This window comes from Salvelinus sp. IW2-2015, linkage group LG3 (assembly GCF_002910315.2).
Source record: "Salvelinus sp. IW2-2015 linkage group LG3, ASM291031v2, whole genome shotgun sequence".
Taxonomy (NCBI): Eukaryota; Metazoa; Chordata; class Actinopteri; order Salmoniformes; family Salmonidae; genus Salvelinus; species Salvelinus sp. IW2-2015.
This window is the reverse complement of record NC_036840.1, coordinates 1,328,820-1,400,908: the sequence shown is the minus strand read 5'-3', so window position 1 is coordinate 1,400,908 and position 72,089 is coordinate 1,328,820. Positions and strand designations below refer to the sequence as shown.

Here is a 72,089-nt window from a genome sequence, read left to right as displayed (position 1 = left end):
GAATTAGAGGACCATTCCAACACCAGGGATTAGAGACTATTCCAACACCAGGGATTAGAGAATATCCCAACACCAGGATTAGAGACATCCCAACACCAGGATTAGAGACTATCCCACACCAGGGATTAGAGACCATCCCAACACCAGGATTAGAGAATATCCCAAACACCAGGGATTAGAGACTATCCCAACACCAGGATTAGGGAGATATCCCAACACCAGGATTAGAGACTATTACAACACCAGCATTAGAGAATACCAACACCAGGGATTAGAGACTATTTCAACATCAGGCATTCGAGACCCCACCCATTAGAGACACCAACCACCAGGGAATTAGAGACCATCCCAACACCAGGGATTAGAGGCTATCATAACACCAGAGGATTAGAGACTATCCCAACACCAGGAATTAGAGACTATCCCAACACCAGGGATTAGAGACTATTCAACACCAGGCATTAGAGAATATCCCAACACCAGGGGTTAGAACGATCCCAACACCAGGGTTTAGAGACCATTCCAACACCAGGGATTAGAGACTATCCCAACACCAGAGTTTAGAGATGTGACATTGTGTTCCTGTTTGGGGACTTTTAACTTCAGGTAGAGAAAGTCCACCTTGAAGTAAAAATTGTGGTACAGTATATGTATATAGTGTTGGCATAGTATATTGTGTGTGCCTATGCTGGGCCAGCCTGCCCCCTAGAGGATGAACTAGGTAGGACCAGAAATCTGGATCTCTTTCAGCTCCCTATGAGGCAATATTCTCACAAAATGGGTTGTCTGGGTTTGTGGGGTATGAAAGCATTCCTGTTGTACTGCAAGAGTGCATGTTTGTATTCATGTAATCACTTAAACCATGTCTATTGACTCTAAAAATGTTAACTTGTCACAGTATGACAGTGCTTACTTCCCTTCATAGAATAATGTCCAAATACCAATCCTGTATTATTTAAAAAATAACATAGGATCTATTTTCTATTGATATATTTTCACTGTCACTCTTTTTGTGTCACAGGATTCTTACCAAAAGCCGAAACGACTTTTGTGACTAAAACTCACAGCATATAGTGCCTAATGCTATTTCCAGCTATGCATGGTACTACTGAATGCACAGTATATCTTCCCGCRAATCAAGTAGTGAGATGAAGATAACAGCCAGGCTGTTGTTCCACTCTGTTCCCCTGAGGTGTGAGGGATCATTAGATTTAGACCTCTATTAGAGAAGCAGTATACTCATTAGATGGAAAGGAAGACTGCCATCATATATAAATTCCCTATCTCTTTCACAAGCAATTACACATGCAGCTCACACACATATACATGCTCACGCGTACATACACACACACACACACACACATACAAACAAACACAAAAAGCACATTCCACCTAGACACAGAAGAACTAAATAATCCCATTCGAATGGAATGTGTTCACAGGCACAGTTCTCTGTCAATGTAAATATATATATATATATCTGAAACACACGCAAACACTTTCTCGCGAGCTCTCTCTCCCTCATACACACACCCACCCACCCACTCACAGAAAGCTCATTATAACTTGACAGGGGATTGGCTTGACGTCCACATCTCCAGTTGATTAATTTGCCTATTATTAAAGATCCTTTAATAAAARACTCACTCTAAAGAAAGATGACCGGCAGCTCCTCCCCCACCCCCCAACTGTGGACATAATTGTAAAACTTCAAACACTTAAAAGGAAAACTTGCTCCAGTGGGAACAGTGTGCTACAAGGATAGTTTATATTTTATTCCCATTGTTTTAGACTTTTTCCAWCTCTGYRCGTTTATCCTATCCATCCAGATTTACAATGGCTTTGGAAGTTGCCAAGGCCACAGACAGTCCCTGAGCAAAGTGAGGAGTTCACTTGAGGAGATCTACTCAGCAGGCTTGAGGAAGAGGACTGTGCCATGTTATCTGTAGTCCAGTGAGATGGACACCTTGGACCGCATTTTCTATTAGAAAGCTGTTTCACATCCAATTGTCACGCCGACYGCCATTCAGCTCTCCTGAGGAAACAATTTCTTCGGCGAGAGGGTAGCCCCGTAACCATAGTTACCGGTGTGTCCCGTTCAAAAGAACTGGGCAGGATCGATAACATTTTATTTAAGAGATCCCTTGACTCCAGGGAATCAGACACTYTTARCCTACCTGCCTCCTGTCCTCTGCAAATTGCAATCCYGGAAACATGATTTAACTTTGCAAACTGCAAACCGCCAGGATAAAAAAGATGCAGTGACAAGCTGTCAATTAGGACCTCTCTAACTCCATCTCCATCTCTCTCCCTCTATCTGTCTTTCTTTCTTTCTGTCTGTCCCTATTCCCATTTCTTTCTGTCTCTCTGTGTAATTCATCAGCAAGCAGTGTTCACTCTCAGAACAAATAAAGAAACATTTTATAACGCAATAGTTGAATCCATACAGGTGACCTATGGTATGGAGGAAGTGGTTGGGGGTCAAAACATGGCAGCCAGATGATTAATAGATGCACCAAGATAAACATTTAAACTGCAGACTTTGTTTATGAGGTTTCCAAGTCAATAATAGTTTGAATTATGGAGATCAAAATGTTTTATTGTGAGAAAAGGCCTCCTGGCTCAAACATGTCTGTGGAGTATAAAAATACATGCGCTTTAATAACCAGACTCAACCAGTTGCTGGATACCAGTTGTTATTGACTAAGGCCTTGACGTTGTTGTCACACCAAACCTTCTAATTGTTGATTAGAATATGCAGAGATACTGTATGGGTTATGGGCACTTCAATGAGCAGAGGAATACTTTGATATTCAAATGTCCAGATGTCTTGCCAGAGGCTGTCCTTCTTGGTGTTGACACATACCCTTTTCATAGAGTCTGAAATGTATTTCACTGTAGTGAGTTCTGAGGCATGTTTTGAATAAAGCCCAAAAATATCAATACCCAAGAAAATAACTTTCAATATATCAACTGCAGTGGGGAAGCTTGTAAAGCAGCAGTCAGAAGAGGACAATACCAACCATATTCATGTTCATGTAAACATATCATTTAAAACACTGCCAGCTTTTGATCCTCTGTTCCACCCCATAGTGCAGGTTTGATTGAATCCCAGCCTTATATTTCCATGAAGTTGTTTTTACTTACAGTACTACATTTACATGAAGACATCGTTAAGATAGAGAGTTAAGAGGTCCGCTGTGGTACCCTAAAAATGCTGGAGCTGTGGCCAAATCTAGCAGAGATTTTACCGGGGGATCAGTGACCCGTAGTTTTCCATCTATCTCCTGCAATTGTGGGGGAGGGGGGAGGGTAGGAGGGGGCTCAGTTGATGAGTTTCGGCTTCCCTGTAGGGACTTGATTAAAGTCACTGCCCTTTGAAAGGAAGGGGGTTGATTTCACTGAGATTCATTCTAAACCCAATTTTTTTCATTAGATGATCAATATATCCTGACAGCAGATGGTGGTGGTAGCAGCTGCACTGGGCCTAAACTGCCAATCAGAGACCAGGCCAGCAGCAACCAGCTTCCCTTCTGCTAAACCCAATGACCACCTGGACATGGTTCCATAGGTCTGTCATAGCTCTCTATCTATATATAACTGTATCTAGGCAGGTCAAAATGGAAAGATGAGCCATTGATTTAGTAGGTTTAAAGGAAAATAAGAAGACACAAGTTGCAGAGAGGAAAAATCAGGGTAACTTATCACAGGCTTGGGTTTGGATTTGGGCATGATGAACATGTCTGCTGTTTGGTAGACCCTCCACACACTAGTAAAATCTCTCATTCTTCTCTCTCCTGCTCCCCCCCACCGCTCTCTCATTCTCTCTCCTTCGTCCTCTCATTACTCTATTTCTCTCTTTTGTGGTCTCTCTTGTCTCTCTGTGTCTGCTCACACACACACGCACGCAAGCCGAACACATACACACACACCCATCCACATCCTCCTCTCTGAGACTCACGAGTGTCCCTCCCACATCCAACAAGAAGAGGCGTATGAATGGGTGTGGCTCATCCAGCTGTCTTTCACTGTCCAAGCTCACTTTGCACGCATGTGACACCTACACAACTCAATGCCAAACTGTGTCTCCAGCACTGTGAGGCACTAGCAGGAGAGAACCAATCAACAAACAGAACAGCATCACGCTTCGACTGTTGACTGGGCCCCAGCTCCTATAGCGCTCTGAGAAAATGTTCACGCCGTACAGTGATACTGTAGCATATCCTCAAAAACTTAAAGTCCCTGTTCCATTCAATTATTTTCCTATCCACTACAGGATGCTCCCAAATCAGCAGACATTGGCTGGGACATTATATGTGCTATCATCAGTGTTGATTACAGCACATACCTGGGCTGAGTTGTGCAGGGCTTGTCTGCTTCATTCATTACAAATAATACATTGCTTGTATTGCAGCTTGGTTATGAATTATTCCATTGTGGCAAGTTACCACATACTATTTAAAAGAATTAGCTCGGAAGTTGCATACCCACTCACGTGTGTGCCACTGTTCATTATTAATTTTGTGTAACAGACGTGTATGATCATTCTCCATTTGCCAAGAGACAGCATACTAAATGTCATTGAGAACATTAATCAGCTGCTGAAATATGAGGGACCCTGTTTTCTCTCGGCTTGAGGGAATAATAGGCAGATGTCGCCGCAGGTCAGACAATATCATCCCTATTAATTAATGTTGATGGTTGAGAGACAGCTCCCCTATTGGTCCCCAGAAAACTGCAGATGACTTTTACCTCCGTCTGACAAGTAAGCATCTGGACAAGCCTAACTAGATGAGCGCTCTAACTTTCTTGGTAAGATGGCAGGATGAGAGTAATGGTACTTTTGTGACATAGAAAAAACATTAATATTTAATTCGATTATAATTATTTTTGAATTACTGAAGTGGAGCTATCAACAGTTAGAAACCTTGTTCGTCTCTTACATTTCTTATTTCTGTAATGTGTCATTTCTTTTGTGTTTGTGTTGTCATGTATAAACCCTCAATTAAACTAAATTATATATTGGAATGACTAGATACAAAGAGATTCATATTTGAGGTTTGCATCTTTCTATTGTGGAACAAAGTACTTTTTTCCTTTGTAATTCAACATTCAAAAGGCACTCGCACATCTGAGCAATCTTTGTTGCAGGTGCATGGCAACAGTTGGACAAGATGAGGAAAAAGGTAACCGCACACTGCTCTCGATAGCATCACTATCTTTAAGAAGCTTACATTTCGGCCTCACGGCCTTCGTCAAGGCTTTTTTTCCTTTATCCGTAAAGGAATTTATTTCACCCCCGTCAATTGGTGGCTGCAAAACAACATCAGTTGTGGTAAGCCATAAAAGCGTCTGCCAAAACACATTTCAGTGTATCCTCGCATATTTCCACGTCAACCTCTGCAGTTACATGCTAGTTGTCATAGAGCTTACGATTTCCTCATCCAATAAAACCACTACCATAACTGCTGTCTTAAGTGGTAGTATTCATTCCCAATATCTTGGGTGTCTGAGATTTGATTGAGCTGCACCACTGACACTTCCTCATATGAACTCTTGGCTACATCAGGATGAAAATTAGAACCATGTTCTTTATCCTCAAAAGTATGTCTGAGGGTCTTTGCTGAGCAGTTGATATTCCCTCATTTAAACTCTCCAGCGGCCAGAGGTTTTGAACCTGAGCCTCATTTACATTCTCTGTTTGTACCATTTTGTTTCATTTCACCTTGTTGTCACTAGCAATACAATGTATAAATATGTCAGTCATACAGGTATGACACTCCATCGTTGTTGCAGTCGGCTTCTTAATAACTAATCACTTGCTAATAATTGGTATTTGGCAACTCCATTAGCGCAAAGCAAGAGTGCATGAAAGTCATGTATGGAATTATTTTACTTCACACCAGGGTAAGAAAAAACAAATTGTTGAGGTTAATATAGCATGTAGCAATTAATATAGCATGCAGAATTAAATGTATGCATGACAAGAAAGACAGAGAAATAACCAGCAGGCTGTTTGACACAGAACCCCTCAAAAACGGAACATATTTGGTTAGTAGAATCCCAACTAAGTATTTTCCACCCCAGTTTATTTGACACCAGTAGTAACGTTTTTTCTTAACCAGTGTGTGGTCTTGCACTGACTAAAATCTTTAATTATATTCATATGCTTTTGAGACACATATTTGCCACATGTTTGGAGCTAGGCTGACAGTGACAACATAACATTCTAAAAGGATAGCTGTCCATGGAGCTTTTATGTGTATCACTGTTCAAATGTCAACATAAAGCTTCCTATGACCTAGCTTTTTGTTCAAACTCACCTGTTTTGTATTCTAGGGACTCAAGTGAGTTGTCTGGACCCTGGTTGTATGGACACACAATAAATCGTTTTTCCTGTACAGTGCTATATTTGTACAATATATATTGTCCAGGCAACCCACCTTAAGCTGTTTGAACACAGTAAAAAGCCAGCAACACTCCGTATTATTCAGAGTCTCATGAAATACACTGTTTTTAAACATTGCGGATCACTGTATAAGGAATACATATTGGCTTATATAACAAAAACTATTCAGTAAAAGTATTGTAGGGAATACTCCGTAGGGTATTGAAGGGAGTATTCCCTACAATACCTACATTACTTTTACTGAATAGTTTTTGTTATATAAGCCAATATGTATTCCTTATACAGTGATCCGCAATGTTTTAAAACCCACTTTTAATCAAAATGTCCCTTAATTATGAAAAAATGTTAATCATTGTTCATGTTCAGACAACTATTTTTCATATATCATTAATAATCACTGGTTATTGACGCATTTCTACTATTACGTAACGTGGGGGACTTTTATTTAGAAAGAATTTCGAAATCCATGACCTGGAAGTACCTTTTTAGTGTTGCTGTCGAGACGCTGGATATAGCAACCTCTGTACAAAACGGTTTTATTTATCTTAGCTAACTAGGGTATTGTTAGCGTGAGTACATATGTCAACCTTTTTATTTACGTTGCAATCGCTTTAATATAACCTATATTCTAAGCTTGGTCGCACTATCTAACGTTAACATCAAACTCTTTAGCGAGCTTGTTTCGAGGGCTTTTTGCTTTGCAAACTAGCTATGGATAACATTATTGATCCAGCATCAGAACAAGGTTAGTTTGCTGCTTTGTCATGCATTGCTTATCACATAGCAGTAGTTAAATGTAGAAAATGATATGTCATGACTCATTACATTTTTCTTTTGTTTTTTACATGAATTTCATTCAAATTGTCCTATAGTCTAACTACACATAGCTTGTAATATTACTAACTAGCTGAGTTATGGGATCAGTCGATTTTGCATTTATTTTTTGTTTATCTGTTTAATTATTAATTGCTCTCTTCAATTCGCTGGCAGATCTCCCTCTGTTCTCCTTGCGTCTCCTGGTTCCACCTCTACGCCTGTGTGCGCTTTCATGTGGCAAGTGACTCAACAGCGTAATGTGATGCAGTATGGGAAGCTGGAGGAATTTGTTACTTTGGTGACAGAGATGGTTCCAGAGCTGCTGAGTTCCAGGCAGAGGACCCAGCTCATTCTGGACTGAGAGCAAGGGTGAGAGAGGTGGACATGTTGAGGGTTGGGATGGGAAGAGTCTTATGATGGAACGAACGATGGGCAGCTACTGGCGGCAATTACTGCACGTCTGTCCCTAGTCCTGCTTTTCACATATCCACCTCTGTTCCAGCTGGTTTTAGAGTTGTGTCGCAGTAAGGACACAGCTGACCTGCTGACCATCCAGGCACCTGGACATAATCCACACGTTGACAGAAAAGTCTTTACACAAAGAGGTTAGTTAAATAGGCAACACATTATGAATGAGACACAGGAAAACATTATTTCTGAGGGATTCACTCCTGTACATTTGTCTGATGTTTTGTTTGCACCTAATGACAGAGTCATGGTGATGAATTGGAGGCTGCAGAGTGTAACTTTGTGGAGCTGGTCCAACCCTGCTGGAAGACCCTTCTGAGAGGGAGCATTTCTTCCAGGTGAGGAACTTCTCTCTAGACTTCTTTATGATCCTTTTGCTTGAATATATTTCTGAAATGACTAGTTGAACAACATCTACTTAGATTAAATATTATAAGTATCCTTCTTCTGCATTCAGAATACCCTAAAGATCTTGTAAAAGTGGCACGCAGTCTCCTTTTCACATAATTTATCACCTAATTTACTTAATTAACAAAAGGCACACCTCAACAGGTGGTCCAGGTATGACATAGTACAAGTGGGGAGGTGCGGTCAGGGCCTTTTATTTGATGTTTTTGCTCCTCCATTGTTCCCACAAGCAAGGAGGAGGTTGATGACATCACATCAGACCAACTCAACTGCTTGAATGGCCTCCATAAGGTTGTAGTTGTCTAAAAAACACTATTTTGCTCAAAAGTTTTTGTTTTGTTTTTAACCTTAAGTGTGTGTTTTAAATTACTGTACTTGGGATATTGTTTCTCAACAGGAAAAGTTCCAAAATAGCTGAAGTGCATCTTAAATGGAAACATTTGGCACTAGATCCATTTCATGCTAAATTGTCTATTTCACCAGGAGGTGTTCCCAGTCCACTATGGCCCTCGGTATGACACAGCGCTGCAGACACTGGTGTGGGAGTTCCTCTCCAGACTGGAGGAGCTGCTGCCTGTACCAGACCTCACGCAGGTACTGAGGAAAACCTCTCAGTTCTAAAAGATTGACGGAACATCACGTCATGTGGCTCTACAGATGAATTGAATAGTGTTTTTGGTCATTTCAAAACTTGTCTAAAACCTCAAGTGGCTGGTACAACACTTTTGAACTTTTTAATGTACTGTTTTCCCCCTGCCCTGCTCCTCTTAGACAACAGCATGGCTCGGTGCTGCCCCCTCTGTCCTGGAAGAATGTGGGCAGAGTGTCTTTGACCCTGAACAACTGAAGACAGTGTTGCAGCACCATCAGCATCATGGAAACCTGAACAATAGTAAGGCCTAGATTCAATCAGATCAACCGCTAACCGGCGATGGTAGACACCCGCATAGCGGACATTTTGGTGGTGTTGGAGGTGGAACTGTGTTGGAGCCGTCAAATCGGTGAGAAGCTGCTCTTCCGATCATGGTCATGAAGCCACACCTGCCAAGCGTTAGAAGTTCTGAGCGAGAAAGTACGCAGCCTATATAGAAATAATTATGCTCAAATTGAAAAATCATTCAACTAAATAATGGGGATTTCTGTCATCCTAATCGAGGTATAGATTACATCTCACATTCCAATGTTCAAACTTGTAAACAAGGTTGCATGGGATTTTTGTTAATGCGACTCCTTGAACCCAATGTCAATGTCCGTTTTAGATGTAATGCCGGTAGCCACTTGTGGATTTGACAGCTTTAACGCAGTTCCACCTCCAACACTGCCAAAAGGAAGCACTATGTGGATGTTGGCTAAAGCGGATCGGATTTAATCGAGCCCTATGTCTTCATCCAGATGATGGATATGAAGTACAGAGTCATATAGGATACCACTTGTCTTTTTAACTTGGCAATATACAGTAGGTGAGTTTAACTGATGTTCTCTCCTACCCAGGTCATGTCTCTAATTACACTACAGATACCATCCTGTCCACACTGTCCCTCCCTCCAATAATCAGAGTTGTTATTAACTACGAACCAGACAACTCTGACAATGTGAGGCCATACTCAGATGACGATGAAGACCACAATGAAATCCTGGATGAAGGCACTGATAGATGTTTGGAGGATCTAGGACTGTCAACATCAGAGGAACAGGAGGGTCTGTCACCTGCAGAGACCTCAGTGTTGGTTACTCCAGTACCCTGTGATGGTAAGGAAAATAAAAAAGGTCAAACACTCATCCATTGTTTGACTAATATAGCATCTAAATTCTAATTTATATTCTGAAGAAAAATGTTAACGCAACACGCAATAATTTCAACGATTTTACTGAGTTACAGTTCATATAAGGAAATCATTCAATTGAAATAAATTCATCAGGCCCTAATCTGTGGATTTCACATGACTGGGCAGGGGCGCAGCCATGGGTGGGCCTGGGAGGGCATTGGCCCACCCACTTGGGAGCCAGGCCCAGCCAATCAGAATTAGTTTTTCCCCACAAACAGGATTCATTACAGACAGAAATACTCTTCAGTTTCATCAGCTGTCTGGGTGGCTGGTCTCAGACGATCCCACAGGTGAAGAAGCCGGATGTGGAGGTTCTGGGCTGGCCTGATTACACGTGGTCGGCAATTGTGAGGCCAGTTGGACATACTGTCAAATTCTCTAAAACGATGTTCGAGAGGCGGCTTATGGTAGAGAAATTAGCATTCAATTCTCTGACAATAGCTCTGGTGGACATTGCTGCAGTCAACATGCCAATTGCACGCTCCCTCAAAACATGAGACATCTTTGGCATTATGTTGTGTGACAAAACTGCAATTTTTTTAGTGGCATTTTWTTTTCCATGGCACAAGGTGCKCCTGTGTAATGATCATAATGTTTAAGCAGCTTCTTGATATGCCACACCTTTCAGGTGGATGGATGATCTTGGCAAAGGATAGATGCTCACTAAAAGGGATGTAAACAAATTTGTGCACAACATTTGAGAGAAATAAGCTTTTTGTGTATATGGAAAATTTCTGGGATCTTTTATTTCAGCTCATGGGAACATGAGACCAACCATTTACATACATATATATATATATATACATATATATATACCAAACATTTATATATATATATATATATATATATATATAGTGGTTATATAATCTGTTTTCCTGTATTTTCTCCTTACAGAATTGAACTTGGATCATTCTCTCAACGTAATGGTGAATGCGGACGAGCCATCCCAGGTTCTTACCTGCACTCTGCCTCCATTCTCTCACAGTGAAATGGCCAACCTCTGCAAGGACATCAAGACCGACCAAGTAGAAAAGGACAGAAAGCAGGTTGACAAGAAAGAAGAGGTGGTCAAAAAAGGGAACAAAAAGAATGTGATCAAACAGGTTGACAAGAAAAAAGAGGGATTCCCTGCACTTCAAAACAGAACTCATATATGTGAGTGTGGGAAGGTTTTTAAAAAACCATCACTGCTGACGCTACATATGGGAGTTCACACGATGCCACATCATTGTGACCAGTGTCCCAAACGATATGCTACTCCTGGGGCACTGAAAAAGCACCAGCTACTTCACACAGAAGAAAGACCATTCGCATGTGAACACTGTGACCGGAGGTACAGGAGTGCTTATGATCTCAAAGTGCACATACGCAGTCACTCTGGGGAGCGCCGTCACGTGTGTACTATCTGTGAGAAGAGGTTTGCCCATCCAAGTACACTGGTGAGACACACGCGAATGCATGCTGGGGAGAAGAATTATTTATGTAGCATATGTGGTAAGGCATTTCTTAGCTCAGGAGAAGTGCGACTGCATACACGGACGCACACAGGAGAAAACCCCCACACCTGTAAACATTGTGGAAAGGGTTTCAAAGCATCTTGCCATCTTACGGTTCATCTGCGATCTCACACAGGCGAGCGTCCTTACACCTGCACCCAATGCCCCAAATCTTTCACTACCTCAGACTCTCTTAGAACGCACATATATACTCACACTGGGGAGAAACCTCACCAATGCTCAGAGTGTGGGAAAACATTTACTCAGAGGTGTAATATGGTAAATCATATGAGAAGAATTCACCGGTTAAGATTCTCCAAAAGCAGTCCAACAAAGAAACACAGAAAGTCTTGTAAAAATGCTTTGAGTTCGAAAGAAACTATGTAATAGGTAATTCCAATATTGATTGCAATTATTGAGACAAGAAATTCCTCTTTTGTATATCAGATTATCATATCAAAACATGTTTTTCAATAAACTTCAAATCAAGGTTTGTCACATCTACACATGATATTTGCACTGCAAATAATGATTTTAGAAGTGGGATGATGATGATGACATTTACCCAATTTACACTGTTTGACCAACCAGATTCCTTAACACTTGTAAGATATGCATATACAAAGTGTCCATGAGTTTATTTTCAAAATGCTATGTCCACCAATTTTTCACATTGGTGTTTTTTCACCTGAAATTATTGCATGTGGGTACCTTCATGTGTGTGCCAAATACTAATGTTCTCATATTTTTTTATTTGTTGATTTTAGGTGTATATTAAAACTATTGTTTTTATGCAAAACATTATATATCCATTGTTTAGTTGAAATGGAATGTTTGAATACGGTATTTTACAGTGATATGTGGTGGTTGTCTCACCTAGCCATCTTAATAAGGGTGCTTTAACTCTATGGGATTGGTGTCCCTCAACCAAGACAGTTGTTGCTCAAAATGCGATAATGTGATTAGAATTATGTTGTAAACAACAGCCAACTTTCCGGGACATAGACTTGTCTTATATGGGCAGAAAGATGAAATTCTTGTTAATCTAACAGCAGTGTCCAATTTACAGTAGCTATTACAGCAAAAAAAATACCATGCAATTGTTTGAGGATAGTGCACAACAACAAAACACTTATCACGGCAACTGGTTTGATACATTCACCTATGAAGGTAAATAATATACTTACATTCAGTAATCTTGCTCTGATTTGTCATCCTGAGGGTCCCAGAGATAAAATGTAGCATAGTTTTGTTTGATAAAATAGATTTTTATATTCAAATGTAGGAACTGGGTTTTACAGTTTGACCCCGCTGCTGTCTCTGGCTCCACACCCACCCCGCCTGGCCATCTAGATGTGAAGGTTAGTGTATTTTCTGTAGGGAAGCTAATGATCCATCATTTATGACATTCCTGGCAGTGTGTAAACTAAAAACAATTATTACCATAGCTTTTTTGCATGTTCTCTAAAGGTATGTATTTGAAAATGTATACATTGACCAATTCGGCACATTTGGGCAAACTCCTGGCAGACTTGATACAAAATATTGTGTTGTGATTCTTCACTGGATCAGTCAAACTTTGCACACACTGCTGTCATCTGGTGGACAACATCTAAATTACACCTAGAATCCTATCTCAATGTATGGCCTTTCTCTTGCATTTCAAAGATGATGAAAAATAGAAAATGCATGTTTTTTTTGTTTGAATTGTCTTTTACCAGATCTAATGTGTTATATTCTCCTACATTAATTTCACATTTCCACAAACTTCAAAGTGTTTCCTTTCAAATGGTATCAATAAAATGCATATCTTTGCTTCAGGTCCTGAGCTGCAGGCAGTTAGATTTGAGTGTCATTTTAGGAGGACATTTTTAAAAAGTGTCCGGATCCTGGAGTGTTTGGTAACCTTATCCACACTATAAGTTGTATGTGAAATTCAAATGAACCCTGGCTGAAACGAATCCTAGACCTGCGTGAGTAGCGGATCCAGTAGCAGAGTGCCACGTATTGTGAGCAGCAGTGCGAGTCGCGTGGAACTTTTTTGCCAGGTGTAAACAAGCTAGCTAGCTCACTAACATGTAGAATGTGCGTCTTGTGTACTAATTGTAAATCGCTCTAGATAAGAGCATATGCTTAAGTGACTAAAATTCCAAATGTAAATGTTTTACATACACATCTCATTATGGTATTGATTCATTTTTTTWATATTGATGTCACAAATGTATCATTTGTACAGTTAAAATGTAGTTAGGCTTTGTTACATTCGACTACATAGCAGTAACCTAGGCCTACTGCTTAGTTTCTCTGAGAGTAAGGCGATATAGTGTTTTGCAAAAATATATATTATTTGTCTCTGAAAAAACAAAGTAATTTCAAACAAATATATATGTCATTCAACAACCCCATGCCATGATTAGATAGATTAGATGAAAACTAATTTACCAACATTTCTGAAAATGGATATTGGCCTATAGCTTGAAAATAAAAATGTGAATGTCAAATGTGGGCATAGTCAGAATGTGGCCAAAATCAGGACAGGATTTACAGTATGTTAGCGCAAGATATAAATGGCGCTTAGGAATGGGGGAGCTTCGTGCTTTTTCAATTTCAGTCAAGGGGATATTGGTTTAGTATTTTTTTTWATCTAGTCCAGGGGATGGTCATGTAATTGACTAAATGTATATATTTCTCAGTGTTTTAGAATTAGTTGCTTATTAGGCTATATATCGATGTGCGCGATGGAGCCCCTCATCTATGATTCTCCACTGGGCGCACAATATCAAGTGTGTCTATAGGCTATTTGTGTGGTCTCAATCAAATTTTTCTTAGCCTATAGTCAACAAAGTGCATGTTCAGAGAAGCACAGAGCAAAGTTATATTTCTAACAGTGGCTACGCGTCATTCAGGGCAGGTGACTGAGAGCAAGGGTGAGAGGTGTAAATATTGAGGGTTGGGATGGGAAGAGTCTTATGATGGAACAAACTATGGGCAGCCACTTGCTGCAATTACTGTACGTCTGCCCTGCTCTGATTAATCAGGCGGTAATACACAATGGTGTGGCTGGCTTGGGGGTTAAGCAGTGCGGCTTGGCTCTCGACCGTCGCCGAGTCCGATGGGGAGTTGCAACGATGAGACAAGATTGTAACTACCAATTGGATATTAAGAAAAATGGGGTAACACCATGGGCCAGAAGAGTTTGAATACATTGGCCATGCTGTCAATCCAGCTTGACTTCTGCCGCGTTCCAAAGAACTGGAAACGGTGAACTTGGAAATCTCAGACTTCCGTGAGTTCAAGACAATTGGGAACTCGGATAAAACTAGCTCAGACTGGGAAAATATGGAAAATTCCAAGTCGGGATTTTGTGCCTCTTTCTAGAGCCCACAAGAAGGACTGCCACCCCACCTTCCTGTTCAAGTGAGCATAGCACAACAAGGAGTCCAAAAATGTCTTGTATGCTGCTGCATAATGTAATATGCCAGGGAGATATGTGTACTGTATCCAAGAAAGTAATACTAAGTGTATGTTGTCCATCCATTAATGTCTTAATTGAAATTGTGGAATTACGGATTGCCTCTTATCCGCTTGTTGTTCCCTTATGCCATAACTTGTACATCTCAATTGTCAGTAGAAACCACATTTGTAAGCAAGTCAGTCATATCAGCTATGTTTTTTAAAAAGGCAGTAAATGAGACTGAATGAACTGTTTCGTTGCCAGACAAGGCTCCGCTGACACCCAGGTGTAGCAGTGGTAAGAATTCACTATGGTGCGGTTGGGACAGCTTTATGTAGGCCCTAACAGTTTGTGGGCACCGTTTGTCACCGTTATAGTGCAATGAATGTATTGTTTAGTGTTGTGTTGTGTAGTGGTTTTGCTGGCATGCATATTTTTTTATTTTTTTTGCCCCACCAACATTTACATGCTCAAATCGCCACTGATTTCTAAGATAGCTGCTGGGATGGTGTAAGTAAAACTGGGCTGCATTATACACTGCAATGGATATTCCAAACCTGAAGCCCGGCCGGCTCTGCTGTCACTGATCAAAAACGTTTTTATTTGCTGCCTAACCCAATGGTTGTGTTGTGTATAGGCCTACAGTGGCTGCTCAGGAGGAGAGTCTTGTATCTTGAACAATCCTACTGTACTATGCCACTTGAAGATCGGCAGATTTGGTGAGTCATTGTGTATCTCAGTAACCCAGCAAGGGTTTGAACCCTGGACATCAAATCAAATTGTATTTATGTGCTGAATACAACTGGTGTAGACTTTACCATGAAATGCTTGCTTCCCAACAATGCAGAGTTTAAAAATAAAATAATAACAAAGGAATAAAAAAATATACACAAGTGGAGTACCAGTACCCCCATCATTCTTAAATGGAAGAAGTTTGGAATCACCAAGACTCTTCCTAGAGCTGGCCGCCTGGCCAAACTGAGCAATCGGGGGAGAAGGGCCTTGGTCAGGGAGGTGACCAATAATCCAATGGTCACTCTGACAGAGCTCTAGAGTTCTTCTTTGGAAATGGGAGAACCTTCCAGAAGAACAACCATCTCTGCAGCACTCCACCAATCAGGCCTTTATGGTAGAGTGGCCAGACGGAAGACACTCCTCAGTAAAAGGCACATGTGACAGCCTGCTTGGAGTTTGCCAAAAGGAACTTAAAGACTCTCAGACCATGAGAAACAAAATTCTCTGGTCTGATGAAGTCAAGATTGAACTCTTTGGCCTGAACGGCAAGCGTCACATCTGGAGGAGAACTTGCCCCATCCCTATGGTGAAGCATCATCCCGTGGGGATGTTTTTCAGCGGCAGGGACTGGGAGACTAGTCAGGATCGAGGGAAAGATGAACGGAGCAAAGTACCGAGCGATCCTTGATGAAAACCTGCTCTAGAGCACTCAGGACCTCAGACTGGGGCGAAGGTTCACCTTCCAACAGGACAATGACCTTAAGCACACAGCCAAGACAATGCAGGAGTGGCTTCGGGACAGGTCTCTCAATGTCCTTGAGTGGCCCTGCCAGAGCCTGGACTTTAATCTGATCGAACATCTTTGGAGAAACCTGAAAATAGCTGTGCAGCAATGCTCCACATCCAACCTGATAGAGCTTGAGAGGATCTGCAGAGAAGAATGGGAGAAACTCCCCAAATACAGGTGTCCCAAGCTTGTAGCGGCATACCCAAGAAGACTCTAAGCTGTAATCGCTGCCAAAGGTGCTTCAACAAACTATTGAGTAAAGGGTCTGAATGCTAATGTAAATGTGATATTTAATTTATTACATTTTTTATAAATTAGCAAACATTTCTACAAACCTGTTCTTGCTTTGTCATTATTGGATATTGTGTGTAGATTGATGAGGGGGAAAAACAATTCAATCAATTATAGAATAAGGCTGTAACTTAACAAAATGTGGATAAAGTCAAGGGGTCTGAACACTTTCTGAAGGTACTGTATATACAAACCCTATACACAATCACTCACACCACTACATTGGCACTCCCACACACATTCACATACACTCATATGCACACACACACACACACGCAGACCGACACAACACAAACACACATACATACACAATACACACACATGCACGTTCACACACACTTTAAAACTCATAATTTGCTGCTGCTCTGTTATTTATTTTACTTGTGTTATTTATCTTCGTGATGCCTAGTCACTTTACCTGCCTTCATGTACATATCTACCTCAAATACCTTATTTATCTATCCTGATGCCTAGTCACTTTACCCTCCTTCATGTACCTATCTACCTCAAATACCTTATTATTATCTATCCTGATGTCTAGTCACTTTACCCTGCCTTCATGTACATATCTACCTCAAATACCTTTATTATATCTATCCTGATGCTAGTCACTTTACCTGCCTTCATGTACATATCTACCTCAAATCCTTATATATCTATCCTGATATCCTAGTCACTTTACCCTGCCTTCATGTACATACAGTATCTACCTCAAATACCTTATTTTATCTATCCTGATGCCTAGTCACTTTACCCTGCTTCGTGTACATATCTATCTCAAATACCTTATATTATCTTCTCTGATGCCTAGTCACTTTACCCTTTATGTACATATCAACCTCAAATACCTCATTATTATTATCCTATGCCTAGTCTTTACCCTGCCTTTATGTACATATCAACTCAAATACCTCATTTTATCTATCCTGATGCCAGTCACTTTACCTGCCTTCATGTACATATCTACTCAAATTCCTTATTATTATCTATCCTGATGCCTAGTCACTTTACCCTGCCTTTATGTACATATCAACCTCAAATACCTCATTATTATCTATCCTGATGTCTAGTCACTTTACCCTGCCTTTATGTACATATCAACCTCAAATACCTCATTATTATCTATCCTGATGCCTAGTCACTTTACCCTGCCTTCATGTACATATCGACCTCAAATACCTTATTATCTATCCTGATACCTAGTCACTTTACCCTGCCTACATGTATATATCTACCTCAAATACCTTGTACTTCTACACATTGATCTGGTACTGGTACTCCACTCGTTTTTTTAATATTCCTCTTGTTACTATTTTATTTTTAAACTCTGCATTGTTGGTTAGTAAGCATTTCATGGTAAAGTCTACACCAGTTGTATTCAGCACATAAATACGATTTGATGTCCAGGGTTCAAATCCTTGTCTTCTTATCTTGTATTGGGTTATTGAGATACACAATGACTCAACAAATCTGCCAATCCTCAAGTGGCATAGTACAGTAGGATTGTTCAAGATACACAGTCATGTGTGGACAGACAAGATCGTAGCTTAATCTAATCCTGTCAGTTCCTAATTTCTTTACATTAGGTAATATCATTAATTGAATGAGTCAGCTATGCCTTAATATTATTGCTGCATGTCAACAAAATGAGTTCTTGCAGTCCAAAAGTTCAAATATTGTCTTTTCATATTTTGAGATGAAATGCGCTACAATAGTAACAAACACAAGAAAGGGCAAACTTTCAACACTGGTCTAAATGTATTAATTAAGCATTTCATATAATAACATCAGCTTATTACAATGTTGCCATAGATGTGGCAAAGTCATTTCTCTCAGATGTTTGTGGGGAAAAGGAAGTAGATCATGTCATTCTCATCCACGACAGCTCCGACATAGAGAGCAATAACAATGGTGCATTTTTGTAGGCACTAACTCCGCCATGGTTCGTTGGACGAAGCTTATGGGGAAATTAGTGGAGTTTTTGGAGGGTTTTTGGATAAATGGCAAAAATTAGTTCTGTGGTAAACACAGGCTTGGGAGATCTTATACGTTTTGTTCTATGAGATCATCATCAGCTAAAGTCACTTTTTGTCCATTTTTAAGCATTTATGTAATAAAAAAATCACAAAGCACATAAAGGCTTCATAATTCATTAAGGTCATGTTAAATGACTGATGTTATCTTATAGAACAAAACGTTCAAGATCTCCTAAGCCTGTGTTAACCTCTGACCTTATTTTTGGCATTTATCCCAAAACCCTATTCTTTCCCCATCCATTTTCCCCATGGGAATGGCTGAACGTATATGAGAGTTAACTAATTTCCGGCTTTTAGGACTACAAGCTGGCGAGCTCTATTATCATCCCTATTAATTCATGTTGATGGTTAAGAGGCAGCTCCCCAGAAAACTGCAGATGACTTTGACCTCCGTCTGACAAGGCAAGTAGGCTGGACAAGCCTTTGCCACAATGATGAGCGCTCAAATTTTCTTAATAAGATGGCAGGACAGTAACGGCAATTTTGTTGACATTTGAAACAAAAATATGAACCATTAATAATATTTAATTCATTTTAATTATGGAAGTGGAGCTGTCTCTCAGTCAGGGTTTTGACTAGGTGGTATACAGGAACAGTTTTGTAGCAGGTTAGGAGAACTTACGCAGCAGGTTAGGAGAATTAGGCTATTTTGGTGGGCAATATTATAAACCCTCAATAAAAATAAATGATATATTGCAATGACTAAATACAAAGAGAATAATATTTTGTGGTATGCATCTTTCTTTTTTTAAATGAGGACCTTTATTCTGAAGGATTGTTTTTAAACATCACCCGGAAGTACAGTACTTCGTCGAGGTCAATGATTTGTTTGTTGTTAGTGAAAGCACAGATAGATGAGTAGAACATCTTTGGTAAAAGTAATGGGATGTGCAAATGTTGGCTATCTATAGAAAACGGGTATAGTTTGCTAGCTAACTAGTATAGTATTAGCTAGCTTGCATAAAGATATCAACCTTTTTAGCTACGTTGTAAGCCCTCAGTGTATATTCTAGGCTTGGTCACTCCTAACGTTAGCATCAAACTCTTTAGCTAGCTAACAGTAGCTTGTTTCAGTYGCTTCTTTTTCTTTGCAAACTAGCTATGGATAACATTATTGATCCAGCATCAGAACAAGGTTAGTTTGTTAAATGTAGAAAAATTATGTCCATTCAAATATGTCCTAACGTTATAGCCTACACATAGCTTGTAATAATATTAACTAGCTGAGTTATGGAATGTATTTGTTTATCTGTTAGTTGCTCTTCTCTTCGGCGACAGATCTCCATCTGTTCTCCTTGCGTCTCCTGGTTCCACCTCTACGCCTGATGTCTGCTTTCATGTGGCAAGTGGCTCAAGAGCGTAATGTGATGCAGTATGGGAAGCTGGAGGAGTTTGTGACTTTGGTGACAGAGATGGTTCCAGAGCTGCTGAGTTCCAGGCAGAGGACCCAGCTCATCCTGGGACTGAGAGCAAGGGTGAGAGGTGTAAATATTGAGGGTTGGGATGGGAAGAGTCTTATGATGGAACAAACTATGGGCAGCCACTTGCTGCAATTACTGTATGTCTGCCCTGCTCTGATTAATCAGGCTGTAATACACAATTCATTGGTACATACAGACAGCAACTAATGCCTGCAAAATTGTATGAATGTTCATTACAAGCCAGAATGTTGAATAAAATTACATTTAAACTTACTCTACCGGTTGTCTGGCGGATTGTACTTCAGCATTTGCGACATTTCCACAGGAAAGTATTGTTTACCCAACCTTTTAGAGATGTGGTTCGGCACTTAGGTAAAATTAGTTTTATATCGGATATTTGTTTTTCTCGTCAATAGCTATAGAACCAATATTCTGAATCGGGGGAGGATGGAGAACAATCCACACCTTTTTTGTGTGRGAATATTTTTCAATATTTCTTTCCCCTACAATTCCACACAAAAACATTATCCATCCTCCCGATTCAGAACATACAATTGTCGTGGCAAGCTTGGAGAGAGAGAKAAAAATACAATATATAATTACCTTCACCTTTGTAGGCCCTAGACAATACTTTCCTGTGGATATTTTCTCGAGTTTCAAGCATCTGAAGGACAAACCACACAGACAACTGGTAGAGTAAGTTTACATTCAACTTTATTCAACATTCTGGCTTGTAAGGAACACTTACAGCATGAAATGAATGCCTACAAAATTGTGTATGTACCAATAAATAGTGTATTACACCCTGATTAATCAGACTACATTGGCCCTAGTCCTGCTTTTCACATATCCACCTCTGTTCCAGKTGGTTTTAGAGTTGTGTCGCAGTAAGGACACAGCTGACCTGCTGACCATCCAGGCCCACCTGGACATAATCKACACGTTGACAGAAAAGTCTTTACACAAAGAGGTTAGTTAAATAGGCAACACTTTATGAATGAGACACAGGAGAACATTATTTCTGAGGGATTCACTCCTGTACATTTGTCTGATGTTTTGTTTGCACCTAATGACAGAGTCATGGTGATGAATTGGAGGCTGCAGAMTGTAACTTTGTGGAGCTGGTCCAAACCSTGCTGGAAGACCCTTCTGAGAGGGAGCATTTCTTCCAGGTGAGGAACTTTCTCTCTAGACTTCTTTATGATCCTTTTGCTTGAATATATTTCTGAAGTAGGCTACCAGTTCAACATCTACTTAGATCAACTGCTCCTCCATTGTTCCCACAAGTAAGGGAGGAGGCTGATGACATCACATCAGACCAACTCCTCGAATGGCCTACTGCTTGTAGTTTGCACCCTTACATGTGTGTACATTACAGTACTTATATTTGGGATATTGTTTCTCAAAAGGAAAAGTTCCAAAAAAGCTGGAGTGCATCTTTAATGGAGACATTTGGCACTAGACTCATTTCATGCTAAATTGTCTATTTCACAGGAGGTGTTCCCAGTCCACTATGGCCCTCGGTATGACACAGCGCTGCAGACACTGATGTGGGAGTTCCTTTCCAGACTGGAGGAGTTGCTGCCTGTACCAGACCTCACGCAGGTACTGAGGAAAACATCTCAGTTCTAAAAGATTGACGGAACATCACCTCATGTGGCTCTACAGATGAATTGAATGGTGTATTTGGTCCTTTCAAAACTTGTCTAAAACCTCAAGTGGCTGGTACAATGTATTTGAACTCTTTATTATCCTGTATTGCCCTGCTCCCCTTGCCCTGCTCCTCTTAGACAACAGCATGGCTCAGTGCTGCCCCCTCTGTCCTGGAGGGATGTGGACATACTGTCTTTGACCCTGAACAACTGAAGACAGTGCTGCAGCACCATCAGCGTCATGGAAACCTGAACAAGTGTAAGTCTCCATCCAGATAATGGCTATGAAGTAAATAGTCCAATTGGACACCTTGTATTTTTTACTTGCCAATGTAGGTGAGTTTAACTGATGTTCTCTCCTACTCAGGTCATGTCTCTAAATACACTGCAGATACCATCCTGTCCACACTGTCCCTCCCTCCCAAAATGAGAGTTGTTATTAACTACGAGCCAGACAACTCTGACAATGTGAGGCCATACTCAGATGACGATGAATGCATAGATAAGGGGGTAGAGGTCTGTGAATATGAAGACCACAATGAAATCCTGGATGAAGGCACTGATAGATGTTTGGAGGATCTAGGACTGTCAACATCACAGGAACAGGAGGGTCTGTCACCTGCAGAGACCTCAGTGTTGGTTACTCCAGTACCCTGTGATGGTAAGGAAAATATAAAAGGTCAAACACTCATCCATTGTTTATGACTAATAAAGTATATGAATTACCATGTGCAAGTAACTGCCAAAATAATAAAAACACTTGAGTAAATGAGGCATACGAAGTATATTCTAAGCATGTGCTTCCACACAGGTGTGGTTCTTGACTTAATTAAACAATTAAAGTCACATGCTTAGGGTCATGTATAGAAATGCTGGGCAGGCCAATATTTTGCCTACCATGGCTATGCCTCCATAGGATGGCAATGCCCCCATCCACAATGCACGAGTGGTAACTGAATGGTTTGAGCATGAAAACGATGTTAACTATGTGCCATGGCCATCAGTCACAGATCTCAACTCAATTGAACACTTATGGGAAATTATGGAGGGGTGCCTGAGATAGCATTTTCCACCACCATCAACAAAGCACAAAATGATGGAATTTGTTGTCGAAGAATGGTGTCGCATCCCTCCAAATAGAGTTCGACACTTGTAGAATCTATGCCAAGGTGCCCAACTCGTGGTGGCCCAACGCCCTTTGAAAACATTTTATATTGGTGTTTCCTTTAGTTTGGCAGTTACCTGTGTAAAAATATGAATCTATATATATGGTGGTTATGTAATCTTATCTCCTGTATTTTCTCCTTACAGAATTGGACTTGGATCATTCTCTCAACGTAATGATGAATGCTGACGAGCCATCCCAGGTTCTTACCTGGACTCTGCCTCCATTATCTCACAGTGAAATGGCCAACCTCTGCAAGGAGATCAAGACCGACCAAGTAGAAAAGGACAGAAACCAGGTTGACAAGAAAGAGGAGGTGGTCAGAAAGGGAGACAAAAAGAGGGTGATCAAACAGGTTGACAAGAAAAAAAAGGTGGTCAGAAAGGGGGACAAAAAGAGGGTGATCAAACAGGTTGACAAGAAAAAAGATGGATCCCCTGCACCCCAAAACAGGACTCATACATGTGAGTGTGGGAAGGTTTTCAAAAAACCATCACTGCTGACGCTACATATGGGAGTTCACACGATGCCATATCATTGTGACCAGTGTCCCAAACGATATGCTACTCCTGGGGCTCTGAAAAAGCACCAGCTACTTCACACAGAAGAAAGACCATTCGCATGTGAACACTGTGACCGGAGGTACAGGAGTGCATATGATCTCAAAGTGCACATACGCATTCATTCTGGGGAGCGCCGTCACATGTGTACTGTCTGTGGTAAGAGGTTTACCCAGCAGTGTGCACTAGTGAGACACACGCGAATGCATGCTGGGGAGAAGAATTATTTATGTAGCATATGTGGTAAGGCATTCCTTACCTCAGGAGAACTGCGGTTGCATACACGAACGCACACAGGAGAAAACCCCCACACCTGTAAACATTGTGGAAAGGGTTTCAAAGTATCTTGCCATCTTACGGTTCATCTGCGATCTCACACAGGCGAGCGTCCTTACACCTGCACCCAATGCCCCAAATCTTTCACTACCTCAGACTCTCTTAGAACGCACATATATACTCACACTGGGGAGAAACCTCACCGGTGCTCAGAGTGTGGGAAAACATTTACTCAAAGGGGTAATATGGTAAATCATATGAGAAGAGTTCATAGACCGGTTAAGATTCTCCAAAAGTACTCCCAACAGAAAGAAAGACAAAGTCTCGTAAAAAAAACAAAATGAGACCAAAAGAAGGAGTTAATTCCAATGTAAATACTAGCAGTATACACATGATTTTACAGGTCCTCTTTTGTATATCAGATTATCATACCAAAACATGTTTTTCAATAAACTTCTTCAGATTTTTCATGTCTACACATGATATTCGAGACTACAAATAACAATAATGATTTTAGAAGCGGGATTATGATTGACATTGACCCAATTTAAAACGGTTTAAACCTCCAGATTCCTTTACACTTGTAAAATATGCAGAAACAATGCATCCCCAACTACCTCCCGTGGTGTTCAGGGAGATCTGAAAACATTCGGTTCAAGATGTCTTTTTAATTGTGTAAAAATGTGGGCACAATCAGAATGTTGAAGAAGATCAGAACTTATGTTAGAGCAAGGTATAAACGGGCTTGATTCAATCTGTGTTGCAGAATGATCGCAGAAGATTCGCGTTATAGCTCGATTAAAACTGAAAGGCAATGTTCCTGCGTTTGCGGAGACTGTGTTCATGGTAAACACTGCATATGTCGACTCAGTCGGAAATAACCTTTAAATTTGAACACAGATCTTCTGTGATACGGATTGAATCCAGCCATAGTCTATACATTTCTCTCCCAGATCTGCAAAACCAGTGGTCCAGGGTTCAAATCCATCTTTTCTTGTGTGTTGGATTATTGAGATACACACTATAACTCAACAAATCTGCCAATCCTCAAGTGGCGCATTAGGATTGTTCCAAGACACAAAATCATTTGTGGACAGACAAGATTGTAGCGTCTAATCCTCTCAATTCCTAATTTCTTTACATTAGGTAATATCATTCATTGAATGAGTCAGCTGTGACATAATATTAGTGCTGCAGGACAACAAAACAAATATTGTCTTTTCATTTGAGTTGAAATCCGCTACAACAGAAATCAACACAAGGACAAACTTTCAACACTGGTCTAAATGTATTAAGCATTTCATATAARAACATCAGTTTATTACAATGATGTCAAGGATGTGGCAGTCATTTCTCTCAGATGTGTGTGGGGAAAAGGAAGTAGAACATGTCATTCTCATATATGACAGCTCKGTCCGACATGTTMGCAGAATTTCCTTCCAATCATTTACTCTTTGGGCCGGTTTCCCGGACATATCGTCAGCCTAGTSCTAGACTAAAAACTGTTCACGGGAGATTCTCTATTGAACGACCTTCTCAATCGAAAAATAGATTTAAGGCTAGATTTAATCCGTATCGCTGAGCCACAGAGTTTCTAAACCCAGAGACTTCCGGGAACGCTTGTGAAACAGACCAAGCAAACCAGGCTGTGGTTTGAGAAGTCAATGAGAGAAGTGAAAAATTATGAATGAGTTGTTCTCAATTTAAAGGCACAACCTAGCTTCGAGACAATATTTTAAGAAATTGAACATGTTATTACTCCAACCTCGTGAAAGTGACAAACTGACACGTTTTCATTTTTGCGCCTTTGATTGGAGTCCTGCACATGCGCAGTACGGTGCGAGACGACCGTTAGACCCGATGAGGTGTTTCCAACGTTGCCATGACATCGCCTACAAGTGTGGGCAGYTATTTCTTTTGGAGAAGCAGTTTATGCCTACATTACTGTCTTTGGCTGCACAATAGAAACGTAAAGGCAATGTTCCCGCGTTCGTGGAGACCGCATTCATGGTAAACGCTGCATATGTCAGCTCAATCAGAAATTATATAAACATTTCAATCGCGCTAGAGCGCTACAGATTGAATCCAGCCCTTAATCTGTGTCTGGAAAAACGTTGATTTCAGACATGTTTACGAAGTCAGACCCTTAAAAGACTTCTGAGAACGCCATACTCAGTTGGTGCAACATTTAAGAACAGTCCTAATAGATAAGAGTAGATTAGATTTCAGTGCAGCCATTCCATGTCATTTCAGCGAGCAATGACACCCACCATCTCAGATTGTTCAGAAATAATTTGTTAGAAACAGGTAAGATTGGCATTCCTAAAACATTATTTTATTGAAATTGAATTTAATCAAAATAATGTTTCAGGAATGCTAATCGTATCTGTTACTCACTACAGAAACGATTTCAGAAAAATCTGAGATGGTGGGTGTCGAAATCCTCATGTGCTTTTTGAGGTGAAACGACCCTGCATCTTTGGGCCTTTATTCGTAGGTTGTGTCTAATAACCACTAAAAGATGGGGTGCTTTTTAGGGTTTAAAAACACTATTTGTTTACAGTTTGCATTTCGGTGTCCTRTGACATACAGTGGGGCAAAAAAGTATTTAGTCAGCCACCAATTGTGCAAGTTCTCCCACTTAAAAAGATGAGAGAGGCCTGTAATTTTCATCATAGGTACACTTCAACTATGACAGACAAAATGAGGGGGAAAAATCCAGAAAATCACATTGTATAATTTTTTTATGAATTTATTTGCAAATTGTGGTGGAAAATAAGTATTTGGTCACCTACAAACAAGCAAGATTTCTGGCTCTCACAGACCTGTAACTTCTTCTTTAAGAGGCTCCTCTGTCCTCCACTCGTTACCTGTATTAATGGCACCTGTTTGAACTTGTTATCAGTATAAAAGACACCTGTCCACAACCTCAAACAGTCACACTCCAAAACTCACTATGGCCAAGACCAAAGAGCTGTCAAAGGACACCAGAAACAAAATTGTAGACCTGCACCAGGCTGGGAAGACTGAATCTGCAATAGGTAAGCAGCTTGGTTTGAAGAATCAACTGTGGGAGCAATTATTAGGAAATGGAAGACATACAAGACCACTGATAACTCCCTCAATCTGGGGCTCCACGCAAGATCTCACCCCGTGGGGTCAAAATGATCACAAGAACGGTGAGCAAAAATCCCAGAACCACACGGGGGACCTAGTGAATGACCTGCAGAGAGCTGGGACCAAAGTTACAAAGCCTACCATCAGTAACACACTACGCCGCCAGGGACTCAAATCCTGCAGTGCCAGACGTTTCCCCCTGCTTAAGCCAGTACATGTCCAGGCCCGTCTGAAGTTTGCTAGAGAGCATTTGGATGATCCAGAAGAAGATTGGAGAATGTCATATGGTCAGATGAAACCAAAATAGAACTTTTTGGAAACTCAACCTGTCGTGTTTAGGAGGACAAAGAATGCTGAGTTGCATCCAAAGGAACACCATACCTACTGTGAAGCATGGGGGTGGAAACATCATGCTTTGGGGGCTGTTTTTCTGCAAAGGACCAGGATGACTGATCCGTGTATAAGGACAGAATGAATGGGGCCATGTATCGTGAGATTTTGAGTGAAAACCTCCTTCCATCAGCAAGGGCATTGAAGATGAAACTGGCTGGGTCTTTCAGCATGACATTGATCCCAAACACCACCGCCGGGCAACGAAGGAGTGGCTTCGTAAGAAGCATTTCAAGGTCCTGGAGTGGCCTAGCCAGTCTCCAGATCTCAACCCCATAGAAAATCTTTGGGGGAGTTGAAAGTCCGTGTTGCCCAGCAACAGCCCCAAAACATCACTGCTCTAGAGGAGATCTGCACGGAGGAATGGGCCAAAATACCAGCAACAGTGTGTGAAATCCCTTGTGAATACTTACAGAAAACGTTGACCTCTGTCATTGCCAACAAAGGGTATATAACAAAGTTTTGAGATAAACTTTTGTTATTGACCAACTACTATTTTTCCACCACAATTTGCAAATAAATTCATAAAAAATCCTACAATGTGATTTTTCGGAGGAAAAAATTCTCATTTGTCTGTCATAGTTGAAGTGTACTGATGATGAAAAATTACAGGCCTCTCATCTTTTTAAGTGGGAGAACTTGCACAATTGGTGGCTGACTAAATACTTTTTTGCCCCCACTGTATCTGAGTGAATGCACTGTCTGGGACCAAGACATGCCACCGTAGAAGACAGAGCCATGCAGTCAGTAACATACACTGTTGATAAACATTATACTTCCGTACTTATAATCCACTATTATCGTAAGCCTCTGTCATTTCAACAATACAAAAACATCAATGAAACCAAGCCATCAGTGCATGCACCAAGCTGTCCACAGAGTAGCAGGATAAAACAAAAGTTTAATTCATATTATGTACAACTATTGTCTTTGTCAGCATTATGCATTATTTTAAATATTGTAAAAATATTCCAATACTATGTAGTGATTATTTACAATTCAGTAAGGCATGCTAGTCTCCGCTGTGTACGTTGTTAAGAGCCATTGTTCTTGTGTTAGTGGGTTACAGTTCGGTTACATTTCGACGACACAGCTCAACCCTTCTTCATGATCCAAACTAGGACATCAATAATACTGAATGGAACGAGCTTTAGGTCAGTCTGTTGACCTTGAAGTGCGTCCACCGGCTTTGCTGTTGGTGGGGTTCCCTGGTATCAACTAGTCCACAACAACCTCTTATCTCACACAGTCCTCTCTCCACGAGGCTGAAGAGCCACAGAGTGGAGTTCGATCTATTGACAGATACAGTCCAATAACAATGCTCACCATTACAAATGCATCACTTTTAAAGTGGAGGCAGATACAGTGGCCCCTGTAAAGGTATTTACAGAGCACGTTCTGTTTTAACAAATTAAGTACATTCAGGTTGACCGCTACCAATCACATTGTCTAACTTACTTTGGTTCATGTGAGACATCTTTTAACTTCATAAAAATGATTAGCCATGTAAGACAAACAAACCTACAATTCTTCAAGAGGTTACAAATGAGAAAAGAAAACCACTCAACACAAACAAGACATCTATAAAAACTAAGTGGTAAGTACAAATTGTACAGGCCCTTCCAAAGTAAAAGTGCAACGGTAAACTTACAGCATACTAAAAGATTCCAACAATGAAAGTGAGTAACCACATAAATTGCATAATGTAACATTTTTGCATGTATAATCAATATGAAATGACCAACATTAAGATCCTAGCTAAATGTTTTGTGAGAAGTATTCTGCCACCCAGTGGCAGACCAGATTCTACAGCTATTGACATTGGTCACACAAAAAAAAACAATTCACAAAACTGATCAACAATTAGTCACTAGACTGCTGTGTTGACAATAAATGGTGCATCGGATCTCTGGAGCATAGCTGCCATGTCTATAAGTATCTGTTATAACAGCCTTTACTGTTCTTAAAGTCTTTAAAACAGAAAAATACATCTAATAAGGCAGTCAGATATGGCTCTGCTACACACCACAGGTCTCACACAAGGTGGCCTATCTGTGTAAAATATGGTTTTCTGACCCATTCTGTTTCTGTAACAAATGGCCATTAGACGTTTGAGACCTCGGTCTTTGTAAATCATGGTTGTCTGAAGATATTTTCATTTCCTCTATATCGCCTGATCTCAAAGGGACTTTCTTCAGTCTCAACCCCTACAAACATCTGGATTTCCTCATGGTTGTCCAGGTGCAGCAGTTGACTCTTTAGTTAAGTCATCACATGACTGTGATTGTGCACTTTACTAGTACATTAGCTTGCTATATGATGGTAACAGAGTGCTAGGTGGTGTTAATACCATATTTCTCACATCTACTCAGTCATGGTACTCAATCTTCGAGAGGAGATGGAGAAGTACACAGAGGTGAGGCTAAAACGTTCTGTTTGAAATTGGGCCTTATGTACCTCAAAAGATGCTATGCTTTTCAAACAGTCATGCAAGGACATGGTCGAGCTCTCCAGCTATCTACCAGTGGCAGAACAGCCAAAATGAGGCAAACATTCTAAATCCTATAGTCTTGACAAAACTGTTGAGGGTCTCTGTGTGTTCTCATGGAAGATAGAGGAAAGTCAGCAGAGAGAAGGGGAAGGATGGCATTGTGTGAGGACAGGGTGGAGATCAGAGGAGGCTAGGGGATGAGCTGCCAGCGCAAGTGCTCATTGTAATGGTTGTTTCCATGTGTTTGGTACCATTCCATTTATTCCATTCCAGCCATTACATTGAGCTCTTCCTCCTATAGCTCCTCCCACCAGCCTCCTCTGGTGGCGCTCCAATGGAGATAAGAGATGGATCCTCCAGGGGAGAAGCCGACTCAACTCCAGCAGAGGGTCACTGATGGTAGGCAGCAGAAGGTAAAGGTCAGGGGTCAGACGTAGATGCCTTCAGGGTTGAGGCCTGAAGACACTGGACTCTGCAGAGCTCGGAGGTCGCTGGGGAGGAGGCGGGAGGAGCCCAGCCGTTTCAGCGAGCCTGATTGGAGGTCTGGAGAGAGAGGGGAGGAGGAAGTCATCAAGAAGTCTATGTTAAGTGGTATTTTTTATTTTAAATTATACTTCTTTACTTTCAGGTGTAGATTAGACTGTGGCGTGACAAAACGCAACATTACTAGCCAAATAAAGAGCGTTTACAAAAACCTTACATGGTGTACTAACTTCCACTAGGGGGTAGTGTTGGATAATACAATGTTTGAAATGTCTGAGCCCAGATAGATTTTCTGCCCAGACTAGGAAACTTTGTAATGCTTGTGTGTACCTGTGTTATTCTCCTGATCATTGGGCTGGGCTGGTAGAACGGTGACCTTGGTGCCAGTCTGATGGATGAACTGCTGAAGGTTCACCTGTCTCAGCTCCCTGGTCAACTGCTCCAACTCCTGCTCCTTCTCCTGCAACAAACAACCACTCAACTAGTCATTTACTTACCCTGCAGTTTCTACTGTCAGTTCCACTTTCCTGTATACTCCGTTTGTCCACTGATGGGGCCCACCTGGCCACTCGCGCCTAACAAGCAACTTTATAGATTCATACGATGTTTAAAATGTATTTTTTTCTTGTGGAATTGTATTCCTTTACATTTAAGGCTATTTGCAGGTGGAATTGTTGTATTGAGAYGAACCTTTAAATCAGACAGTTTACGGTTACATACATGTTGCAGGTGGTTAAACCCAATAAAGGGCCAGTCATTCTAGAGCCCAGCTAAGGAAGAGTTGGTTCTAGGGAAAGAGTAATGTAAGTCTGGTGGAGTAGATCTGCAGTTCTTTTCAGGCCCCCAAACCACCAGTAGTATATAACTCACCACCCGAATCTTTAAAATAACTGGTTTTACCTCACGCCCACACTATGGCTGCATTTAGACAGGCAGCCCAATTCTGAGATTATTTCCACTAATTGGTCTTTTGACCAATCACAACAGATATTTTCACATCAGCTCTTTTTCAGAGCGGATCTGATTGGTCAAAAMACAAATTAGTGGAAATAAGATCAGTATTGGGCTGCCTGTCTAAACGCAGCCTATGTGGTGTACTCCACCCTGTAAGTAAACATTACATCATGAGGACTAATAAGAGGCCTCCAAAATGTTCCTACTAAAAACACAGGGCCCTTTTCAATCAAACACAGTAACTTCAAAAACGTTCTTCCCAAGCAGTGAGAAACCATGCTTGAATTAATAAATAGTTATGTTTCATTGTAAACATGGTTTTGTCAAGGACATGAATCCAAACTAATATAAATTCAGCGCCAGACGAAAGTAAAATATATATATATAGTACCAGTCAAAGGTTTGGACACACCTACTCATTCCAGGGTTTTTCATTATTTTTATTTTTATTTTTCTACGTTGTAGAATAATAGTGAAGACATCAAAACTATGAAATAACACATATGGAATCATGTAGTAACCAAAAAAAGTGTTCAACAAATCACATTTTATATTTGAGATTCTTCAAAGTAGCCACCCTTTGCCTTGATGACAGCTTTGCACACTCTTGGCATTCTCTCGACCAGCTTCATGAGGTAGTCACCTGGAATTAATTTCAATTAACAGGCGCCCCTTTTTAAAGGTTAATTTGTGGAATTCTTTTAATTAATAATGTGTCAGTTGTGTTGTGACAAGGTAGGGGTGGTACACAGAAAATAGCCCTATTTGGTAAAAGACCAAGTATATTACAGCAAGATCAGCTCAAATAAGCCATCAAGCGCTATGATGAAACTGGCTCTCATGAGGACCACCACAGGAAAGTAAGATTCAGAGTTACCTCTGCTGCAGAGGATTTATATTTTTTCCACCTTTATTTAACCAGGTAGGCCAGTTGAGAACAAGTTCTCATTTACAACTGCGACCTCGCCAAGATAGAGCAAAGCAGTGCGACACAAACAACAACACAGTTACACATGAGATAAACAAACGTACAGTCAATAATACAATAGAAAAGTCTATTTACAGTGTGTGCAAATGTAGTAAGATTCGGGAGGTAAGGCAATAAATAGGCCATAGTGGCGAAATAATTACAATTTAGCAATTAAACACTGGAGTGATAGATGTGCAGAAGATGAATGTGCAAGTAGAGTTACTGGGGTGCAAAGGAGCAAAAAAATAAATAGCAATATGGGGATGGGTATTTGGGTGGGCTATTTACAGATGGGCTACGTATAGGTGCAATGATCGGTAAGCTGCTCTGTCAGCTGATGCTTAAAGTTAGTGAGGGAGATATGAGGCTTCAGTGATTTTTGCAATTCGTTCCAGTCATTGGCAGCAGAGAACTGGAAGGAAAGGCGGCCATATGAGGAGTTGGCTTTGGGGGTGACCAGTGAAATATACCTGCTGGAGCACGTGCTACGGGTGGGTGCTGCCATGGTGACCAGTGAGCTGAGATAAGGCGGGGCTTTACCTAGCAAAGACTTATAGATGACCTGGAGCCAGTGAGTTTGGCGACGAATATGAAGCGAGGGCCAGCCAACGAGAGCATACAGGTCGCAGTGGTGGGTAGTATATTGGGCTTTGGTGACAAAACAGATGGCACTGTGATAGACTACATCCAATTTGCTGAGTAGAGTGTTAGAGGCTATTTTGTAAATGATATCGCCGAAGTCAAGGATCTGTCATTTTTATGAGGGTATGTTTGGAAGCATGAGTGAAGAATGCTTTGTTGCGAAATAGGAAGCCGATTCTAGATTTAATTTTGGATTGGAGATGCTTAATGTGAGGCTGGAAGGGGAGTTTACAGTCTAACCAGACACCTAGGTATTTGTAGTTGTCCACATATTCTAACACGGAACCCAAACCGGCTGCGCGCGTGCGCCATCGTGCATAAATCTATTTTGTCCACCCACACCAAATGTGATCACGACACGCAGGTTAAAATATCAAAACAAACTCTGAACCAATTACATTAATTTGGGGACAGGTCGAAAAGCATTAAACATTTATGGCAATTTAGCTAGCTAGCGTTGCTGTTGCAGCTAATTTGTCCTGGGATATAACAATGAGTTGTTATTTTTACCTAAAATGCACAAGGTCCTCTAGTCCGACAATTAATCCACATATAAAACGGTCAACCGAATCGTTTTTAGTCATCTCTCCTCCTTCCAGGCTTTTTTTCTCTCTGGACTTTATATTTGCGATTGGCAACTTTCATAAATTAGGTGCATTACCGCCACTGACCTCGTTCGTCTTTCAGTCACCCACATATATAACCAATGAGGAGATGGCACATGGGTATCTGCTTCTATAAACCAATGAGGAGATGAGAGAGGCGGGACTTGCAGTGTGATTTGCGTCACAAATAGAACTGACTTGTATTTTATCCCTTGGCAACGCAGATGCTCGTTGGCGCGAGCGAGCAGTGTGGGTGCAATAATTGAATAATATAGATTTTCAAAATGGATTTGCAACGCTTGCGCACGCGGTGGAGTCAGGGTATAAGTCAGAACCGTCCAGAGTAGTGATGCTAGACGGGCGGGGCGGGCGCGTGCAGCGATCGGTTGAAGTGCATGCATTTAGTTTTGCTTGCATTTAAGAGCAGTTGGAGGCCACAGAAGGAGTGTTGTATGGCATTGAAGCTCGTCTGGAGGTTTGTTAACACAGTGTTCAAAGAAGGGCTAGAAGTATACAGAATGGTGTCGTCTGCGTAGAGGTGGATCAGAGAATCACCAGAGCAACAAGAGCGACATCATTGATGTATACAGAGAAAAGAGTTGGCCCGAGAAATTAACCATGTGGCACCCCATAGAGACTGCCAGAGGTCCGGACAACAGGCCCTCCGATTTGACACACTGAACTCTATCTGAGAAGTAGTTGGTGAACCAGGCGAGGCAGTCATTGTAGAAAACCAAGGCTGTTGAGTCTGCCGATAAGAATGTTGGTGATTGACAGAGTCGAAAGCCTTGGCAAGGTCGATGAATACGGCTGCACAGTATTGTATGTTATCGATGGCGGCGATGATATTGTTTAGGACCTTGAGCGTGGCTGAGGTGCACCCATGACCAGCGGAAACCAGACTGCATAGCGGAGAAGGTACGGTGCGATTCGAAATGGTGGTGATCTGTTTGTTAACTTGGCTTTCGAAGACTTTAGAAAGCAGGGTAGGATAGATATAAGTCTGTAAGAGTTTGGGTCTAGAGTGTCACCTCCTTTGAAGAGGGGATGACCGCGGCAGCTTTCCAATCTTTAGGGATCTCAGACAATACAAAAGAGAGGGTGAACAGACTAGTAATAGGGGTGCAACAATTGCGGCGGATCATTTTAGAAAGAGAGGGTCCAGATTGTCTAGCCCAGCTGATTTGTAGGGATCCAGATTTTGCAGCTCTTTCAGAACATCAGCCCATCTGGATTTGGGTGAAGGAGAAATGGGGGAGGCTTGAGCAAGATGCTGTGGGGGGGTCAGAGCTGTTGACCGGGTAGGGGTACCAGGTGGAAAGCATGGCCAGCCGTAGAAAAATGCTTATTGAAAATCTCAATTATCGTAGATTTATCGAGGTGACAGTGTTTCCTAGCCTCAGTGCAGTGGGCAGCTGGGAGGAGGTGCTCTTATTCTCCATGGACTTTACAGTGTCCCAAAAGTTTTTGGAGTTAGTGCTACAGGATGCACATTTCTGTTTGAAAAACTAGCCTTTGCTTTCCTAACTGCCTGTGTATATTAGTTCCTAACTTCCCTGAAAAGTAGCATATTGCGGGGGCTATTCAATGCTAATGCAGTATGCCACAGGATGTTTTTGTGCTGGTCAAGGGCAGTCAGGTCTGGAGTGAACCGGCTATATCTGTTCTTAGTTTTTTTTAAATTGAATGGGGCATGCTTATTTAAGATGGTGAGGAATGCACTTTTAAAGAATAACCAGGCATCCTCTACTGATGGAATGAGGTCAATATCCTTCCAGGATACCCAGGCCAGGTCGATTAGAAAGGCCTGCTCGCTGAAGTGTTCTAGGGAGCGTTTGACAGTGATGAGGGGTGGTCGTTTAACCGCGGACCCATTACGGACGCAGGCAATGAGGCAGTGTTCGCTGAGATCCTGGTTGAAGACAGCAGAGGTGTATTTAGAGGGCAGGTTGGTCAGGATGATAGCTATGAGGGTGCCCGTGTTTACGGATTTAGGGTTGTACCTGGTAGGTTCCTTGATCATTTGTGTGAGATTGAGGGCATCTAGTTTAGATTGTAGGACATCCAGGGTGTTAAGCATATCCCAGTTTAGGTCACCTAACAGTACAAACTCTGAAGATAAATGGGGGACAATTAATTCACATATGGTGTCTAGGGCACAGCTGGGGGCTGAAGGGGGTCTATAACAAGCGGCAACAGTGAGAGACTTATTTCTGGAAAGGTGGATTTTTAAAAGTAGAAGCTGGAACTGTTTGGGCACAGACCTGGATAGCATGACAGAACTCTGCAGGCTAACTCCACCCCCTTTGGCAGTTCTATCTTGGCGGAAAATGTAGTTGGGGATGGAAATTTCAGAATTTTTGGTGGCCTTCCTAAGCCAGGATTCAGACACGGCTAGGACATCCGGGTTGTGCTAAAGCAGTGAATAAAACAAACTAACGGAGGAGGCTCGGACGTTAACATGCATGAAACCAAGGCTTTCACGGTTACAGAAGTCAACAAATGATAGTGCCTGGGGAATAGGAGTGGAACTAGGGGCTACAGGGCCTAGGTTAACCTCTACATCACCAGAGGAACAGAGGAGYAGTAGGATAAGGGTACGGCTAAAGGCTATATGAACTGGTCATCTAGTACGTTGGGGACAGAGAATAAAAGGAGCAGATTTCTGGGCATGGTAGAATAGATTCAAGGCATAATGTTCAGACAAGGGTATGGTAGGATGTGAGTACAGTGGAGGTAAACCTAGGTGTTGATTGACGATGAGAGAGGTTTCGTCTCTGGAGGGACAAGTTAAGCCAGGTGAGTTCTCCGCATGTGTGTTGGGTGGGACAAAAGAGCTATCTAAGGCATTTTGAGTGGGACTAAAGGCTCTACAGTGAAATAAAACAGTAAAAAAGGATAAGTTCATTAAAGTTAACTGCACCTCAGATTGCAGCCCAAATAAATGCTTCACAGAGTTTAACTAACAGACATCTCAACATCAACTGTTCAGAGGAGACTGCATGAATCAGGCCTTCATGGTCGAATTGCTGCAAAGAAACCACTTCTAAAGGACACCAATAAGAACAAGAGACTTGCCTGGGCAAAGAAACACGAGCAATGGACATTAGACCGATGGACATCTGTCCTTTGAGTCCAAATTTGAGATTTTTGATTCCAACCACTGTGTCTTTGTGAGATGCAGAGTAAGTGAATGGATGATCTCCGCATGTGTGGTTCCCACTGTGAAGCATGGAGGAGGAGGTGTGATGATGTGGGGGTACTTTGCTGGTGACACTGTCTGTGATTTTATTTAGAATTCAAGGCACACTTAACCAGCATGGCTACCACAGCATTCTGCAGCGATACGCCATCCCATCTGGTTTGCGCTTAGTGAGACTATCATTTATTTTTCAACAGAACAATGACCCAACACACCTCCAGGCTGTGTAAGGGCTATTTGACCAAGAAGGAGAGTGATGGTGCTGCATCAGATTACCTGGCCTCCACAATCACCCAACCTCAACCCAATTTAAATGGTTTGGGATGAGTTGGAACGCAGAGTGAAGGAAAAGCAGCCAACAAGTGCTCAGCATATGTGGGAACTCCTTCAAGACTGTTGGAAAAGCATTCCAGGTGAAGCTGGTTGAGAGGATGCCAAGAGTGTGCAAAGCTGTCATCAAGGCGTATGGTGGCTACTTTGAAGAATATAAAATATATTCTGATTTGTTTAACACATTTTTGGTTACTACATGATTCCATATGTGTTATTTCATAGTTTTGATGTCTTCACTATTATTCTACATAGTAAAAAATAGTAAAAATAAAGAAAAACCCTTGAATGAGTAGCTGTGTCCAAACCTTTGACTGGTACTGTATATGTTCCAGATATTATGCAGCCCTGTAAAATGGGCTTATGTGTCTTACTTCATTATAATGTTTTCTGCAAAAGGTGCATGTGTGTCTTCCAATCAATGATAAATGTTGTTTTCAACCCTATTTTACAAAAGGTGTTTGTTTATGTACATCATGTGTTGTTTTCAAAACCATTAGGAATCAATGGAAAATTTTAGTATGGCACTTCTCTCTCTATGTCTTCTGAACATGTTTCATCCCTTAGGTCTTCATCAGTCAAAGCACATAGGAGCGTAGATTGCAGTGTTTAGAGTCTCCAGCACCTCCCTAAAACGCTGAATTTGTGTATGTACAATCACTGTTTTCCTATACATTTTTCCTTCTACCAAAGCTGACCTGTAGTTTCTTGCTGGACTGTCCCAGTGAGRGGTCCACAGCCCTGCAGCTGCTCTCCAGCTGCACTCTGTGTTGAACCTGCTGCTCCAGCTCTGCCCTGACCTTCCCCAGCTGGGCCCGGGCCTCCTCCTCGTCCACCTGCCTGCTCTGCTCAGTCTCCTGCTCCAGGCCAGCCTCCATGCCCTGGATACGGGTCAGGTACTCCCCCAGCCGGGCTTCGCGCTCCCGCATCCGTCCAATCAGCTCCTGGAGCTGCTCCCTCAGCTGCCGCTCGCTCTCCTGCTCGATCTGCAGCTCGTTCTGCCAGAACTCCTCCTCGGACATCTCCACCTCATTCCTCCGCAGCTGCTGCTCCAGACGCACCAGCTCCTCCTCCAGCACGCCAATGCCCTCCTGACCCTCGATGCACACGCCAACATCACCACTCTCACAGCCCTGCAGCCGGCTCTCCAGTAGCTGGAGCTTGTCCTTCTGCAGCTGGACCAAGCGCACCAGCTCCCGGGCTGGACTGAGGGGCACAGACACCACCCCCTTGCCCTGGTTCAGTGCTCTCTGCTGCTGCTTGGCCTCGGCATCTCTGCCCTTCCCAAAAATATCCCTCAAGCCCTTGGCCCCAGCCGTGAAGGTGAGGGACTTACGCTTGGGCTCCCGACGCTTGAGCAAACGGTCATTGGCCGACGCGTGCAACTTGGCCAGAGGAGGCAGGCTCTGGCGGTAGAGGCCGCGCTCGGGCACACGGGATGAGCAGTTGGAGTTGGGACGTTCGCTGAGGGAGGGGCCAGTGCGCTGGAGAACCAGCTGCACGTCGCTGGCATACTGGCCCCACATGTTGAGGGACACCACAGGGTTTTCATGCGGGGCCAAGTGACGTTCCGTCTCCCGCCATCTCTCGATCAACGTGTACCTGCCAGTACGCCCTGCAAAAAGAGTGAAATAATGATTTGATCAGATTAATTAATTGGAGCTTTACTAAGTAATTGGGCTTAGATGACCAATGTACAGTAGTCACACGGCAACGTTGTTTGCTATTTCTTGCCACATACCAGCCGGTGACCAGTTACATACAGACCAGTAGCTAGACTACACTCTGCAGTAGCAGCAGATTACAGAGATCATCTACCATTGACTGTGTCATTGTTATCCCCTCCTGCATTCGGAAACACAGCACCAACCCTAATCTGAACTCTTTAACTCTGCTAAGAACAGGGAAACTCTATGGAAGAACCATTCACAATTACCCCACTTGCTTTGAGACACAGTTTAGTGGGTGTGCACTGTGCAGAGTTTTCAGAGTAATGGGTTGTTTTTTCTAGGAAGAACCCAACAGGGATTTCTCTATTCAAATATAGGAGCAGTTGTTCAGTTCCCATTCATACTAGGGTTGGAGTAAGGTTCAATAAAATTCCTCCAGACCCAAATCTGTGTGTGTGTGTTCTGCGGCAGATAAGAGCACAAGCCACAGTCTTTCCCCTCTCAACAGCAGAACCCCTATGAAAGGAACACAGTTGTCACTACAGCTGAATCTGGCTGAAGGCCTTTCACATCAAAGTACCCTGGACCAGACAAAAGACTGAAAACATACAAAAGAGGCCCTGGACCATAACTCCTGTACTGTTGATGAAAAGACACAGCATTTAGCTGTTAGTCCTACAATCATGTATCTGTGCATGGATCACAATTMAATAGCATGTACAAATCCAATGGATTCATTTAACCCTTACATGCTACCTCTAGGACCTCCAAGTATTTTCTCTAAAAGCAAATTACCTATGTAAACCATGACATCTCCACAGAATTTTGGTTCTAAGCAGTGCAAAGTGCAAGTGCAAAACTGTGCCAGTATGAACTGAAAACAGTATGAAATGACAGCAGTATGAGCAGGGTATTGTCGGGCTGAGCCATACTCACACAGTTCAGTGCAGGTCTGTACAGTACATCTCCATAATGCAAAAGAGGTGAACCTTTAAAAGTGGCTCCATGCTGGTTCTACAGCTATTTCTCCCTAGAAGCGGTGGGAACAGACAGCTTCTTTCAAACGTATTTTGTTGCCTCTACATGTGGGCTGGGGTAATAGCTTCTCATACATAAATGCGGTACCATTATGGGAATACAATCCAGTCATCATGTAGTTCTCTCTTCTCCTCAGCGAGCATCTCAATGACATCTATGAATCATCCCAACACAGCTCATCTTGATTCTCTCAATCTCTGTTCACTCCAAGTCAACGCTCATCTTGATGATTCTCACAATCTCTGTTCACTCCAAGTCAACGCTCATCTTGATTCTCACAATCTCTGTTTACTCCCAGGGTCAACACTCATCTTGATTCTCTGTTCACTCCCTGTCAACTCTAATCTTGGTGCACTCCACCGTCTTTAGCATCTCTCAGAAACGGACCGTCAAATATGCTGCATGCACTGTGGATGTGTGTCCTGCAAAAGGATCCATTCTCACACGGAGTGTGGTAAGGCTTAAAGGGGTACAGTAGTTCACTTTAGTTTAATCTTATTTTCAATTTATCCCTTGAACTATCACTTTAATATTTTTTGGGTGGGGGGGTTTTGGACAATATTGCAGGATGGATTGACTCACCAATGGCCTGGGCCAGGGCAATGACCACCTCCTGGCACGTGGTGAGCTCTGTGACGCCACATACGATCCGCTGCACTCCATCCACCCACACTTTCAGCTCCATYGCTCTCATCGAGGGGGCGTCGTCATTCCTCCTCCACACAAGGGGGCGCTACACAGGATCTCTCCAGCATTCTATAGAACAGAGAGACTGTCAAATGCTGGGTTTACTATATAGCTCTGTGAGTTTACTGTATTCCAAAATGCACACACACAAAACACTGAAATACAGAGACTCACAAACAATGCTAAATTATCCATCTTGCTCAGTAAGCTTAAAAATGTACAAATAAGAGGTTCTGGGAAATTGCAACTTTCTTGGTGACTACAAGTGAGATGAGACAGCAAAGAAGATTCCAGTTCATTGATGCGAATTAAACCACTCAACATCACCCCGTATCTCTATCAAAACGGGCAGGACCAAGTTTGAGAAAACTTGCTCTCGTGTCTTATTGCTTTGTCATATTCCTCTCCCATTACTGRTACAGTCAGTATTGGCAGCCATAGAGTCCCATAGAATCAGAGCATTGCATTTCCAAACTGATGCGGGTTACATGGATAGAAAAAGGCTTATAAATCAGAACCGCACTCTCTCAACATTTAGGAATCTGTTGCTGCACTACATGCACTTAAAAGCTACTTTAGGAGTCCCTCTGTATCTACTACCAAGGACGAAGGAGAAACTTCAGCAGAAGTTTAGTTACAGTTTCTGGTTTCGAGGTACACATTTAATCATTGGAATAAGGGGTTTAATGCAGTGTCTGTCGGTCTGTCTCGAAGGCCCTATCTGACGATGGCGGTTCTATTTGGTAATGCCTACGGGAAAGCTTTCTCTGGTCGCTTGCATGAGGAACCCTTTAAACTGCTGACACAAGCACCTTAGCTGAAAGGCAATGATTACAGACCTGGCAAGGCATCAAGCAGACGCAACAGTGCAGATCTGAACCGCCAGCCTGCCGGGCCAGGGAAACACAGATGCACYGAGTTTAAGCGTCATTTTTTATCCCTCTCTCGGAACGGCCATCCGTTTTCCTGTTTCGTCCCATTATCCACTTTCTGATCCTTAACTCCCTAATGACACGTAAGATGGCAACAGCTCCCTTGCCTCTTTAAGCATCTTCATCACACCTGCTGCCAGCCTCACAACAATTCCCTGTCACGTTCCCTCTGGTTCAACACCATCCTGCCGCGGGTATCCCTCCGAGACACCTCTGGTTACTGAGGCCTTCCCTGACTGAGCTAGCCGTTCAGGGGCACCACGCTACGTATACAGGCCTTTGGAATCCCGGAGGCAGTGTTGTGTTGCKCTGGGAACTGGCAGAGTGATTTGTAACTGTAGACAGTTACTGCAGAATCTCCAGGCCAGAGCCGCCTGGTAACTGGCTGTAAATAGGGCCATTCCCATGCTGCACACAGCTCAGGGGTAGGAGAGAGAGGTGCAGGCTGCCAGGTGTTAAGTGTTCACATGGAAATTGTATTTTGGGTGGCAGAGGAGGTAAGGATATGGGATTATATGACACAATGTAGAAGTATGGTGTTTTTCCAATCTAATAAATTCCATTCCTCAAGCATTTGATAAGATCATAAAAATACCTTTTGTGGAATACTGAGAAATATGGATTGGGTTATAGAATCTTTAACCACAGGACCTCTGAAGGCAGGGGCTGGGTGTCAGACTGAGGAGCTCCCTGTGAGATTCTCTCTCCATCCTCTATTCTCAACATCTGTCACATGTTAAGTATAACTGAAACCACCCTTCTTTGACTGAGAGCCTCGATGGAAAAWGAAGCTTGACTACTAAGGATAAAGGATGTCATTACTTCACAAGGGCGAAATTGTGGTGTACATATTGGGCGGGGGAAGTAGACGGGGGGGTCCAGGGCGTCCTCCCAAAAACGCAAAACAAAGAGCAAATGTATCCAACAAATGTGTAGAGTCACAAGCTTGATGTAGTCATTGTGTACTATGAATATGGGAACAAATACTTAACTTTCTACTACTTTAATACACATAAGTGAATTTGTCGCAATACTTTTGCTCCCCTAAAATGGGACTATGTACAAAAAGTGCTGTAATTTCTAAACGGTTCACCCGATATGAATTAAAATCTCTCAAATTAAAGCTGACAGTCTGTACATATGGAATTCCATAAGTGTTATTTCATAGTTTTGATGTCTTCACTATTATTCTACAATGTAGAAAATAGTACAAATAAACCCTTGAATGAGTAGGTGTCCAAACTTTTGACAGGTGCTGTATATATATATATATTTTTTTTTAATATGCTCTGATTCTATGGGATTGTCTGGCTGCCAATATTGACTGTAGCAGTAATGGGAGAGGAATATGACAAAGAAATTAGATACTAGAGCAGAGTTTCTCAAACTCGGTCCTGGGGCCCCCTCTGGGTGCAAATTTTGGTCCCCTTTGGTAATTTTGTCTGTTACTTCATCATGTAAGGCTCACACTCACATCTGACATCATCAGCACCCGTACACAGGGACTACAAAATGTATGAATTAGCACTTAGATCAAAGTTATTTCTTCAATGCCAAAGTATTTGTTTGGGGTGAATATCAACAGTCATGGTTCTTTGGTGGATCATGTATAAATGTCATCCGACTCAGAAAACTCTTCAAATTGGCTTTGTAGAAAACACCTGTCTTTCATCAAAATATTGATGTAATTTGGATGCCTAATGCCTTAATAGATGTTATTAAACAATGAAATACATAATCAATTATCATCAATGTGGAAAATACGCTGTAATGGATGACACAACATTGCTAATCAAATACAGTACTACTGTTACTGTCTTAATGCCAATTGACACTCAATCATAGTTTTGACCCTAGTTGAACTAACAAAGACCACATACACACAATATTGTGTGTTCCTAATTACCAAGAGGACATGGTATGGACACATCTATGAGAATATTTGTGCTGAAGTCATTCGCCCCTCCATCGTAAGATTATCACGTAGTACTGGATATTAGGCAACCAGATGCAATCACAGCCTCAGAATTGGTAGTGGAGAAACTTGAGCCCTTGAGCGTCATTTAGCCTACTTACAGTCTTTGAATGCTACACAGTCAAATTAGTATAGCTACATGCATAAAACATTTGATAGTGTGTTTACCTTAATACCTCAATTCTGGTGGTACCAAATTCACTTTGTCAGGAGTGGGAAATCTGGACTTTTCTTCAGTACAGACCTACCTTGACTATAACTAAATCTAACTAACTAATCTAACTAAATCATGGCGCCAGTCTAAAGGGCAAGAGATTGTGAAGCACGATGACCTAAAGATGGCAGGTCTCCTTGGTCTTTGGTGGTTCCCTGCTCAGGGTCGAGCACATGGCTGAAGCCTGCRTTCCCTGACAGCTGAGGGGCTACAGTATCTACAGTTTACCCAGGAAGGGTGGCCGTCTGGCCTCCACTGAAAACCTGGAGCTAAACTTAGCCTGGCCCTCTATTCAACCTGCATTCTCTCCATGCCTTGAAGACGGGGGGAGGGGAAGGACTCTACTGTAAGATCACAGAAGAGTGAAAGGTCGGCAGTTTTGCACAGCTTCGCAGGAGAGAAAATGTGAGAATAGAAGTTGCTCTTTGATATCATAATGTTGCCTGTTATTAAATTGAGTTATTTCTTTAGTAAATAGGAAATKCAAATACTATACTAATCCATTAAAAGTACAGTTGATAAAATAAACAGATATTACTCCAGATTTTCCACTGCTAAAACCAAAGATGAACCTGAGTGATAGACCAATGCACTACGGAGAGAACTTTAAAGCTTCCAAGGATGTGTGCACAGACGAGGGGGGTTGTTCTAACAAGTGGTACACAAACAAAGAAGCATGCTGACGAGGGGACCGCCCACATTGGCGGCGCTGGCATGACTGGATGCAAACAATATCTCGCCATGGCAACTAGCCCCTGGATTTGTAAGGCCCCAACAAGGCTGACCGGATTGGTTGGCTCAGCCCTGGGAAAGAACAAACATTCACTGGCAATTAGGAAATAATCCATGTTTTTTTGTCACTTCGCGTTTTTTCTACAATATGGTCAGAGTGGAGTGGACTAGACCGTGGATAAGCATAAACTCTCTTTATCAAAGCTAGAGGTAAGAGAGTTCCTCAGTGCAGGTTTTGTCTGGGTAATATATATATTTTTAAAACAATACAGGAGAGGAAAAGTGTTGCAGCAGATGACATTGAACACAATGACATCATTCAGCATTTTTACTCCACGTCAGCAATTGATGACCGTTACACACACACACACACACACACACACACACACACACACACACACACACACACACACACACACTGACTCTGGCCTACATCACAGACACATTTGCAGAATCATAGACAAAAACACAGCCACAGCAACAGACAATAAAACCAGAAGCCATGTTAATGTTAATGATGCCTGGGCTGGCTTGGTGGGGTCTTGGTGTGAGTATTTTTTTGTAAGGGGCCGAACAGAGCCCTCTTAAAGCTAGAATCCGCAGTTGAAACAATTAAGTGTCACACCGCCTTGGTTTTGGTAAAAAGCTGAGGGATGGGCCTGGACAAATGTAACCACTCTCAAATTCATAGGATTATGGATGCAAGGACTGACCACCCATGATATAAACATTATAGTTTTAACCATGTTGAGGCTATACAGTGTTTGTTTACATTTACATTGGAGCAAAAAAGTGTATATCTTTGGTTCTGATGGGGTAGGACAACTGAACTAAGCTCATGAGGCACTTCTAAGTTAGATTCTTCAGGGATCAATGGGTGTCTTCAGAAAGTTTTCATACCCCTTGACTTATTCCACATTTAATTCTTACAGCCTGAATTGAAAATGGTTTAAATAGATTTTTTTCTCACCCATCTAAACACAGTATCCTATAATGACAAAGTAAAAACATGTTTTCAGAAATGTTTGCAAATGTATTGAATATGAAATAAAGAAATATAACAATTACACAAGTATCAATACATGTTAGAATCACCGTTAGAAGTGATTACAGCAGTGAATCTTTCTGAGTAAGTCTATAAGAGCATTGCACACCTGGATTGTACAAATGTTGTACAATCCAGGTGTGCAATGCTCTTATAGACTTAATTTTTTTATCCTGAAAAACTCCCTTGTCCTTAACGATTACAAGCAACCCATAACATGATGCAGCCACCACTATGCTTGAAAATATGGAGAGTGGTACTCAGTAATGTGTTGTATTGGATTTACCCCAAACATAACACTTTGTATTCAGGACATAAAGTTAATTGCAGTATTAATTTACTGCCTTTTTTCCAAACAGAATGCATGTTTTGGAATATTTCCTTCTTTTCAATGTCAATTAAGTTAGTATTGTGGACAGTGGCATGTATTCATGGATGCCAAGGGAAGCCAGGATTCCTCCAAAAAAATGTACCTATAAAAAAACATAAAATAATTTATCTTTTGTCTCTCTGTGTTTCATACTTTTTCTGCCATTCGCAAGAGGCTGAATGTATCTCACCAGAGAAAGGATCCGAGCGAGCGAAATAGCGCCCCTCTGCCTGTGTATGTGTAGGCCATCTGTCTGATGCTGTCTGGTCAAAAATAGTATGACATTGTTGACGCCCGTAGCATTGAATGCAAGGGAAGCCAGCGAGCATTTGGCCTCCCTTGATAGAAAAAAAGTATAAAATAATAGCCAATCAGCGTTGAGCTAAACTGAGTGAGCTCAAATATGAATGGTCCTGGCGCACCAAAAAAAAAAAAAGTGTGAAGGGAAGCCAGTTTGGATTTGACTTCACGCCTACACTCTTAGAAAAAAAAGGTGCCATCTAGAACCAAAAAGCATTCTTCGGCTGTCCCCATAGGAGAACCCTTTGAAGAGCCCCTTTTGGGTCCAGGTATAACCATTTTTGTTCCAGGTAGAACCATTTTGGMTTCCACATAGAACCTTTTCCACAGAGGGTGGAAAAGAGTTCAATGTGGAGGAGTGTATCACATCGAGAGAAATTCGTCATTGACAGAAACAACTTGAATTGTTGCATCTTGTGTTATTTTCCTAAATTAGCCATGGATGGAGGTAGGAATGTGGACTTGTGGTTTTACTTAATTCTCCATAATGGCCAATGATTATAATGGCGATTCTGATCCAACCATAAATGTATACATTGTGCCCCTGGACTAAGAAGATGYAAGTTCAATATGTAGCTAGATGTAGAAGGCTAATGTTAACTAGCTAACGTTGCCCATGAAAGGAAGTTAGGCTGGCGAGCAATCATTTTAGCTAGGTAGCCTGGGACAACAAAAAATAAAAGCATGTACTGTATGACAGAGCCATAGACAGGATGGCATTGGTGTTTCTCTACAAGTAGGGTGAGTCAACATGTTTTTTCTACTTGCACGCTCGCACACACACKAAYAAATCTGAACCATGGACAACCAAATCAGATTTATCTTATGTTGATTGGACTAAATAGTTTTTAGTATCTTTTAGTTGTCACTGTATTAGACTAAGCATAGGTGATTTGATGATGTTGAAATGTTGAAGTTGAAATGYTGCTGGAATAGTGGAGGCAGCTCCTGTTTTCTTTGCTACTTGCGGTAACTCTCCATGGTTCTAAATAAATAGTTATTAAGTAGTCTGAACATTTCGGAAACAACTTGCTTGACCATGCTGTAGTTCATGCAACTGTTTTTTACATGCAATATGCTTTGTGGACTTCATCAGACAGAGGTTGCTCCCCGGTTTTGTGATGAAACAAAAGTGTGGTTTAATTTATTCTACCACTGTGTCTACTTATTGTCTGGGACTTAGGCCTATATATCACGGTCGCAATGCATCTAAACTAACAGGTTATAAAGCAAACAACGCAATTATCACAACACATAGGTTGCAATATGGCATTTTTTTCTGGCTTGGCTTCCCCAGTGATTTTACCCATACACCGTTACAGACTGTGGAGTAACTACAATGTTGTTGATCCATCCTCCGTTTTCTCTGATCACACTCATTAAACTCTGTAGCTGTTTTAAAGTAACCATTGGCCTCATGGTGAAATCTCTGAGCGGTTTCCTTCCTTTCCAGCAACTGAGTTAGGAAGGACGCCTGTATCTTTGTAGTGACTGGGTGTATTGATACACCTTCCAAAGTGTAATTAATAAACTTCACCATTATGTGTAGGCCAGTGACACAAAATCTCAATTTAATACATTTTAAATTCAGGCTGTAACACAACAAAATGTGGAAAAAGTCAAGGGGTGTGAATACTTTCTGAAGGCACTGTATATCTTTAATGTAGAACTCCAAAAATGGATGTAGCAAGTAAGGATTCCTTAATTTCATTTACCAGCTCTCCATTGCAGAGAGTTTATCAGCCTAATTGTGCTGACATTTTTAGCCTGTATTTTATACTAATTGTTGGTATGGTGACAATGCCTTCATGCTTCTGAAACTAAGCCAAGGGAACTTTGTCCTTTGAAACAGCTAATAGAAATGTCAAAGTGGGCTGCTAGTCTTTCAAGTGTGAAAAACTGGAAATGTCAAGATTTTATTTCAATTTTACCCTTGGATAAAGTGAAATMTCATTTTGAAGCAAAGATGGTTTGGAATTAAAACGTGTAAAATATCTGACTCATTCCACTAGAGCGAGAGGAAGGCCTAAACAGACGATTGATGTTAGGGTGCTGTACTATAAATAAAATTGATAGTATTGCTGATTGCTGATTGGCAGTCGGCATTGGCAGTCGGCATTGTCAGTCATTTGTCAAATAACTCCATCCCCAAGCGTTGCATTCTTCCCAAGACATGCCATATTCAACAGGTGAGATTTTCCCAGGTAAGCCCCTCAGCAGGAGGACCACAGACTGGTCCCACTCTCTGCCTGTCTAAAATTACATTTAATTTCACTTAATCTGACAGCAGCTTTACTGAGTACAGACGGATCCCCGAGCAGCCAAAATCACTTCATTTCCTGGTGATATACTGTAGGTTGGAGTAATGAACCAGGCAGAGATGAACTGCTACTGACCCAGTTCTGAGGCTGGGAGGCTAGCTGCAGATAGCAGGCATGGCATCGCAAACAACATGGCATTGGCAGAGGAGTTCCTAGGATGGGCTCGCCTGGAATTATATCACAGAGATTTCCCAAAATGTCCCAAAAATTGGGTGTTTACAACACCTGTTAACCACGTGACTGACATTTCTTACTCACAATACCTGAAACTTGAGCCTAGACTTACCTTTCCAGCAGCATATGCAGCGAATTTTGTTTTTACTTATATAACAGGGAGCTTCAGCTTAGTCAGTCACCAAACAGCCAGTTTTGGTCTTTCTTGTGCCCTTTAAGACCGATGGAGGAAGGGAGAAAGGAATTCAGCTCCTTTGGACCGAATCAGCTAGTCTGATCAGTAGTTCCAAATGCCTCACTGTCATCAGAGTTTAAAGAGGTTCAGTTTATAATGAAGGCAGGCAAGGACGTTAAGTGAGCCTTCACATATGGTCAACTAATGTTAAAGCTGATGCTTAGTTCTAAAATTCATATTGAGCCAATATGAGAAAAAAAAGGAAAAGATATGCACTTTGCCACACAGAGAGCTGTCAGTTTTGTTAGAATCAGGGGAGGTTATTAGTAGTAGTAGATTGGTAGCCTTACACTCAGTTAAGAGAAGTTAATTTAAAGTCACCCAGTGAGGTTAATGAGGCAATAATTTACTGCGCCGTTGTGGTGACACACTGGGCACAGCGAGAGTCTATTTCCTGATCTCATTCAGTTAGAAATGACTGATGCAAATGCTGCTCCAAGAACAATTCTATCACTTGGCTGTTCATCTATAGTTGGTAAAGATTAACTTTCAAATCAATTCTGTTATATAGGCTTCAAGAGTTTCCAAAAATAAAATTACCTTCCCCAGTAGGCCTTTTCTTGAAAGATCACGGGATGCTTGAATGAGCTCACTCAAGTGTTACGTAGTTGGACTGACAGGGTGGTACTGGCAAGTCTTGCTTGGCCAGATTTACTAGATGACTTTACTTGAAATTGGAAGATTTGCCTTTTGTTTTGGAAGGGTTCAGTACATGCTTAGAACATTGTGCTTTGGAAGGGTTGAGTACAAAGAAGAGACACATGGTAGAGCTCCACATGACCAAGTGTGGCTGTCCAGATCTCTAACTCAGTCTGGTGGTCTACTGTAGTCGGCAGACATTATCAAAACCATATCTTCCACTACTGATGACAAAACCAGCATAAAAAACAAAATAGATTTTTGAATCCGCATGCTTGGTTCATAATTTTTTTTWWAAATAAATGCACAGCCGCCTTTWCCAGTTCTAAGGCCAACCTTAACGAATAGGAATAGTGAACTAAGACACATGGCTAAATCAGCTCACTCTGTTGGTCACATGCTTAATATCCCATCACTCAAGATGGCGCACCTAATCATCTTCCACTGCATCGCTCCTAGTGAGAAAATGTGGAGCCTCAAAGGTTGAACGTAAGCAGCTTGGGGAGAGCAATAAGCTGTTAACCCTGTAAGAAGAGGAGCTTATGTTGACAACAGGGGATGGAGAAAGCCAAGTAGTAGTAAACAAGCCACAGCGTGCAATCTGTCATGTGTTTTCCCAAGTTCATCTGGGTTCTCAATAGTCCTTTCAGTAACTGGTGTAACAAGGCGCTCAATATTTAACGGAATGTACGAAACATTAGGAACATCTGCTCTTTCCATTACATAGACTGACCAGGTGAATCCAGGTGAAAGCTATGATCCCTTATAGATGTCACTTGTTAAATGTATTTATATTTTATTTCACCTTTATTTAACCAGGTAGGCTAGTTGAGAACAAGTTCTCATTTACATCTGCGACCTGGCCAAGATAAAGCAAAGCAGTGCGCCATAAACAACAACACAGAGTTACACATGGAATAAACAAGTGTACAGTCAATAACACAATATAAAAAAAGAAAGTCTATATACAGTGTGTGCAAATAGTGTGAGGAGGTAAGGCAATAAATAGGCCATAGTAGCGAAGTAATTACAATTTAGCAAATTAACACTGGAGTGATAGATGTGCAGATGATGATGTGCAAGTAGAAATACTAGTGTGCAAAAGAGCAGAAAAGTAAATAAAAACAATATGGGGATGAGGTAGGTAGATTGGATGGACTATATACAATTGGGCTATGTACAGCTGCAGGGATCGGTTAGCTGCTCAGATAGCTGATGTTTAAAGTTAGTGAGGGAAATAGAAGTCTCCAGCTTCAACAATTTTTGCAATTCATTCCAGTCATTGGCAGCAGAGAACTGGAAGGAAAGGCAGCCAAAGGAYGTGTTGGCTTTGGGGATGACCAGTGAGATATACCACTTCAATCCATGTAGATGAAGGAGGAGAAAGGTTAAAGAAGGATTTTTAAGCCTTGAGACAATTGAGACATGGATTGTGTATGTGTGCCATTCAGAGGCTGAATGGGTAAGGCGCACCGGTTTGAGTGTGTCAAGAACTGCAATGCTGCTGGGTTTTTCATTTTCACACGCAACAGTTTCCTGTGTGTATCAAGAATGGTCCACCACCCATTGGACTTCCAGCCAACTTGACACAACTGTGGGAAGCATTGGAGTCAACACGCATTCAACACTTTTGCGAGCCATCGGAAAACCTCCCTGGTCTTTGTGGTTGAATCTGTGTTTGAAATTCACTGCATGACTGAGGGACCTTACAGATACTTGTGAATCTAGGCTAACAATTTGAATCAGCTATGTAGTGCTAGGTCAAAAAACAAAACGTGCACCCAGAGGGCTCCAGGACCGAGTTTGGGAAACACTGTCCTAGGCCACTATTGTGAGCTTATTGTATGAGGAGGATTTCATGAGAGAGTTCAAGTAGGCTAGCAATTTGTGCTACTGTATAACAGCATCTATATCAGAGATTCCATGCATGGGTGAGAGGCAGGGGTACACAACTCCTGTCCGGCTAGAGGACCACAGTATATGCCGGGTTTTCCACCTTGGCCTTTCACAGACTAATTAAGATCTGGTGTGTAGACCCTCAAGACACACTAGTTGAAATAATAACTAGCTTAGCTAATAATTAGTTGCTATATGGAGTGTGTACCCTTTGTTTTATCTTAAAAAAAAAWAAWAATCCAAAAACAATGAGTCCTAAACATGTGCAACCTTCCAACACTCCCCCAGCTATGCTCAACAGAGGAGTTTTAGCCCATGTGCAATTTCACRTTAAAATGTATGCCAAACAAAAACAAATGACTGCAAAGTTAAACGAAACATACAATTCTATGCACAYMGACTACTTTTAACAATTTCCACTGAAAATTTTACAAAAACACATTTACTTGAAGAACAGTGCAGATGCAATGTTTGGTAACAGAATGACAGACAGCACAAACAGTCATTCTGTTACCAAACTTTGCATCTGCACTGTACTTCAAGTAAATGTGTTTGTCACATTTTCCATGTATGTTGTTAAAAAGTAGTCCTCATTTCTTTGGTTTATTTTAAGGATGAACTTTCATTCCAACTGTGGGTCCTGGTAGGCCACCTGTAATTACAGCCCAGTGTATATTCTCTAGCAATGAAATAAGATCCACGACTCTGGAGAAACATGCTCAGTCTCCCCACAGGGGGAAGAGGAGGTCTACAGTGCGGGGGAGTAATAGTCTAATCCTGGGGGTCTCTCTTGATGTCTGAAGCTGCCTGAAAACAACTGTTTCTGCCCCACCCACTGTACAACCCTGGTAACCCCTCAAAGATGTTGGACCCTCTGACTATTTAATTTGTTTAATTTAAAACACACACTATAAAAAGTACTTCATCCCCAAAACTGGTCTGCTCTTTTAGGTTTAGCAAAGGACATTTTCTGGTGTTGTTTCATTCCAGCTGTACTGTATGCCTCCGTTCACCTCTTCCCATCATTTTATTGGCAAGCAAATCCACCCATATAACTCCAACAATGCCTCATTTCCTGTGATGCCACTCATCAGGTATGTCACCATTAACAGGGATTCCATAAAACCTGTGTTTGTGTTGTTCACCGGCTGTGCTACAAGCATGAATACAGTCTCACAGTCCTTTACCTCACAGATTAGTATCAGTCCTGAAAGAGCTTTGAACCGTTACACAATGTAAATTCACGTCTAACACAGCCCCATACATGGACAGGAGATAGGTGCAGAAAAGTGCATGGAAGTTTGTCAGTGACAGTACAAACACGTGTTGGCACTTACACTAGTCTGCTTGACTTCAGTGGGTTGTGTGTGTTTGATTGCACATTGTCATACCATGTAAATCATCCAGTAGCTGGCTGTTCACTCATGAAGGGCAAAATAACCAAACTATATTGGACTGTTTTAAATCGTAAGAGCACACAGCCACAATTTGAAAAGATGTGAGTGTTTGCTTTTTCTGAAACTTCTGCTGTCCCTTTTACAACTTGTAGTTCCACTTTCAGTGGTTCTTTACTTTACGATAAGCCTATTATTTCCATTGCTTTAATAGGAAATTACCGGTATGTATATTCAAAAGAATCGCAAAGAAACAAACAATGAATTGGTTATTGCATTGTGTGATTACCATTGCACCCTGTAACWTTTCAGTAAATACCTGGTAACTTATGTCCCATGAAATAAAGTGTTACTCTAAATGTCCTTGGCAAGAAGCTCAATAGGGACTCAGGCTCCAACTTGTTAGACAAACAGTCAGCAGAAAACAGAACTGCCACATCAAACAAAGAAATGAGACGGAAGGTTCAATTCAAACAAGCAGAATTTATGCTTTGGCCTGAAAAAAATATAAATCACCACTGTCACATAAAATAGGTAAATGGTGAAATATTGCAGGTAAAATGCCTTCAGAAGTATTCATACCCCTTGACCTATTCCACAATTTTATGTGATACAGCCTGAATTCAAAATGGATAAAATAAATGTTTCCCCTCACCCATCTCCATACAATACTCCATGATGACAAAGTGAAAACATGTTTTTAGAAATGTTTGCAAATTCATTGAAAACTAAATACAGGAATATCTCATCTACAGACGTATTCACACCCCTGAGTCAATACACGTTAGAATCACCTTTGACAGCAATTACAGTTATGCGTCTTTCTGGGTAAGTCTCTAAGGGCCCGATTGCGACTTAGGAAATTATGCCTTTCTTACGCGCGCCTTTCATACGCACTTCTCAGTAGTTGGTTTTCAGACTTACCTTATGAAGGTGCATAACGGCAGTGTAAACCTGCATAATCGGCAGTGTATCAAATACTTGTTCTCCCCACTGTATATTTGTAATCATTTTCAGGTCCTGTTGACATGTTGAAGCGAGTTACAGTAGTGACCGCACGCACACACACTTTTTCTTATTAATCCAAATTCCATTGACATTCAAAGTGACAAGGTATTCTGCAACCAGTCCAGATAGTCCAGAGATTTGTTTAGGTCACATAGTCTACTGAAGGGGACCCTACATCCATAGGCTATTCAATTAGGGAAAATTCCCCTAATCCCATCTGGCAATATTTTTTATGTGATCAGACTTTTTTTTAGAACCCTAACTTAATATTTGAGGCCACCCAAACTGTATGTGGGTGTATATTTCTCTTGGTAGAAATAACATAGATGAATTAACTTAGAGAGAATGAAAATGCATGGCTATACCACAGGCAATTTTACATTTGCAGCTATAGGCACCATCATACTTGAGTTATGGTGGGCTCTTTTTTTCGCTCTTAACGCTGTACTGCGAAGTGGCCTTTGGCATTGACTGCACCTATTGCAAAAATCCATTTACCTCTTTCCAGCCGCAGTCCTCCGGCTAAAAGTGTATGAGAAACTCCCCTCTTTCTCTGGTCCCACTCTGAATTCGCMCAGGCATTCAATCGGGTGATAGATAATTGTTCTCTGCTSTTTATTTTATCMCATAATCCAAAGGTTTATATATTGTGCAAATAGGCTACCTAATTAAAGTTCGCACTCTGCATATCCACGCGTGTTTACTGTGCAATCTGTTGTAGGACATCTGATTCCAGCTCCTTTTTGTGTAATGTTGGCAGCTTTAAGGGGACCGCAGAGTATCACTTCTGGGTAAATTCCTTCAGCCTTCACAATAAAGGTCCCTCATATAATATTTAAAAACCGTTTACAATATTAAGCTATCTTCTCACCAGTCACCTCATCATAGTTAAGCTTAAGTGGAGGAAATAAAGGTAGACTACACTTGCTGATACAGCTGTCTGCTTTAGATAGAGCTTCTGGGTAGATCCCTACCTTCATTGACGCACAATTCATTTGTTGCACAGTTCAATATGTTATTGCAATACAACAAAATACAAATACATTTTAATATGATAATGTAGAAATTAAATTGAGATTAAACTGCGGCCTGGACTCAAACTCAGGCCCCAGMCTAGTTCTAAGGGTAGGTAGCCTACAGTGGTGACTGGTGGCACTTAAAATTGGGAGGACGGCTCTTTGTAATGGCTGGAACAGAATAAATGGAATGGTCTCAAACACATCAAACACCTGGTTTCTGTGTTCTATGTGTCCGTTCACTCCATTCCATTCATTATTATAAGCCGTCCTCCACTCATCAGCCTCCTCTGGTAGCCTACCCTTAGAACTAGAGGGACCTGAGTTTGAGTCCAGGGCGCAAGCTAGGATCGTTACACCACCCCACTCCTTTGGGATGTGCACAGACTGTATCAAAGTGAGCCTTTATTAAAAACATGGATTTCCTATAAWTTACTAAGCAGTTTCACTGGGGACTTTTATTTTGATGGCAGTTATCAGAATAWGAAGTTATATTATTGCCAGTTGTTGGTTATTGTTGCCAGGATTACAGATCTCTCATTGCACAAGCTTGTAAATTACATTGTAATGTAGATGGGACACTGCKAGGCATTGTGGACAGGTTTAAAGCCACACATACCAATTGAATCCGCAGATCCACTTTTCCTCAGGTTCTGAGCACTTAACAGTCAGCAATGTGCAGGAATGTGCTGTGTTTATCAGTAAACTCATTAACTGTCTCATCTGCATCACCCTAAAATTGTTTTCTAACACAAAATAAACGTGTATGGTGAACTTTGGTTGATGATGTAAAATGACCTACAACCCTACCAATGTTCTGCTTTTGAGGACACCCGCCTTTAGCTAATAGGCCTTTGTGATTCTCTGCAACCATTTTTGTTAAATAAAAAGCTATCAGGAGGTGTGTGTGAGGGGGGGGGGGTTGTTCAAAGCCTAAAATGAAACAAATGATATACATAGGACAATTTGGAGGTACCTAGAAGGCACAACCATATATGCCTTTTTTTAAGAACAACATTTGTCTCTCTCTTTCTGTAAACAGACCAGCCTCCAGTCTCCAGTCTACCATCACTGCTCAGGATGGAAGCACTATAATTGCTCAATCAACAACTCATTGTAGGAGATTCCCTTAACATTAACTCTCTCTCTCTCTGTCTCTCACTCTCTCACTCTCTCTCTCTCTCTCTGCAGTGTGTTGCGTGAGTTGGTCCATTTTACTTACCCCGAGTGTGTGTAACGGATGTGAAATGGCTAGCTAGTTAGCGGGTACGCGCTAATAGCGTTTCAATCAGTTACGTCACTTGCTCTGAAACCTAGAAGTAGTGTTGCCCCTTGCTCTGCAAGGGCCGCGGCCTTTGTGGAGCGATGGGTAACGATGCTTCGTGGGCGACCGGTGTTGATGTGTGCAGAGGGTCCCTGTTTCGAAAATGGTTTCTCATTTTGTCTGTCATAGTTGAAGTGTACCTATGATGAAAATTACAGGCCTCTCTCATCTTTRTAAGTGGGAGAACTTGCACAATTGGTGGCTGACTAAATACTTTTTTGCCCCACTGTATCTGGTTGGGGGAGTGAGATACTGATTCCTGCAGTGAGGAAACGTAGAAAGGCAATGTAAGTACATTAATAACAAAATGGCAAACTCACACATACCACAAAACTATAAATAATTATACAATTTTAGACCTTAGGGGKTTTGGTGTGTTATTTTTTAAATTCACTTTGACACTTTGATGCATCAATACGGTGCAAGACACAACAGCATTGGGGACAAACATATGACATTCTGTATTAATTATATTTTCTTTGCTTCTATAGATTGTTTAGACATAGTCTTTCAGTTGAGAGCTGTGAATCACTGGCCTTCATACTCCAATCATRAGACTCACTTCTTAAAGAGCTGGACCTGAGGYGAGTTATGGTGAGGGCAGACTGTGTTCTCTTAGCTGGACTGAAGCAATCACACTGTAAACTAGGGACATTGAGGTCAGTACTTTTGAAATTTTGAGTGGTCTCGCAATTATGACTCAGTGGCCTTGTGGTTAGAGCATCCGCRCTCAGATTGGAAGGTTGTGAGTTTGATGCCTGGCTGAGTCATCCCAAAAACTGTAAAAATGGGACCTGATGTGTCTGCTTGGCATTAATGAGACAGATTCATGGTAAGGCCCTGCGATAGACTAGTGTCCTGTCCAGGGGGTGTGCTTCTACATAAAGCGGCCTCACGTTATAGAAACAGGAGATAGGATCCTGCCATATGAACTGGTCTGGCTCGCATAAGGCTACTTACTTCACATTATGATAGCCTATAGATGTCTTAATTGTTGGACAGTTTGTTGGGGTCAAAATGTCTCCTGTTTTGTTCTAATAATTATTTTAATTGGTACTCACACACCTACAGTCACATGCATACAATGAGTGTATAAAACATTAGGAACACTTGCTCTTTCCATGACATAGACTGACCAGGTGAATCCAGGAAAGCTATGATCCCTTATTGATGTTGCTTGTTAAATCCACTTCAATCAGTGTAGATGAAGGGGAGGAGACAGGTTAAAGAAGGATTTTTAAGCCTTGAGACATGGATTGTGTGTCTGCTATTCAAAAGTTTTTAAGTGTCATTGAACGGGGTATGGTACTAGGTGCCGGGCACAGCGGCTTGTGTCAAGAACTGCAACACTGCTGGGTTTTTCACGCAGTTTCCCGTGTGTATCAAGAATGGTCCACCATAAGGAGTGGGCTGGATGGGGGGGGTCTGAATACATTTCACGAAATGAATATGATTTCAGAATGTAATGTCCCTTTAATTGTTCTATCTCTAATAATAGACACATCAACATTGGATTTCACTGATTGTATTAAATGTAACATTTAGGTTTTATCCATAGGATCAGATGGTTGATTAGCACAAGTTGGCAGGTAAAAGATGGCACCAATGGCAGTAGGAGTGTGGGTCAGCAGTAGGCTGCTGTAAATCAAATCTTAAACCCTCTATTGTTGCTTAGTCTTATGGACTTCAAGCTGCCACATGGCAACGACAAACAAGCCCTTGACAAAGAAACTCCTGSAGCATGGAAACACAGAGAGAGAGGTCCAGAAAACAAGGCACACATTAACGTTACGTTACAAAGTGCCTGGAAATATCTCACACATACTGGTGAGTTTGACCTTTTCAATCGCCTTACAGAAACKTGACTCTTTTTGTCAAGCCTTTCTAAGAGAGAGAAAGATTAGGTTCTTGTTCAGTCACACTGTTCATATAAAGGGAGACGGACATGTAAGCACAAAAACTTAAACTAGTTTTGAATATTTCATCTCTGAAAATTGTGAAATTATATTATACCGAAATTATGTTCTTTATATAGACTTCAATGTTTACATGGGTGGATAATTTTGGTCTATTTTCAGTATTCATTTCAGTTTCATTAGGAGCAATCTGTAGCATGACCAGTGAAATGTGGTGTATCAGGGGAGGAGGAAAATATCCATCTATCTTGTCCTCCACTCCAGAGTGGTTATTAGAGTCTTGGTCAGAGCAGGAGGGCTCTTCTACTCATTACAGTATACAGTACATTGACTCTTAAGGTAGGGTCAGGGTGATACCAAAACATGACTTTATGCTGTGTACTGTAGTATTGTGTTTAGTGTTCTGTTTAGATGCTAAGTTAGCCTGATCCACCAGCCTGACCACTGCGCTGAACTTTCCTTTCACTTCATGTAAGTTTGCGAGGTCAGGATGGTCGCGCYAGGCTAACACTACTGTAAGTAGACACTAAACATTGTTGTGACACTGTCATAAGAATGACTATATACCTGACAGTACATGAAATGACAAGCAATGACACTGAAGTGATTTCCTCTGAAGCATCATGGCAGTTTCTTAAGAGTGTTCGTAAGGAACACTAGGAACCAGCTGGATTGCATCCACAAAGAGGGACCTTTTGGCTTGCACCTTAGTCCATTAGTCCATTAGTCCAGCAACCACAGTTGTAGCTTTAGCAATGTGCCCTTAACTGACCCTTTAGAGTGGTTGTTTTATTACTGGGAAATATATTTAATCCTGGCTATGTCACTGATCRTAAAGCATGATAAAAGATGATCAACACAACATGACAGTGTTAGATTTGAAGGAGAGTGTATTTCCACTGTAAACTCTGAGACTGGTAACTAGATTGAGGGACGTAGAAAGCAATTGTCATTCTAGAGTAGTATGAGCATTAATCATGAGCACTGCGTGTGGTGCTGATCAGGCAGAATCCCTAATCACTTCTCTCGCTACCCTCATTTCCGCTCATCCAGCCCACTCCCTATACATGCGTAAGCAGAGAAAGAGAGGGTGTGGGAGTATGCTGTGGTGATTAAGAGCACTTGGAGGAAATCAATATATTACACAGGACAATACATATATAAAAAATAAAAAAAAACTGGGGGAATAATATTTACTTTTAAAAAATGTTTTACATTTTATTTTTTTAAACGAACAACAACTTACAGACACACACAAACCTTCAGGAATTAAAATGCTCCATGTTCTGACCTTCATGCCTAACCAGATGAAGCCTCTAGGATCTTTGACAGATGTTTGTCTACAGCTTTCAGTATTTAGTCAATGTTGCAAAATAACGGACTACTCGAGACTTAAATACCTCTTATCAATTACCTGGTCATTTTAAATTACGCCAGTRTTTCAATCAAATAAAATTGTATTTGTCACATACTTCGTAAAAAACAGTTGTAGACTAACAGTGAAATGCATACTTGAAGTTTCTTCCCAACAATGCAGAGAGAAAGAAAATAGCTAGATAATAGAAATGTAATAACACGTAATAGTAAAAGTAATAATAAATACACAATGAGTAACGATAACTTGTCTATGTACACAAGGTACCATTACGGAGTCGATCTGCAGGGGTAAGTGRATTGGCTATGATGTCATTATGGTACAAAGTCCATGATCAGCGCTTTCATTTGGAAACTAGGCTCGGATTTGGATTACGACATTGGATGATGTTTTATCCTGTTTGCCATTATAGAAGATCCCAATGGCAATATGCAATACCATCTGTTGGCTATTACAGTATTGTTGCACGTTAATACTGTGYGTGGATTTAGTATTTCATTTGATTTATTTAGTGGATTTAGTATCTACTGTTGGTTGACACAAGGACAGACGTGGTATATAACAGTTCACTAAAGCCAGATACAGAAATAGAGTAACTCTAAAGCAAATCCACAGTGCCAGAAATCCATGGATATGTTAAAATATTTTTGCTATTTATATACATGGTACACCACAAGTGATAAACAAATTAAAAAATAAGATATTCAAGTTGTGGCTTGTGAGACTCCCTGAGAATTTTATATGGTATATGAAATTACTTTAAGCTTGTCCATTAACTTGATTTGTGACTGAAATGTCCTGCCTTTGTGACTCCCATTTTGGAGGAGAGACAGATGAGAGACGGAAGAGTCACTGACCTACTCTATTCACACAAACAAGAAAGAGTCTGTGTAAGTCACTGACCTACTCTACTGACAAAAACAAGATAGCGTGTGTAAATCAAACCTTATTTTATCAACTATTCTGTATAGGATAGCTTGCTTTGTACGATAGTTTCAATATCGTGTTTTTGTGATGTGTGTGTGTGTGTGTGTGTGTGTGTGTGTGTGTGTGTGTGTGTGTGTGTGTGTGTGTGTGTGTGTGTGTGTGTGTGTGTGTGTGTGTGTGTGTGTGTGTGTGTGTGTGTGTGTGTGTGTGTGTGTGTGTGTGTGTGTGTGTGTGTGTGTGTGTGTGTGTGTGTGTGTGTGTGTGTGTGTAAATCACTGTGCTCGGAAAGAGCTGGACTGAAAAGAAYGGATGTGGGGAGGACACACTGATTCATAGTATAATCGACAATCTGTGGTCAAGCCCGCCGGGAAGAAACGGTGACCTCAACAAGATGATATGGTGTTTAAAAACACTTTCAAACCCCCTCTCAAAAAGGTTCTCGACAAAGAACAAAAACTTTCGCATACTTAGCGGTTGCCAAGGCACGGCCTCACAATGTTTGTTACATCATAGAGGGTGTTACTACATTCCATACATTCTTAAGAGATCAGAGGGATATTTTGGCATGTAATATGGGCTCCACCTCATGAAGCTGATATATGGAACCATTCTCCACAGCGCTGGGGTGAGTGCTGCATAGTACAGGTCTCAATGGCTTCATTATCTTCCAGAGTCCTTCTCTGCATGAACGTACTTCAGTGGATGATAATTCCCTCTATTGCAGAACACCACTAACAATGAGATGCAGTGTGGGGGATTAGGAAAAGAGACAAGACACTGCAAATTGACTCTGCATGCCTTGGCTTTAATTGCTGGTTGCCTTTCAAAAGATCCCAAAAATACAATTTTTATTATGTTAGAGAGTTGAATAACAACTACAAAGCAGGGGWGGAAAAAGTACCCAACTGTCATACTTCAGTAAAAGTAAACATACCTTAATAGAAAATGACCCAGTAAAATACTACTTGAGTAGTAGCATTCTAAAAGTATTTGGTTTTAAATATACTTAAAGCATCAAAAGTAAGTGTACAGTAATTACGATAATATACTTAAGTATCAAAAGTAAAAGTAGAAATCATTTCAAATTCCTTATATTAAGCAAACTTGACGGCACCATTTTCTTGTTTTTTTATTTATTTACAGATAGCTAGGAGTACACTCCAACACTCAGATATKATTTACAAACAAAGCATGTGTGTTTAGTGAGTCTGCCAGATCAGAGGCAGTAGGGATGACCAGGGATGTTCTCTTGAGAAGTGCGTGAATTGGACAATTTTTCTGTCCTGCTAAGCATTCAAAATGTATCAAGTACTTTTGGGTGTCAGGGYAAATGTATAGAGTAAAAAGTACATTATTTTATTTTGGAATGTAGTGCAGTAAAAGTAAAAGTTGTAAAAAATATAAATAGTAAAGTACAGATACCCACAAAAACTACTTACGTATTACTTTAAAAAATGTTTACACCACTGCTACAAAGACAGTGCTCCACCCAAGCAAACTAGATARCCACTAGATACTTGACTGAAAACATCTGGCGCTTATTTAATGTAGACATCTTGAGGGAGTGCCAGTTATGACAAGTTGTTGACCTTAGAGATGTGAAGTAATGCTTCAACATAATGGTTGTGTTTACATCACTTCTCGCATAGTCAAGTCAAGCACATGTTCATGGAATGCTTTCAGTCATGTAATGGATATAGACACAGTAGGCTACTGCACAACATTAACTAGCCAAACACAAAGACTGCTCTTCACCTTCCAAAAGTTCTTAGAACATCCAAATTGGAGCATCAAATGAACACATTCATTGTGGTATCAGTAACAAGTCAAATGAGAGTTYACTTTAAAGTATAACTTGAGCATGATATCAAAGGTTTGGTGTTATAGGTATGTAGATACTAGAAAAGTGCCTGCAAGAGCATTTGATTTATTTTGTACCTTACTAGGCAAGTCCTTTTAGAAACGATTCTTATTTTCAATGATGACTTAGGAACAGTGGGTTTACTGCCTTGTTCAGGGGCAGAACGACAGATTTTTACCTTGTCAGCTCAGGGATTCAATCTTGCAACCTTTCGGTTACTAGTCCAACACTCTAACCACTAGGCTACCTGCCGCACCAATGGGGATGTGACTGAATAAACGTAAAGGTCCCGAGTGTGCTCATGCAGTTGGTGAGGTAACGTTGTCGGCTAATTGTATTAGATTACATCAGTCAATACAGATCAATCCATTTAGAGCTATGTGGAATGATTACAGGGGTTAGACATTAACCTCAAGGAACATATGTCTGTAGCCTAAATAATGTATCACTTTCTGAGGAATGATAAAACAAGATAACACCTTATTTGATTGGAAGAATGATAGGTGGTGATAAAGTAATTAGCCCACCCTAAAGTTTACCAAAATGAGTTGTGTTGTTTTGCTTTGTAAAACGGTTCAAGGCACAGATGCTGATGTTAAGTGGCAGTGTATATTATTGTTGCAACATTGCCCTCTGTAGGAAATATTTAGGAATGCCTGATATCTAGGAATGCCTGACTAGAAAAATATCATTGTGTCAGTTCTGCATGTCACATTTCTATGTCCAGATCTCCAAACTAAAAGGAAGTTTCATAATCTTTTTAAAGGAATACTGTATTAGCTGTATGACTGTTTCTGTTGATGCTCCAGCTTGGTCTTTTGAAGTGAATTTGAACAAATAAATAAAGCGAAGCCAGTTTAGAAAGGAAAGCCGAGTGTGGTGGCACCAAATCAAACTTTGTCACATGCGCCGAATATAACAAGTGTAGACCTTACCGTGAAATGCTTACTTACAAGCCCTTAACCAACAGTACAGTTCAAGAAGAGTTAGGAAAGTATTTACCAAATAAACTAAAGTAAAAAATAAGAAGTAACACAATAACATAACAATAACGAGGCTATATACAGGGGTACCGGTACCAAGTCACTGTGCGGGGGTACAGGTTAGTTAGGTAATTGGTACATAGGGGTGAAGTGACTATGCATAGATAAAAAACAGCGAGTAGCAGCAGTGTAGAAAACAAATGGTGGCCATTTGATTAATTGTTCAGCAGTCTTATGGCTTGGGGGTAGAAGCTGTTAAGGAGCCTTTTGGTCCTATACTTGGCGCTCCGGTACGCTTGCCATGCGATAGCTGAGAAAACAGTCTATGACTTYGGTGACTGGAGTCTCTGGCAATTTAATGGGCTTTCCTCTGACACCGGCTATTACAGTTGAAGTCGGAAGTTTACATACACTTATGTTGGAGTCATTAAAACTAGTTTTTCAACCACTCCACAAATTTCTTGTTTTGGCAAGTCGGTTAGGACATCTACTTTGTGCATGACACAAGTAATTTTTCCAACAATTGTTTACAGACAGATTATTTCACTTATAATTCACTGTATCACAATTCCAGTGCGTCAGAAGTTTACATACACTAAGTTGACTGTGCCTTTAAACAGCTTGGAAATTTCCAGAAAACAATGTCATGGCTTTAGAAGCTTCTGAGAAGGCTAATTTGATATCATTTGAGTCAATTGGAGGTGTATCTGTGGATGTATTTCAAGGCCTACCTTCAAACTCATTGCCTCTTTGCTTGACATCATGGGAAAATCTAAAGAAATCAGCTAAGACCTCATAAAAAAACACTGTAGACCTCCACAAGTCTGGTTCATCCTTGGGAGCAATTTCCAAACACCTGAAGGTACCACTTTCATCTGTACAAACAATAGTACGCAAGTATCAACCACCATGGACCACGCAGCCGTCATACCGCTCAGAAAGGAGACGCGTTCTGTCTCCTAGAGCAACAGCAAAGGACTTGTGAAGATGCTGAGGAAACAGGTACAAGAGTATCTATATCCACATTAAAACAAGTCCTATATCGACATAACCTGAAAGGCCGCTCAGCAAGGAAGAAGCCCACTGCTCCAAAACCGCAATAAAAAAGCAGACCACGGTTTGCAACTCGCACATGGGGACAAAGATCGTTACAGTTTGGAGAAATGTCCTCTGGTCTGATGAAAAAAATAGAACTGTTTGGCCATAATGACCATCGTTATGTTTGGAGGAAAAGGGGAAGCTTGCAAGCCGAAGAACACCATCCCAACCGTGAAGCACGGGGTGGCGCATCATGTTGTGGGGTGCTTTGCTGCAGGAGGGGCTGTGCACTTCACAAAATAGATGGCATCATGAGGATGGACAATGATGTGGATTATATTGAAGCAACATCAAGACATTCAGTCAGGAAGTTGAAGCTTGGTCAGCAAATGGGTCTTCCAAAAATGGACAAAAACCCCAAGCATACTTCCAAAGTTTGTGGCAAATGGCTTAAGGACAACAAAGTCAAGGTATTGGAGTGGCCATCACAAAGCGACCTCAATCCTATAGAAAATTTGTGGGCAGACTGAAAAGCATGTGCGAGCAAGGAGGCCTACAAACCTGACTTCAGTTACACAAGCTCTGTTAGGAGGAATGGGCCAAATTCACCAAAATCTATTGTGGGAAGCTTGTGGAAGGCTACCCGAAACGTTTGACCCAAGTTAAACAATTTAAAGGCAAGTGCTACCAAATACGAATGATATGATGTAACACTTCTGCACCCAGCTGGGAATTGTGAAGAGAAAGTAAATAGCTGAAATAAAGTTGCAGATTCTCCCGCTTCTACTACATTATTCTGACATTTTCACATTTCTTAAAAAATAAGGTGGATCCGTAACTGACTAAAACAGGGAAATTTTTACTTGGATTAAATGTCAGGAATTGTGAAACTGAGTATAAATGTATTTGGCTGAGGTGTATGTGAACTTCTGACTTCAACTGTATATAGGTCCTGGATGGTAGGAAGCTTGTAGCTTTGTACTGGGCCGTACGCACTACCCTCTGTAGCGCCTTACGGTCAGATGCCGAGCAGTTGCCATACCAGGCGGTGATGCAACCGGTCAGGATGCTCTCGATGGTGCAGCTGTAGAACTTTTTGAGGATCTGGGGACCCATGCCAAATCTTTTTAGTCTCCTGGGGGGGAAAACGTTTTGTCTTGCCRTCTTCACGACTGTCTTGGTGTGTTTGGACCATGATAATTCGTTGGTAATSTGGACACCAAGGAACTTGAAACTCTCGACCCACTCTATTATAGCCCCATTGATGTTAATGGGGGCCTTTTTGGCCAGCCCTTTAATGTAGTCCACGATCAGCTCCTTTGTCTTGCTCACATTGAGGGAGAGGTTATTGTCCTGGCATCACACTGCCAGTTCTCTGACCTCCTCCCTATAGGCTGTCTCATCGTTGTCGGTGATCAGGCATACAACTGTTGTGTCGTCAACAAACTTAATGATGGTGTTGGAGTCTTGTTTGACCACGCAGTCGTGGGTGAACAGGAAGTACAGGATGGGATTAAGTGCGCACCTCTGAGGGGCCCCAGTGTTGAGGATCAGCGTGGCAGACGTTTTGTTGCCTACCCTTACCATCTGGAGACGGCCCGTCAGRAAGTCCAGMATCCAGTTGCAGAGAGAGGTGTTTAGTCCCAGGGTCCTTAYCTTAGTGATGAGCTTTGAGGGCACTATGGTGTTGAACACTGAYCTGTAGTCAATGAACAGCATTCTCACATAAGTGTTCCTTTTGTCCAGGTGGGAAAGGCAGTGTGGAATGCGATTGAGATTGCGTKATCTGTGGATCTGTTGGGGCGGTATGCGAATTGGAGGGGGTGTAGGGCAGTGGTTCCCAAACTTTTTATAGTTCCGTACCCCTTCAAACATTCAACCTCCAGCTGCATACCCCCTCTAGCACCAGGGTCAGCGCACTCTCAAATTTTGTTTTTTTGCCATCATTGTAAGCCTGCCATGCGATACATTTACTAAACATAAGAATGAGTGGGAGTTTTTGTCACAACCCGGCTRGTGGGAAGTGACAAAGAGCTCTTATAGGACCAGAGCACAAATCATTATATAATAATAATCAATAATTTTGCTCTTTATTTAACCATCTTACATATAAAACCTTATTTGTTAATCGAAAATTGTGAATAACTCACCACAGGTTAATGAYAAGGCTGTGCTTGAAAGGATGCACATAACTCTGCAATGTAGAGTTGTATTGGAGAGAGTCTCAGTCTTAAATCATTTTTCACACACAGTCTGTGCCTGTATTTAGTTTTCATGCTAGTGAGGGCCGAGAATCCACTCTCACATAGGTACGTGGTTGCAAAGGGCATCAGTGTCTTAACAGCGCGATTTGCCAAGGCAGGATACTCTGAGCCCAGCCCAATCCAGAAATCTGGCAGTYGCTTCTGATTAAATTAAATTTTCTCAGAACCGCTTGTTGCAATTGTGATGAGGCTCTCTTGTTCAGATATCAGAAAGTACTTGCGCACCCAACTCACTCAGGTGCTTCGCTATATCACATTTGACATTGTCCGTAAGCTTGAGTTAATTTGCACACAAAAAATCACACAATGATGGAAACACCTGTGTGTTGTCCTTGTTAATGCAGACAGAGAAGAGCTCCAACTTCTTAATCATAGCCTCAATTTTTTCCCGCACATTGAATATAGTTGCGGGGAGTCCCTATAATCCTAGATTCAGATCATTCAGGCGAGAAAAAACATCACCCAGATAGGCCAGTCGTTTGAGAAACTCGTCATCATGCAAGCGTTCAGACAAGTGAAATGATGGTCAGTAAAGAAAACTTTAAGCTCGTCTCTCAATTTTTTTTAAACGTGTCAATACTTTGTCCCTTGATAACCAGCGCACTTCTGTATATTGTAAAAGCGTTATATGGTCGCTGCCCATATCATTGCATAATGTAGAAAATACACCAGAGTTCAGGAGCCTTGCTTTAAGAAAGTTAACCATTTTTACTGTAGTGTCCAAAACGTCTTTCAAGCTGTCAGGCTTTCCCTTGGCAGCAAGAGCCTCTCGGTGGATGCTGCAGTGTACCCAAGTGGCGTCAGGAGCAACTGCTTGCACGCGCATTACCACTCCACTATGTCTCCCTGTCATGGCTTTTGCGCCATCAGTACAGATACCAACACATCTTGACCACCAAAGTCCATTTAATGTCACATAGCTAGCTGTCCAGTACTTTAAAAATATCCTCTCCTTTTTTCCTGGTTTCCAGAAGAGGATGGCTTCCTTAATTGACCCCCCATAAACGTAACAGACATATACCAGGAGCTGTGCCAGGCCTGCCAGCTGTAATGCATAGAATTCACTGGCTTGAATGCAAAGCAGTAATTGTTTCAAAACATCTCCTGCCATGTCACTGATGCGTCGTGAAACAGTGTTGTTCGATGAAGGCATTGTCTGTATAGTTTCTTTGGCCTTTTCCCCCAGCATTGTCCCAGCCATATCCACGGCAGCAGGAAGAATTAAGTCCTCCACAATACTATGGGGCTTGCCTGTCCTAGCCACTCGGTAGCTCACCATATAAGATGCTTATAGCCCCTTGTTATTAATGGTATCTGTTGCGTTTAAACATGTCTTACTACTCAAAAATCGTCTTAATTCTCGCTCAAAAAACTCCTGACTTATTTTTCAAATTGACGTTTCTAAATGTCTGCGCAAGATTGATGGTTTCATCGAGTTGTGAGATAGTACTTTGGCACATATAACACACTATGGCTGAGGAAAGGCACTACTCCCAATATAAGTGAACTCCAAATCAATTAAGTTTTCATCATATTTGTGCCTCTTCGATGGTCCAACGTCCCTGTCTCTTGTTCGGTGCTTTCCCAGGTAAGGGGGCAGTAGCTCTTCAGCTGCATCAGATTCCCAACTGTCTGTGTCCATYCTAGCTGGGCTAACAACAAATGTAGAATTACTGATTCTAACATTGGATGTGCTCGTGGAAGCAGAACAACTTGTGTCGTCGACAGGTGCAGGTGTAGTAGTGTTGGTAGTAGCAGTACTACCAGTAGAGCTGGTATGTGTCTCTATGTGTAACGGGTGTTCTCCTCCTCTTCGTCTGAAGAGGAGGAGTAGGGATTGGACCAAAGCGCAGCGTTGTGATATGACATAATGAATTTATTAAACAAGACGAAAAACGAACTACKCTTGATAATTAACAAAATAACAAAACGACGTAGACAGACCTGGACATGAGAACTTACATACAACGAAGAACGCACGAACAGGTACAGACTACAAACAAACCGAAACAGTCCCGTGTGGCGCGACAAACACAGACACAGGAGACAACCACCCACAACAAACAATGTGAAACAACCTACCTTAATATGGTTCTCAATCAGAGGAAACGTAAACCACCTGCCTCTAATTGAGAACCATATCAGGTAACCCATTAACCAACATAGATACACATAACATAGAATGCCCACCCCAACTCACGCCCTGACCGACTAAACARATACAAAACAACAGAAAACAGGTCAGGAACGTGACACTATGGATGCGGGCATACATTTTTTTTAACCATTTATCAATTTTCGAGCAAACAGAATGAGCAGCAGCTACGTTTGGCTACATACCGTTAGTGGAATTTCCGCGAGAGAGTAACGGTTAATGTGATTGGATGTTACTTATTTGACTTGCCTACCTGTATTTGACATTGTGTTGTTATTTCGCTGAACACTAGATGGTTTAATTTTATTTTTGGCAGTGAAACAAGGCTACTCAGGRGAGAAAAAAACCTCACCCAAAAGTATAGACCCYTTGTAAAATATAAATGGACTGTTTGAAAATGTTAAGAATACATTTTTTTTTTTAAATATATGTTTTTATGTGAATCACAATTTTATTTGGCGTACCCCTGATGGCATTGTGCGTACCTCTGGGGGTACGTGTACCCCAGTTTGGGAATACCTGGTCTAGGGTATCCGGGAGGATGCTGTTGATGTGAGCCATGACCAGCCTTTCAAGCACTTCATGGCTACCGACGTGAGTGCTACGGGGCGGTAATCATTTAGGCAGGTTACCTTCGCTTCTTTGGGCGCAGGGACTATGGTGGTCTGCTTGAAACATGTAGGTATTACAGACTCAGTCAGGGAGAGGTTGAAAATGTCAGTGAAGACACTTGCCAGTTGGTCCACACATGCTTTGAGTGCACGTCCTGGTAATCCAATCCAATCTTAATCCTGTATTGATGCTTTGCTTGTTTGATGGTTCGTCTGAGGGCATAGCGGGATTTCTTATAAGCGTCCGGATTAGTGTCCCACTCCTTGAAAGCGGCAGCTCTAGCCTTTAGCTTGATGCGGATGTTGCCTGTAATCCATGGCTTCTGGTTGGGGTACGTACGGTCACTGTGGGGACGACGTTGTCGATGCACTTATTGATGAAGCCGATGACTGAGGTGGTATACTCCTCAATGCCATTGGATGAATCCCAAAACATATTCCAGTCTGTGCTAGCAAAACAGTCCTGTAGCGTAGCATCCGCATCATCCAACCACTTCCATATTGAGCGAGCCACTGGTACTTCCTGCTTTAMTTTTTTCTTGTAAACAGGAGGATAGAATTATGGTCAGATTTGCCAAATGGAGGGCGTGGTAGAGCTTTGTATGCATCTCTGTGTGTGGAGTAAAGGTGGTCTAGAGTTTTTTCCCTCTGGTTGCACATGTGACATGCTGGTKAAAATTTGGAAAAACTGATTTAAGTTTGCCTGCATTAAAGTCCCCGGCCACTAGGAGCGCTGCTTCTGGATGAGCATTTTATTGTTTGCTTATGGCCTTATAGAGTTGGTTGAGTGCGGTCTTAGTGCCAGCATCGGACTGTGGTGGTAAATAGARGGCTACGAATAATATAGATGAGAACTCTTGGTAGATAGTGTGGTCTACAGCTTATCCTAAGGTACTCTACCTCAGGCGAACAATACCTCGAGACTTCTTTAGTATTACACATTGCGCACCAGCTGTTACATAGAGAATATTGCATCAATTGGATTCGCACTCTACTTATATGCCGTCCATGTAAACTGACCAGTTCTACACATGCTACCTCGATGCCGGATGTCACGCGTGCATGTGCTGGTGTCTCTTGTTGCTATAACTAGCTGTTACTCGCTATGCTTGCTGTTTTCTGATATCCCAGGGTTCTGTGTTTCTTCATTCAGGGGATTTGGTATAGCATATCGTGCTCACTACCTGTAGTTATTTGATCATCTTTATATGACGCTTCACTCTGGCAGTGAGCTACCCTGAAGGAGCAGAGCCCAATGCCAAGACAATGCATTGTACTTTTTTCTAATATATAATTAAATGGTTAAACGGACACATGGTGTTTCCWTTCTGAACTAGGCCTTACTGACACACATTAAATCAAGTTGACATACAGTATTTGAGAGAAGTGTTTGTCTTATCAAGGATTTATTTTTTTACTGTAGCAGACCTATTTCAGTATATAGATGGAATATAATCTCTTCCACACAGGCAATGTGGAAGGTGTCCTGGGATACCCATGGGACTTCAGCATTGGTCCCCAGGTAGGAAGGACTGGCCACATAACATATAAAGATGAATGTGTATTTGTATGTGTATGTGTGTACAAATGTAACGCCTGTCGTCAGAAAGGAGTGGACCAAAGCGCAGCGTGGTAAGTGTTCATGATTTTATTTATTATCAAAAAACACTCAAACAAAGTAACAAAACAAAAGCGAACAGTTCTGTCAGGTAACAGAGACTAAACAGAAAATAACTACCCACAAAACACAGGTGGGAAATAGGCTACCTAAGTATGATCCCAATCAGAGACAAAGACAGCTGCCTCTGATTGGGAACCACACTCGGCCAAAAACAAAGAAATAGGAAACATAGAATGCCCACCCTATTCACACCCTGACCTAACCAAATAGAGAAATAAAACGTCTCTCTAAGGTCTGGGCGTGACAACAAAGTTTCAAGTTTTCCACCTGGTCCATCCCCAAAGACAGGCCCATGCGAAGAGAACTTTTACAGCTGCAGACATCTACTCCAGAAAACTGCATCAGGGAGCAGATAGCAGTATGTATTTTTACATTTTAATATAGGTTTAGAGAAGTAGACTAAAACATTCAGGCAACAAGTCAAGTACTGTCATATTATAACAAACTATAGGTTTAGTTTCTATACATTGTTCTTCTGCTTTCAATACCTAAACCGAGTGTGTGTGAAAGACAGCCAGGCAACACAGGCATGAATACTCCAGGTATGACCCTTAAACACAATCAGTTTGGGAGTAGGAAAGTGTCAAGTCATGCCAAAGTGACTGTGGTGCTGGCCTACTGTGATGATGATGATTAAGATGGTGATGGTGATGGAGAGGATGAGGATGATGATGGAGATGATGATGGAAACGATAGTGATGTTGACTGCGGCGCTGTGCCATAGTGCCTCAGGCAGTGTGCGGATCACAGATGTCCAGCTGCAGGGTCTGTTAGTGAGGCTGGGGAACTCCTCCCAGAGAGAGCAGGACATCGGGGGGTTCCGTCTCCAGCAGGACGTCCCATCGCAGAGTTCCGCTTCCCTCGCAGAACACTCCTCCAGCCAGCTAGCTCTGTTACGGCAGGCCTGTGATGAAAACACAGACATTAATCCTTCGGTGAACATTGGTATAGGTTGTCATAGTGTGTCATCTTTTGTTTACAAAAAAACAATAAATGTCCTGCAAGTCTCTCTATATGTTAGTACTTGTATGTTAGCATTGAATGTGCTGTATACATAACATATGATGATCTGCATACTCTGGTGGGTGGCTAGGCCATAGCATGGTACACACCTGCACGCTGTACTGGGATAAAGCCACACCAGGCCTGGGCTGAGCATCATGAAAACGTGGAGAGCTGCAGAGAGGACACTTTGTCCTGTGAAGAGGAAAGCATCCCTGCTACAGAGATCAACTGCCCTGACAACACACCCTTTCTTCTGATTAAAAGGTCATTTGTGTATTCAAATGAAACATTCAAGTCATGCTCTGTTGAGGTACCATTA

The 72,089-nt window shown here is 41.5% G+C and overlaps 3 protein-coding genes across 5 annotated transcripts; 2 read left to right on the top strand and 1 right to left on the bottom strand.

Annotated features, from left to right (window-relative positions):
* The first annotated feature begins 7,629 nt into the window (after positions 1-7,629).
* LOC112081357 (zinc finger protein 250-like) lies at positions 7,630-12,227 on the top strand. The gene is made up of 6 exons (XM_070433740.1): positions 7,630-7,830; positions 7,937-8,031; positions 8,246-8,695; positions 8,873-8,993; positions 9,593-9,850; positions 10,822-12,227. The coding sequence occupies exons 3-6, from the start codon at positions 8,561-8,563 to the stop codon at positions 11,808-11,810; spliced, it is 1,503 nt and encodes a 500-aa protein (XP_070289841.1). The 5' UTR covers positions 7,630-7,830; positions 7,937-8,031; positions 8,246-8,560; the 3' UTR covers positions 11,811-12,227.
* Positions 12,228-19,531: 7,304 nt separating this feature from the next.
* Positions 19,532-24,267, top strand: LOC111955669 (zinc finger protein 239). Of its 2 annotated transcripts, none has more exons than XM_024147794.2 (8): positions 19,532-19,861; positions 20,005-20,201; positions 21,013-21,117; positions 21,224-21,319; positions 21,642-21,752; positions 21,938-22,058; positions 22,167-22,460; positions 23,111-24,267. In XM_024147794.2, exons 1-8 carry the CDS (start codon positions 19,828-19,830, stop codon positions 24,142-24,144), a joined length of 1,992 nt encoding a protein of 663 aa, XP_024003562.1. In that variant the 5' UTR covers positions 19,532-19,827; the 3' UTR covers positions 24,145-24,267. The 2 variants fall into 2 exon arrangements, with proteins under 2 accessions (XP_024003562.1, XP_024003563.1); XM_024147795.2 differs by having other exon boundaries at positions 19,983-20,201.
* Positions 24,268-28,071: 3,804 nt separating this feature from the next.
* On the bottom strand, positions 28,072-54,349 carry LOC111981852 (ras association domain-containing protein 8). Of its 2 annotated transcripts, none has more exons than XM_024013327.2 (5): positions 54,113-54,349; positions 40,275-40,464; positions 37,683-38,599; positions 30,612-30,741; positions 28,072-30,341 (listed from the first exon to the last, which is right to left on the bottom strand). In XM_024013327.2, exons 2-5 carry the CDS (start codon positions 40,384-40,386, stop codon positions 30,226-30,228), a joined length of 1,275 nt encoding a protein of 424 aa, XP_023869095.1. In that variant the 5' UTR covers positions 40,387-40,464; positions 54,113-54,349; the 3' UTR covers positions 28,072-30,225. The 2 variants fall into 2 exon arrangements, with proteins under 2 accessions (XP_023869095.1, XP_023869103.1); XM_024013335.2 differs by having other exon boundaries at positions 40,275-40,448.
* Between the last annotated feature and the right edge of the window lie 17,740 nt (positions 54,350-72,089).

Bases quoted from the DNA above. Each gene is read 5' to 3' on its own strand.
- LOC112081357 (XM_070433740.1), top strand. From the start codon at position 8,561: ATGCTAAATTGTCTATTTCACCAGGAGGTGTTCCCAGTCCACTATGGC. The intron at 8,696-8,872 runs GTACTGAGGAAA...TGCTCCTCTTAG, and splicing joins CTGTACCAGACCTCACGCAG to ACAACAGCATGGCTCGGTGC. The intron at 9,851-10,821 runs GTAAGGAAAATA...TTCTCCTTACAG, and splicing joins TACTCCAGTACCCTGTGATG to AATTGAACTTGGATCATTCT.